We start from the raw sequence: 72089 nt of genomic DNA, 5'->3' as shown, positions 1-72089 counted from the left end.
ATTGAGGCTGTTCTGATGCCAATATTAGGAGGGTGTTCTTAATGTTTTGTACACTCAGTGTATATTTAATAAACATCTCCCCCTCCTTCATCTGTGGTGCTCATTCAACATAGCATTAGGAGAGTGCTCTGAACATCAACAGTCATTCACTTTTCATGCGTTACAGCACCATCTTCCTAATTGATAACTTTGACAAATTGGCATAATATGAAATCTGATGGGCAACAACATCACCCCTGTTGTGGAAAACTCAATCCAAAGATTAGGCAGAGACTACTTTTATGGTATAATAGTGAAGCTTTTAATGTATTTGAGCAGCTGCCAGGTAGATCCGTCTCTGATCGCAGTCAGGGGAGGAGCTCGAAGAGTAAATGGTCACATGTCCCTTATATAGTGGGAGGTGATAATACAATCATACTGTTTACACAACAGTTCTATACAAGCAACAGTTACAGAACCCAATAGCCTTGTGTTAGGGTGCAGAACTAACAGGAGTCTATGAAAGGCATACCATCACAGTTCAACACAGAACAGACCATAACTCCTGAGAAGTTGTTCCACACAATCTCCTCACTGACGTCATCAGGCATGAAAACAGACAGAATGATAGCAAAAGGACTCCAACCAGTCGTAGGAGACATTGCACCACGAGAGTTCCAATGTTCCCCGGGCTAGTTTTCACCCATGCAAACAGATCCCAACCCCACTCGTTATCTCGCTTGTTTACAGTAACAAATCACCGGTCTGACTGTGGCAACTGACTCAGCAACACCATTAGAGGAGTCTGGAATGTAAGTACAGCATTCTTGACCCTCCACCGCACAAACCCCTCTCTTAGATGCTAGGAGAATATACAAAGCCAATATATTCTGTAAGACCATAGTACGCACAGCCACAAGTTCAGCAGTTAATTCTTCCATAGCAGTAGCATTACCCATTCTTTCTACTTCATTTGCTAGTTCTCTAACGGAATCAAGGACATTTGTCATGCCATAATATGGAATTAATGCAGAAAAAAACTTTTGCAGTGCCAGCTATAATGGTCCTCCTATACAAGTGGGAGAAAGGGTGATTTGAGGGTGCTGAGGTAGCACGCACAGCAGGAACAACAGAGGCAGCATAGCATGATCCTGACCAGTTTGTAGGAAGGGTACCAAAACAATTCTGCAGCATTGAAGGTCCCCAAGAACACAGTGGCCTCCATCATTCTTAAATGGAAGAGGTTTGGAACCACCAAGACTCTTCCTAGAGCTGGCCGCTGGGCAAACTGATTAATTGGGGGTGAAGGGCCTAGTTCAGGGAGGTAACCAAGAACCCGAATGTCACTCGCTCCAGAGCACTCAGGACCTCAAACTGGGGCATAGGTTCACCTTCCAACAGGACAATGACCCGAAGCACACAGCCAAGACAACGCAGGAGTGGACAAGTCTCTGAATGTCCTTGAGTGTCCCAGCCAGAGCCCGGACTGGAACTATCAGGTATCAAGGTAAGACCCAAGTGCAGACTGTGTGAAATAACAATGTTTATTGTTTGCTGCCTTGACCTGCAAACGACAGGTCAAGGCAGGCAGGGGTCGATAATCCAGAGTAGGAGCAACGGTGCAGGATGGCAGGCAGGCTCAGGGATAGGCAGAGTTCAGTAATCCCAAGGTGGAGCAAAGGTACAGGACGGCAGGCAGGCTCAGGGCTGACAGAACAAACGCTGCTAAACTTGACAAACAAGACGAACTGGCACAGACAGACAGAAAACACAGGTATAAATACCCAGAGGTTAAGTGGGGAAGATGGGCGACGCATGAAGGGGGTGTAGACAAGCACAAGGACAGGTGAAACAGATCAGGGCGTGACAGGAACCCGATCTAACATCTCTGGAGATACCTGGAAATAGCTGTGCAGTGACGCTCCCCATGCAACCTCACAGAGCTTGAGAGGATCTGTAGTGAGAAATGGGAGAAACTCCCCAAATACAGGTGTGCCAAGCTTGTAGTGTCATACCCAAGAAGACTCGAGGCTGTAATCGCTGCCAAAGGTGCTTCAACAAAGTTTGGAGTAAAGGGTCTGAATACTTATCTAAATGTGATATTTAATTTTATTTATTTTTATTCATTTGAAAAAAATTCTAAAACCTTTTTTTGCTCATCATTAGTAGATTAGTGTGTAGATTGATGAGAGAAAAAAACAATTTCATACATTTTAGAATAAGGCTCTAACGTAACAAAATGTGGAAAAAGTCAAGGGTTCTGAATACACTGTACATAGTTCCACTTACTGAGGAAGTGGATTTAGCATACACACTGATATTCTTAAATGTATAATATATTCCCAACTATATGTTAGGGTGGAATGTTCCATTTCTCAGTAGTAAGGGCAGAGTAAGGTTATTGTAGACAGAAATGTTATACTTACAATGACTTTCCCCCAACTGGAGACCAGTTCCATTTGCTAAGTAACACAAATAACGGGGGAGAGTAGGCCAGGGGGATGGGTTGCATGGGCAGAGAGGTGGGATTATTCAAATCAAATCTTCTCATGTAAAACACCTTATCCTCCACCCAATCAAGCTCTCGGTCTGTAAGGTTACCTGCTTTGGTCCAAATCAATATTTCATACGCATACGCACCGAGGGGTATAGCAAGTAATGGCATAGTCTCAGCACTGTCTGGTAACAATCCACAAACCCAACAATCTGATACATTCTGTAGTACAGAGACATTACTAGATAATGGTGAGAAAATGATTGACACATGGAAAACCCCATAAAGTTAATGTCCTCTTTTTCTTATTCTCAGGTCCGCGGGGTCATCAGAGTTCAGGTCAGCGGGGTCATCTACTTCTGGGCTTCCCCCTATGGAAGCCGGGCCTCGTTGGAATGGTGTCACACCCTGGCCTTAGTTATCTTTGTTTTCATTATTATTTTAGTTAGGTCAGGGTGTGACATGGGGAAGTTTGTGTGTTTTTTGTATTGTCTAGGGCAGGGGTGTCAAACTCATTCCACGGAGGGCCTAGTGTCTGCAGGTTTTTGGTTTTTCCTTTCAATAAAGCCCTAGACAACCAGGTGTGGGGAGTTCCTAACTAATTAGTGATGTTAATTCATCAATCAAGTACAAGGGAGGAGCGAAAACCCGCAGACACTCGGCCCCCCGTGGAATGAGTTTGACACCTGTGGTCTAGGGTGTTGTATGGTTTAGGGGGTTTAGTAGAGGAGATGGTTTAGTGTTCAGTGTAGGTGTCTAGGAAAGTCTATGGTTGCCTGAATTGGGTCTCAATTAGAGACAGCTGGTTATTGTTGTCTCTGATTGGGAGCCATATTTAAGGCAACCATAGGCTTTAGCTTTTTGTGGGTAATTGTCTATGTCAGTATGTAATGGTCAGTGTCAGCACCATTTTGTTATTATAGCTTCACGGTCGTCAGTTTGTTATTTTGTTTGTTTAGTTGTATAGTGTTCGTTTCGTGTTTTTTTTCCCTCTTCTGAATAAAAGAAGATGTACTTTCCACACGCTGCGCCTTGGTCCAATCTCTCACCCAAAGACGATCGTGACAAATGGAGAGGTTGGGAAGAGGTTACTAGGACGTTCACCCACCTCTGGCTCAAAGTCTGCTACCACCCAGAGGGTGCCCACAGCCACAATGGCTGCGAGTCCCAGGGTAAGCACAGTGCCCCTACTGGGTTGCAGGAGTAACATCTTCTCCCGGTTCTGCTACTTGCTTACAGTGGGAGGCGTGGATCCAGGCATCTTTCCCTTTTCTGCCGTTGGGGTGGTGTGGGCAATCTGATGTGGTCCCTTCCACCTGGGTTTGAAAGGTTCTTCACCTCTGTTGTGCCTCCTGACCATTACCCAATCTCAGGGCTCGAGAATGTGATGGGGAGGGTCATCTGGAGGAGTTTGGGCAGCAGAGACCTGTAAGTGAACAGCTCGAATGCAGTTAGTTAGAGGAGATATACAGTACTTCATCATAGTGTCATCCAACAGATGCAGATCTGGGGCAGCAGATGGTGGTATTGCGGGGGCCCTCATGGGACAGGCCATCGGTACTTCATATGGACTGAGGCCAGTTTTCCTGACTGGGGTGGAACGCATTGAAAACAAGGCTATGGGTAGCGCATCCACCCAGGTAAGTCCTGTTTGAGCACATTTTTTTCCAATTTATTTTTCAGAATGCCATTATAACATTCTACATTCCAAAACTTTCCAGGTGAAACAGTTCATGCTAATTTCTCTTAATTTGCATCATGTCACACAGTTCTTTCATTGTCTTCGAGTTGAAATGTGCCCCCCTTTCGCTATCTAACCTTTGTGGTACACAGAATCGTGGAACAATATCATGTGCTTCCTTCCTCATTAATGTGGCTTGCGAAAGTATTCACCCCCCTTGGCATTTTTCCTATTTTGTTGCCTTACAACCTGGAATTAAAATTGATTTTTGGGGGTTTGTATCATTTGATTTACACAACATGCCTACCACTTTGAAGATGCAAAATATGTTCTATTGTGAAACAAACAAGAAATAAGACAAAAAAACTGAACTTGAACGTGTATAACTATTCACCCCCCCAAAGTCAATACATTGTAGAGCCACCTTTTGCAGCAATTACAGCTGCAAGTCTCTTGTGGTATGTCTCTATAAGCTTGGCATATCTAGTCACTGGGATTTTTGCCCATTATTCAAGGCAAAACTGCTCCAGCTCCTTCAAGTCGGATGGGTTCAGCTGGTGTACAGCAATCTTTAAGTCATACCACAGATTCTCAATTGGATTGAGGTCTGGGCTTTGACTAGTCCATTCCAAGACATTTCAATGTTTCCCCTTAAACCACTCGAGTATTGCTTTAGCAGTATGCTTACGGTCGTTGTCCTGCTGGAAGGTGAACCTCCGCCCCAGTCTCAAATCTCTGGAAGACTGAAACAGGTTTCCCTCAAGAATTTCCCTGTATATTAATAGTTAATTATGGAAATTAAGATAAGCAGGATTTTTTAAATATATATATATTTTAATAGCTATATATAATACAAATCGAGTTGAGGGTGATGGAAATGCTTTTGGCGGTTGATCTGCTTCTGTTCTGTGGGTGGCACTGTGTGTTCTTTTTGAACGATGAGTCCCGGTTTTAATGGTGAGTTTACAAACATATAAGATGATAAATAGATTTAAAACTTGTATTTCATTATGGTAAATAGTGTATATGTATAGCCAGTTATAATTGTAATGGCTTAGCAGATAATAAGAAAAGACGATCAGTATTTACCTGGCTAAAAGAGAAGGAATATAATATCTATTGTTTACAGGAAACTCATTCAACAATTTTAGAAGTTTTGTGGAAAAAGGACTGTGTCAGGGTTGTATGCAGAGAAGTAGCGGAGTCAAGCGCAGGACACAGGTGTTGAGCAAAACTACAGCGTTTACTCAAAAATTCAGCAAAATTCCTCAAATGGAATAATAACAAACACACACGTATTAACAACAACCACTAATGCAACAAACAATCACGGACAAAACAGAAATGAATGCCAGAGGGTTAAATAGGGAACATGATAGGGGAATTGAAACCAGGTGTGTATAATACAGACAAAACAAAACAAAACTGAAAAATGGATCGATGGTGACTAGAAAGCCGGTGACGTCGACCGCCGAACACCTCCCGAACAAGGAGAAGGGCCGACTTCGGCTGAAGTCGTGACAGTACCCCCCCCCCCCTTGACGCGCGGCTCCAACAGCGCGACGACACCGGCCTCGGGGACGACCCGGAGGGCGAGGTGCAGGGCGATCCGGGTGGAGACGGTGAAACTCTTGTAACATTGACGGATCTAGAATGTCCTCCACCGGTACCCAGCATCTCTCCTCCGGACCGTACCCCTCCCACTCCACGAGGTACTGAAGGCCCCTCGCCCGACGCCTAGAATCCATGATGGCTCTTACGATATACGCCGGGACCCCCTCGATGTCAAGAGGGGGCGGAGGAACCTCCCGCACCTCAGACTGCTGGAGCGGACCAGCCACCACCGGCCTGAGGAGAGACACATGGAACGAGGGGTTAATACGGTAATCAGGGGGAAGTTGTAACCTATAACAAACCTCGTTCAGTCTCCTCAGGACTTTAAATGGCCCCACAAACCGCGGACCCAGCTTCCGGCAGGGCAGGTGAAGGGGTAGGTTTCGGGTCGAGAGCCAGACCCGATCCCCCGGTGCATACACCGGGGCCTCACTGCGGTGGCGGTCGGCACTCGCCTTTTGTCTCCTGATGGCCCGTTGTAGCCGCACATGGGCAGTGTTCCAAGTCTCCTCTGAGTGCCGAAACCATTCATCCACCGCAGGAGCCTCAATCTGGCTCTGATGCCATGGTGCCAGGACCGGCTGGTAACCTAGCACACACTGAAACGGTGATAAGTTGGTAGAGGAGTGGCGGAGGGAGTTTTGGTCCATCTCCGCCCAGGGGATGTAAGCCGCCCACTCCCCCGGCCGGTCCTGGCAATAGGACCTCAGAAACCTACCCACATCCTGGTTGACTCTTTCCACCTGCCCGTTGCTCTCGGGGTGGAAACCTGAGGTAAGGCTGACCGAGATCCCCAGGCGTTCCATAAATGCCCTCCAGACTCTAGACGTAAATTGGGGACCCCGATCAGAAACTATATCCTCAGGCACCCCGTAGTGCCGGAATACGTGGGTGAACAGAGCCTCCGCAGTTTGTAGAGCCGTAGGGAGACCGGGCAAAGGAAGGAGACGGCAGGATTTAGAAAACCGATCCACAACGACCAGGATCGTGGTGTTACCCCGCGACGGGGGAAGATCCGTCACGAAATCCACCGATAGGTGTGACCACGTTCGTTGTGGAACGGGAAGGGGTTGTAATTTCCCTCTGGGCAGATGTCTAGGTGCCTTGCACTGTGCACATACCGAACAGGAGGAAACATAAACCCGCACGTCCTTAGCTAAAGTGGGCCACCAGTACTTCCCAGCAAGGCAGCGCACCGTCCGACCGATACCAGGATGACCAGAGGAGGGTGACGTATGAGCCCAACAGATCAAACGATCGCGGACATCAAACGCCTTAACGTTCTGGGAACCTGGTTTGTAGGAAAGGGTGAAATCAAAACAGGTGAAAAACATGGCCCACCTTGCCTGGCGAGGGTTCATTCTCCTCGCCGCCCGGATGTACTCCAGATTGCGATGGTCAGTCCAAATGAGAAAAGGGTGTCTAGCCCCCTCAAGCCAATGTCTCCACGCTTTCAGAGCCATGACAACAGCCAGCAACTCCCGGTCCCCCACATCATAGTTTCGCTCCGCCGGGCTGAGCTTCTTCGAAAAGAATGCACAGGGGCGGAGCTTTAGTGGCGTACCCGAGCGCTGAGACAGCACAGCCCCTATCCCTGCCTCGGACGCGTCCACCTCAACTATGAATGCTAAGGAAGGATCAGGATGAGCCAGCACGGGAGCCGAGGTAAACAGAGCCTTCAGGTGACCAAAAGCCCTGTCCGCCCCAGCTGTCCACTGCAGTCGCACCGGTCCCCCCTTCAGCAGTGAGGTAATGGGAGCCGCTACCTGACCAAAACCCCGGATAATCTCTGGTAGTAGTTGGCAAACCCTAAAAACCGCTGCACCTCCTTTACCGTGGTTGGAGTCGGCCAATTACGCACGGCTGAAATGCGGTCATTCTCCATCTCTACCCCTGACGCTGAAAAGCGGTACCCTAGGAAGGAGATGGACTGTTGGAAGAACAAACATTTCTCAGCCTTGACGTACAGGTCATGCTCCAACAGTCGACCAAGCACCCTGCGCACTAGGGACACATGCTCGGCGCGTGTAGCGGAGTATATTAGAATGTCATCTATATACACCACTACACCCTGCCCGTGCAGGTCCCTGAAGATCTCATCCACAAAGGATTGGAAGACTGATGGAGCATTCATTAACCCGTACGGCATGACGAGGTACTCATAATGCCCAGAAGTGGTGCTAAATGCTGTCTTCCACTCATCTCCCCCCTTTATACGCACCAGGTTGTAAGCGCTCCTGAGGTCCAATTTTGTGAAGAAGCGCGCCCCGTGTAATGACTCGGTCATACTGGCTATGAGTGGTAGCGGGTAACTGTATTTTACCGTGATCTTATTTAATCCTCGATAATCAATACACGGGCGCAAACCTCCATCCTTCTTCTTCACAAAAAAGAAACTCGAGGAGACAGGTGAGATGGAAGGCCGAATGTATCCCTGTCCCAGAGATTCGGTGACATATGTCTCCATAGCCACCGTCTCCTCCTGTGACAGAGGATACACGTGACTCCTGGGAAGTGCAGCGTCTACCAAGAGATCTATCGCACAATCCCCCGGTCGATGGGGTGGTAATTGAGTCGCCTTCTTCTTACAGAAGGCGAGTGCCAAATCGGCATATTCGGGAGGAATGTGCATGGTGGAAACCTGGTTTGGACTTTCCACCGTAGTGGCACCTAAGGAAACACCTACACACCTCCCTGAACACTGACAGGACCATCCCTTGAGAGCCCTCTGTTGCCACGAAATAATCGGATCATGAGAGGCCAACCAGGGAAGACCCAACACAACAGGAAACGCAGGAGAGTCGATCAAGAAGAGACTAATTCTCTCCTTGTGATCCCCCTGCGTTCTCATAGCAATGGGCGCTGTGACCTCCCCAATCAGCCCCGACCCCAAAGGACGACTATCTAAGGCATGTACAGGGAAGGGAACATCAACAGGAACAATAGGGATCCCTAATCTATGTGCCAAAGAGCGGTCAATAAAGTTCCCAGCTGCGCCTGAATCTACTAGCGCCTTATGCTGGGGATGCGGGGAAAACTCAGGAAATTCTATAGGTAACCACATGTGTGCAACAGAAGGCTCTGGGTGAGTTATGTGCCTACTCACCTGAGATGACCCACCAGTGCTCCGCCTGCTACCTCGACTTCCAGGAGAAACACCCCAGCACCGGACAGCAGTGTGCCCTCTGCGTCCACAGTTGGTGCATGGAATGGTCACACCTCCGGTCTCCCTCCTAGCAGCCCCTCCTAACTCCATAGGTGTTGGATCCAAGGTGCTGGGTAATGGAACGGGCGGACCCCGATCTAGACGTCCGCGGGAGACCAACAGGTTATCCAGCCGGATAGATAAATCCACCAGCTGGTCCAGGTTGAGAGTGGTGTCCCTGCAGGCTAGCTCCCTACGAACGTCCTCTCGTAGACTACACCTGTAGTGATCGATCAGGGCCCGCTCATTCCATCCCGCACCAGCGGCCAGAGTTCGGAAGTCCAGGGCGAATTCTTGAGCGCTCCTCATCCCCTGTCTTAGATGGAACAATCGCTCTCCCGCCGCTCTCCCTTCAGGTGGATGATCAAAGACTGCCCAGAAGCGGCGAGAGAAGTCATCATAGTTATCCAGGGTTAGGCCCTCTCTTCCCCAGATGGCGTTGGCCCACTCCAGGGCTTTACCAGTCAGACAGGAGATGAGGGCGCCCACCCTCTCGCGTCCCAAAGGGGACGGATGAACAGCTGCCAGGTAGAGCTCCAGCTGTAGTAGGAACCCCTGGCACCCGGCTGCTGTTCCGTCATACGCTCCTGGGAGCGAGAGCCGAATCCCACTGGGTCCTGACGATGGAGGGATGGACATTGGTGTAGGTAGAGGTGCGGGTGGAGGTGATGGGGTATGATTTACCGGGAGACCTCCTCTCTCCCATCTGTCCATTGTTTGCAGCACGCGATCCATGGCTGTCCCTAAACTGTGCAACATGGTCGCGTGCTGTTGAACTTGCTCCTCTACTGGGAGAGAAGGGCTGGCTGCGCCTGCTGACTCCATTTGAAGTGGTCCGTGATTCTGTCAGGGTTGTGTGCAGAGAAGTAGCGGAGTCAAGCGCAGGACACAGGTGTTGAGCGAAACCACAGCGTTTACTCAAAAATTCAGCAAAATTCCTCAAATGGAATAATAACAAACACACACGTATTAACAACAACCACTAATGCAACAAACAATCACGGACAAAACAGAAATGAATGCCAGAGGGTTAAATAGGGAACATGATAGGGGAATTGAAACCAGGTGTGTATAATACAGACAAAACAAAACAAAACTGAAAAATGGATCGATGGTGACTAGAAAGCCGGTGACGTTGACCGCCGAACACCACCCGAACAAGGAGAAGGGCCGACTTCGGCTGAAGTCGTGACAGACTGGGGAAATATATTTCTCCCATGGGCAAATAAATTGAAAAGGGTGATGATATTAATTAATAGCAATTTTGATCCAAATGTGCAAATTGTCCAAACAGATCCTTGAGGTAGATGGATGAACTTAAACATGTTATTGGACAATAAACAGATATGGCTTATTAACCTATAAGGTCCAAATATTGATGATCCATGCTTCTTTGAAAATATATATAATAATTTATCAACCCTACAAGCAACACAATACTCTATTATTATGGTGGGAGATTATAATACGGTTTTAAATACCTCTATGGACTGTAAAGGAAATTATGCTACAAATTACCCCCCTCATGCACTTCAGGAAATCATGAATGCCATGGATATATTGGAATTAGTGGATATATGGAGGCTTAAATACACTGAGATATACATGGCAGAGGCTTAATCAAGCTAGTCGTCTTGATGACTTTCTTATGTCATCCTCTCTGGCACCAAAGGTTAAAAAAAAGTGTTGATAGGGGACAGAATGCGATCAGACCATCACATAATTGGCATATACACTACCGTTCAAAAGTTTGGGGGCGCTTAGAAATTTCGAAACCACAAATGCTGATGCTCCAGATACTCACCTAGTCTAAAAGAAGGGCAGTTTTATTCCATAAAAAATCTGCCGTTTTATTCCGTAAGAAATCTGCCGTTTCCAGCTACAATAGTCATTTACAACATTAGCAATGTCCACACTGTATTTCTGATCAATTTGATGTTATTTTACTGGACAAAAAATGTTGCTTTTCTTTCAAAAACAAGGACATTTCTAAGTGACCCCTAACTTTTGAACGGTAGTGTATAATACTTTTACAGAATTTCCACTTGAGAGAGGATATTGGAAATTTAAGTTGCAGGAGGACAGTTATTTGGCTTGGAAAGGTTTTTTCACCTGGTCACAGACAGCTGATGTACATTAAAATCGCTCGCCTTAACACCCGCCAGCACTTCTTAGGGATAGCCCCCTTTAAAAAAAAAATCACCTAAAATGACACACCCGAATCTAACTGCCTGTAGCTCAGGCCCTGAAGCAAGGATATACATATTATTGGTACCATTTGAAAGGAAACACTTTGAAGTTTGTGGAAATGTGAATTTTATTTAGGAGAATATAACACAATAGATCTGGTAGAAGAACATTTCTACCACCATCTTTGAAACGCAACAGAAAGGTCCCACATCTAGCTATCACTCTGGTTGTAATTCCGATGGTGTCCACGAGATGGCAGCAGTGTATGTGCAAAGTTTCAGACTTAAAGTGTGAGCAAACTACATGACGTTTAGTATGAAGTCACCCAGGTACATTTGGGCAAATCGTGAGAGACATTTACATTCACATTATATTTTTCTGCAAGAATATCGTCAAACCTATATACTTGGACTTTGATTTAGCTTTTCCAGTATTAGTAGCCATATTATAAGTTCAACATTTGCAAAACCCCCAGTTTCATAACTTCATAACTCTCCATATTCTTATAATTTTTGTCCAAAAGGAAAAGACTTGCTGTCGCACAAGGTTAGCAGCTACATTTTACGACAGATACGGGGTTAACAGATACTCCCCCGATTGGTGCTTATTTGGCAAAGATACAGTTGATCAAGTGAAGACCGCCCATGCGTAATCGGCGCTCTCTGACCAAATGTGGTGTCATATAGGATATACTACACCCCTAATGATATAGTGAAGTCTGGTTATGTTCTATCTCTGAGGAATAAATACGAACGTGATTTGACTGGTTGAAACAACGTTTAGGGTTAGATTTTCACAGATTCCTTTCTTTGGAAATTGAATGAGTGTAAATACAAAATCGATCGTGCATGCTATATGGACCTTTTTAGGATATGAAAAATAATTTTCTCTAACAAAACGACACTTCATGTTATCTCTGGGACCCTTTGGATGATGAATCAGAGCAAGATTTCAGAATGTAAGTACACATTTCACCTTCAGAGGTGAATTTATCGAACCGATCGCGGTGAAAAAAAAAGTGTTTTGATGTTAGGACCTCTCCTCAAACAATAGCATGACATTTTTTCGCAGTAATGGCTACTGTAAATTGGACAGTGTAGTTATATTAACAAGAATTTAAGCTTTCTGCCGATATAAGACACTTATATGTACCGACATTTGTTTTTCTCTAAAATCTCAGATCGTGACACAAGGCGGTGCATGATTTACCTACTGTCCCATTGACGGGATGCCTATCCCCCCCCGTGCCTCCAGCATGTGGCCTGCTGGAGGTCATTTTGCAGGGCTCTGGCAGTGCACCTCCTTGCACAAAGGCGGAGGTAGCGGTCCTGCTGCTGGGTTGTTGCCCTCCTACGGCCTCCTCCACGTCTCCTGATGTACTGGCCTGTCTCCTGGTAGCGCCTCCATGCTCTGGACACTACGCTGACAGACACAGCAAACCTTCTTGCCACAGCTCGCATTGATGTGCCATCCTGGATGAGCTGCACTACCTGAGCCACTTGTGTGGGTTGTAGACTCCGTCTCATGCTACCACTAGAGTGAGAGCCCCGCCAGCATTCAAAAGTGACCAAAACATCAGCCAGGAAGCATAGGAACTGAGAAGTGGTCTGTGGTCACCACCTGCAGAATCACTCCTTTATTGGGGGTGTCCTGCTAATTGCCTATAATTTCCACCTTTTGTCTATTCCATTTGCACAACAGCATGTGCAATTTATTGTCAATCAGTGTTGCTTCCTAAGTGGACAGTTTGATTTCACAGAAGTGTGATTGACTTGGAGTTACATTGTGTTGTTTAAGTGTTCCCTTTATTTTTTTAAGCAGTGTATATGAATGGACAAAGCCATCAATCATATTACACCTTTCATTCCTATGTGAACACTCAGAAGCGTATTGAAGCCAAATTAAGTCAGTTAAGATGGCATCTCATGGTGATGCTGCAGGTTAGCTCAGTGCTGCCGCCTCTCATTGAGTAACTCAAGTTGAAGGCCGACCGGGGTACTGCAGGCTGCCATTAGCAAATTAATTATTATTTGTGCATCTGGTGTATTATACATCTGGACATACATTTGGTGTATTAGAATAAATTAATGGTACCATGATTGTCCTTGAAACAGTTTTTTATTTACACAAAGATTGACCTCAAATATCGCAATTTCTCCATTCACTAATGTAGGGGATCCTGTTTGCTGCTAACAATGCATGCACTTACGTGGCTTCAATAAGAGGGGCCTGTCATTCTCCCCTGGGGCAAGACTAGCGTGGCTAGACAATTGCCGTATGTTTGTATAGTGTAAATGGCCGGTAAGGCCCTGTACTAAATGTGCCTGTTCTCACAGCCCGTTGTGCAAGCCTGTGCCCTGCTCTGACCCCTGAAACCCACAACTAGATTATTGTATGGTTCTTATCAAGAAGGCCCCTGTAGAAAACATCTTCCTCTCAAACTGAAAGTAAAAGTGGATGCATCCATGCAATCCGTTTGTTTTTTTACAAAGGTGTTATTGTGGCTACTAAAACAGCTCTAGCGTTACATTCCTAGACCGTATTTTTGTTCCGATTCCAGATTTGAATAGCAGAGAAGTACAGTAAGATTTCAATGCGTTCTAATTGTTTGTCTAAGCTGTTGGGAAAGTGGTCAAAATAGCTGATGTGTCAAAATGTACATTGCTTAAAATGAATAGAATAAATAGAATGTTGGAAGAGATATCACAATAGGGCATTTAGAATGAAATCCCATGAAAGTGGATGGAGGACAAAAAGTATCAAATATATTAAACAGTTGTATACAAGCAACTCAATCCAGACCAGTCTGCAGATTTTATAGTTTGTATGACGTTTCCATACTGAACAAAAATAGAAAAACGCAACAAGTAAAGTGCTGGTCCCATGTTTCATGAGCTGAACAAAAAAAAAGATCACAGAAATGTTTCATACACACAAAAAGCATATTTATCTCAAAGTTTGTTTACATCCCTGTTAGTGAGCATTTCTCCTTTGACAATTATAATCCATCCGCCTGACAAGTGTGGCATATCAAGAAGCTGATTAAACAGTGTCGTAGAATTACAACATTATTTTATATTGGAATGTATTCCTGTATTAGTACATTCACACTGTCGGTTATATCTAATAGGCAACAGATTAGTGTTCTTAGAACTCTCATGTGTCTGTGTGAATTGAGAGGAGACATTGAGATTTTAACGCTGACAGTAGAATTACGATGGCTTGGTGATAAGAGACATTCCGTTTCATGACTAGTGTCTGCGTGCCTGTCTGTCGGTGCTAGGGAGAACCAATCTCCTTTTTCTTTCCCATATGGCAGATTTGAGGGAATGACCTAGTGTCTGTGTTACATGAATATTTTTGTATGAACAAAGCAGTAAGTGTAAAACTAGAGACAGATATTTGGTGGCATGTAAATCTTGACGTCTGTTGCATGAGAGCACAATGTACCTTTGTATAATTGCACCTCGTCTGTTCCTTGGAGAAGTGAACTCTTAATGGATGAATCCTGGTTTCAACTGTACCAGGCAGAGCCTGTTTGGGATGCTCTGGATCAACGTGTTCCAGTTCCCACCAATATCCAGCAACTTCGCACAGCCATTGAGGAGGAGTTGGACAACATTCCACAATCAACAGCCTGATCAACTCTATGCAAAGGAAATGTGTCACGCTGTACGAGGCAAATGGTGGTCACATCAGATATTGACTGGGTTTTATGATCCACGCCCCTACCTTTGCATTCCCAGTCATGAAAAATCTTTAGATTAGGGCCTAAAAATTTTTTTTTCAATTGACTGATTTCCTTATATGAAATGTAACTCAGTAAAATCTTTGAAATTGTTGAATGTGGCATTTAGATTTTTGCTCAGTGTAGCTTAAACATTGTAAGAGGAGTAACATGCTGAACATGCTGAAGAAAAACAAGAGGTATGCCGAAGTTTAAACTTGGACGTCTGCTTCACAAGTCCCATTAATATGCTTGTGGGGTGCATTCATTTTGTGGATATTATTTGAATGTTGTGTCTAGTATGAAGGTAGGAAGTTAGCATTGGCTCACGAAACGACCTCTAACTACTGCTAACTAGCATGCTAGCTGATACCCATAGACTTCCAGTCATTGCACTAACGCTAGTTAGCAACTTCCTTCAAACTGCACAACAGAGACATCTGACACTGGGGAAGTAGATAAGGGGCCTCATTGGTAAAATCCTGAAGTATCCCTTTAAGGAGACGCAGAACATCAGAGCAGGCAGGCGTCCAGACCTAGGGCTCCTCTTTCTTTAGCATGTGGCGCAGTGGAGCGGTTGTGGATGAGTACTGTGGTATGAAAACAGAGATAGTATGCCATCATACCCAGTAAGGATACAACCTGGGCAGCAGAGTTTGGCTCTGGGATCCGGTGGATTGCGTCAGTGTTGGAGCGGGGAATTGCCCTCGGCCAAGAGGCGAAATCCCACAAAGTCTATGGCAGGGGCAGAAAGAAAAAAAAACGTGGTGTTTTGCCAGTGCAGTGAACATGCTGTTGAGGCACTCATCATGGACCCTGGTGGTGGGCCCGTGAACAACGATGTCAGAGGTACATGGCCTCCTCTGGGATCCCTGCAAAGACCGACATGAACTTTTGAAAGCAGCTGTGGGCGGAGCTTAATCCAACCGCCATGTGCTTGTAGCGGAAGACCCCTAAGTGGGTGAAGAACGCTGCGAGGTTGCAACCAATATATGTATCCCTCACGGAGGTACAGCTTGGTGAACACAGTGGCGCCATAGAACAGGGAAGAGCTATTCTGCAGTGGGCAGAGGGTATTTGTCTTGGATAATGGCCTTGTTTGCTGCTCTAAGGTCCACACAGGCATGCAGGCCCCCCCGATATTTTTTTTTACACCAGGTTTGAGATCTAGGGAGATGCATCGATAGACACGATGATATCTTCCTCTAGCTGGCACCGGAGCTCTGGGGTGGAGCGTCTCTGTGTATTGTGTCTGAGCAAAGCGGTTTGTGTCAGTGAGAGCGAGTGAGTGGATGGAGAGAGGAGGCTAGCTTTGCAACACATTCTGCCACAGAATCCACAGAATCCAAAGCTAGCTGGAGTGCTTTTGTTAGTCGAACCTGATGATTTGCCACTGGCAGTCTTTCACGTACTTTATTGTTTTAATGCTCAATGAGTTGCTCACGTACCATTTCGTCCTGCAGTGCACCAAATTTACACGAGCTAGCTATGCCCAGTAGATTTGCCTCATACTGGTGTGCACACTCACCAGGCAGCAACTTCGGGAACAGAAACCGACAGAGGAGGGCACTTTGGGGGGGGTAGAGAAGTGTAGCTGAGTGTCCCGAACACACACTGTCCCTCTGCGCCTAGGCAGTGTAGCAGCAGTGCTTTTAGCCTAGCATCACTCACGTCCTGTAAGCCCAGCTTGTTAAAATGTATGTTTCAGAAGTTTGAATCCAAAGAGACCATGGAGCCGGGGGCTCACCTGGCAGAGCAAAAATAGGAGAGGGTGGTGGTAGGGGAAATTCAGCCATCCTTGTCGCCACATGTTAAGTGTGAAGGATAGACGCGAACACAGGTGTCAGAGTCAACTACTTTTTTATATCATACCATCAACACAGAACATGGGGGGGGGGGGGGGGAACATAACATAACTCCAGGGTCAACAAATGTAACATTGCATGTAACTGTCCTACTGTACAGACATATGGTGTTTTTGGGGGTAGAAGACCGAGTGCATCGAGCATAACACGTTAACCCCGTTACTCATTGGTAGATGTTAACCCCGTTACTCAATGTTTTGTTAAGCTTGCATTCAAATGCCCCTCCCTTGATTCCATTCTCCCGGTAGCAAGGGGAGTTATGGCTGATTTATGACATCGTTAACCATTACCGTCAACCCCTTTTCAGTGATTTTTCTCAATGTCAAGATGGGATAACATGTTTTATGATTTTGAATGTGCTCCTTATCACAATGTTAAAAATAGATTCAAGCCGAGATCCACATTTGTTATTGTTTTAAGGAAATGTAACATCGCAAACAGACATCGCTCATCAAGTACCTCCCTTGTACTTGATGAGTTAAGGTCACTAATTAGTAAGGAACTCCCCACACCTGGTGGTCTAGGGCTTAATTGAAAGGAAAAACACAAAAGCCTGCAGACACTTGGCCCTCCATGGAATGAGTTTGACTTGCCTAATGTACACCAGAGTCCTATTGTGGACGTGTCGTAATACCCATAAAACCTAGCGGTCAAACCGGGAAATGGTTCCGATCGTTTTTCCACCATTCATTTTTCCCCATAGGAGATTTTAGAACCACCTAAAATAAGGGCTGTGTTTTGTGTAGTTACCCTGGCGTGACGTTTTGATAACCATGTAAATCTCTGACAAGGTGACTTAAATCAAAATAGTAATTAGCGTCAAAGTAGACATCATGAAAGACTACAAATCCCTGCAAGTCATCTCTAGCTAACACCTTTGCTAACAGGTATTCTGTCAATTGAAAACTTGCAGACAGTTGACAGAACTGTCCATCTAAAGAAATGGTGCCAATGTAGTCATTACATTTAGCTGACATTAGATAGTTAATCCCGAGATTCTTACCTTTTCCTTGATTCGGAAGTCTCCTCCTGATCATCATGGCATTTGTAGTTTATGATAGTCACAGTAGCGGTTCATTTTTTTTTTGGGGGGGGGGGGTAAATACAGGCAAATATATTGATAAGTCACCTTGTCCTAGAAAGATTTACACAGTTATCAGAACAAAACCCAGCCCATAATTTAAGTGTTTTTAAAAAAAACCTATGGGAAAAGAGAATGGTGGAAAAAATTATTGGAATAATTCCCGTTTGACCTCTAGGTCTTATGGGTAATATGACGACTCATACTGTGGTACTCTGTAGCACAGTCTGAAAACATTATGAAACAGTTCATCCCCACATCATTACAAGTTCTGTAGTGTGGTTGGCCTTTATTACACAAGCCCAGACCAATGTGCCAGGACCAGGGTTGAAACATTTTGTAGGGTTGTTTCACTTAGGAGCAGCAAACATTCCCCATCTCTTCCCTGTTGTCCTCCCAGTATTCACTCTCCTGCTCGTCTACAAAACCTGGTCATGTGACATCGGTATATGTAGGGAGCAGGGGCCGCTGGGAGATGTAGTTCTGTGTGGACAGTCTGTGGGGTCAGTGGTCAGACAGCCATCAGGTGTTTCCTCATTTTGTAGAAGTCTCAATTCAGTTTTTTTGTATTTGGCTCAGACGGGCATCATGTCTTTTCTGAATGGATAGATGTCCCAGGTCAGGCCGTTCCCAATGGGGACATGCCCTGAGGGCAGGATGACTCGCGTCAGCCAATGACTGGAGAGAGAAGAGAGGCAGACGTTACCACAACTAAATACAATACTTAGTAATAGTGTTTTATTTCTGACCACAACGGTCACATAATGTGCGTGTTAAATATCCGTGCAGATCAATAGATTGTCACACAGCCTGGAGAGGAGAAGCATCTAACTAACCTTTTCCTCTCCACACCTAAGAAGACTTTCCAGTTGTTCAGACTGCCATAGTTAAAGGAGTTCTTGTACACCTGGGAGGAATAGGAGAACAGTTTGAATAGCTTGTGTCCGCCAGCTGTAAGACAAGGTGTGTGTGTGTGTGTGTGTGTGTGTGTGTACGCGCGCTAGCGTGCATGAACCTTGCCACATTTCCGCATCCGTTTGGTCTCCTTGCTGTTGAGGTGTCTCTCTATGCTGGTCTCTCCTCGGGATATCAGCACTGCGTGCCAGATAGTCAGCCCCCCAAGAACTACAGCCACCACGCTAAAATGACCAGTCGCAGGTTTAATAAAAAATGTTTTTTTAACGGTTTTATTGCCAAACAGCCAATGACAACACACAGTACTGTGGGGCTGAGCTTCTAACGCCATTGGGAAATAATGTGCTTTTAACATCACTGTGTAAAACTCACTAAAATACAGTAATAATAACAGTCATCTCGTGAAGTACATCTCACCTGGTTAACAGCCACATGTAAATGATACTCTTGTGGAACATCTCGTCTTTGAACGTTAAGGGGGGAGTCTGGTTGGTGCTCTGATTGACGACAGACAGAGGTCATACAAACACCTAAAATAGGAAAAACTTATCCTAGTCGGGACCCAGGGTTGTGCTTAAGTCACCTGTTTTAGGAGTATCAAATACCAAATACCGTATGAAAAACATCACCCTTTAAAAGTCATCTATTGAACCACCACCACTAAAGAACAAGAAAGTAACCAGGAGAGGCCAATGAAGTGAGAGGGGCAGTTTGTGTGTGTGTGTGTGTGTGTGTGTGTACTACCTGCACAGGCGGTAAGATGCCTATGAGTTGCCCCTTCCCCGTCACCGGGACACCTGATTTATCAAAGTCCATGTGTTTGAAGCGCTCTCGGGACAACCCAAAACCACACCCCCAGACCGCCAAGAGTTAGACAAACAGAAGAAACACTTCAAGAGTTCAAATTGAACACAGAGACGGTTAAAGTAGACCGTGACCCTCTCAACAATAGAAGCCCAGCAGACCAAGACCAGCAGACCCAGGTCTCCCTCAAAGGGTTTGTGTGTACCTCTATAGCACTATGAGCACTATAAGCATCTAGGAAGAGGTTCCGGCCACTGATGCTGCAGTAGACACAGCCCAGGCTCAAGGAGACACAGAAGCAGAAGAAGTAACGCTGGTTAAAATGGCCGACACAGTTATTCAGCCACGCTGGGGGGAACCAGAGTCAAGGAGGAAACGATAAACACTAACACCCGTCCTCAAAATACTCTGCAATAATCTTCATTGTTGTGCCTCGCAGACTTTCTTATGAAAGATGCAGCTATGGTAGACAATCTAAATGGTGTCAACCATCCCTGATACCGTGACATTACCAGTACACTACCAATCGATCTCTACTCTCCCAACTCCATTTAAAAAGGATACGACAATGATGGTCCATTTTCAAAATGCACCTGTGAAGTAGAAGCTGTCGTGTTAAAGGTTAGACATCTACAACGCTACTATATTGAACCAAGGTAATGAGTTGTCATCGACTAGATAGAATTAGTATTCCCGTCAGATATTTACTTCCCCTAATGGTTATGATAGGGACATCTGATCCTAGATCTATGGTTAGGGGTAACCAAAGTTTGCCTTACGTGTTGCAGATGACACAGTGGTGAGTTCTGGCTGGTTTGGGGATGATACACTTCTTACACATGGACACAAATGGAAGGGAATTTTTCATCTGGAATAAACACAACACAGAGATCTCTATTATGCCTGTGTGTGTGTGTGTGTGTGTGTGTGTGTGTGTGTGTGTGTGTGTGTGTGTGTGTGTGTGTCGGCGGTAAACTGCAGGGTGAATGTGACGCATCTAGTGCAGTAGTGCCTACACACTCTCTCTCACAGCTTGCTGCCTCCAGCTAGCCCTTGTGGTGAATTGGGGAGCAACTTCATGCACAAGTCCCCCCCTTGTCGGTACAAAGCCTCTCCATGACCAAGACTGCTGTCGGACCTCCTAGTGGCAGCACACGTTAACTGGTTGTCTTGAAACTCGAGGCTAACCGGCAGGGGATCTCTGAGCAGCAGTGGGTCCCAGAAAGGAGTCTGTACAGGCCCACCGCTGTGTGGACACGCCCTGGCAGCCATCAACCACTGCCCCACTGCCTTGTGGGTTAGTCTGGTACGACAAAGTCCAGGGGAGCACACCCTGAGAGAAAAGCAGCCTGCTGGTGGCGCGGTAGACGGACACCGACAGACTGGGGACCAGGCAGCCTCCTGCAGTGGAAGATGCTGGTTGTCCTGAGTTTCCCCCCTTGTCACTGGAATACACCTTCCCACAGGGAAGTAGTGCAGTGGAGATTGCATACCCTCAGCAACGCTTTAAATAACCTCCTTTGCACAGGTATCCACTTCTGACCTTAAAGGCATCAACCGGAAACTGGACAAAAGCCTGGCTGCGTTGGGGTGTCTGGTGACAGGAGTGAATGCACTGGGAGACCTTAAATCAGACCCCTGCACGCCAGTGGAACAGGGCTATTACGGACGCCAGCAGTGGGGACTTCAGTGGCAGCTGCTCTCGACAGGACATGTGACTGAGCTGCCCTATTTAGGAGCCACACTGCTCACCCCAGCTAGAAAATGTGGCCTAAAAAGTGCCCACTCGCTTCTTCCTGGATAGGCTATCGCACCTATCGGCAGTTCCACTCAGCGGTCAAAAATATAATTCCCCTGAAACTGGCATCATGGAACATCAGAACCCTTTTGGACTATGAGTGATAACAGGTTCCTGGATGAAGGGTCCCTGAAAGAGGGAGAAGGTTATACCTTCTTCTGGAAAGGTTACCCTCTGGATGGACAACATCAGCACGGTGTGGGACTGGCAATTAAGACCAGCCTCTTACTCAGTCTCACCAAAAACACTTGTCGGCATAAGTGAAAGACTCATGTCTCTCCGTATCCTCCTAGCCAAGATGCGCTCTGCCACTCTTCTCGGTGTATAAGCAACAACGTTACAATCTAAAAATGAGGCTAATGACTGCTTCTACCAGTCACTAGATGAGGCCCTTTACCGCATCCCCAGCAATGACAAGCTTTTTTGCTGGGTGACTTCAACGCTAGGGTAGGACAGAACAGGATATGGAGCGGAGTGCTGGGTACGCATTAGAGGTCGACCGATTAATCGGAACGGCCGATTAATTAGGGCCGATTTCAAGTTTTCATAACAATCGGAAATCGGTATTTATTTAACTAGGCAAGTCAGTTAAGAACACATTCTTATTTTCAATGACGGCCTAGGAACAATGGATTAACTGCCTTGTTCAGGGGCAGAACGACAGATTTTTACCTTGTCAGCTCGGGGATTCAATCTTGCAACCTTAAGGTTAACTAGTCCAACGCTCTAACCACCTGCCTTACATTGCACTCCACGAGGAGCCCGCCTGTTACGCGAATGCAGTAAGAAGCCAAGGTAAGTTGCTAGCTAGCATTAAACTTATCTTATAAAAAACAATCAATCAATCATAATCACTAGTTATAACTACACATGGTTGATGATATTACTAGTTCATCTAGCGTGTCCTGCATTGCATATAATCGATGCGGTGCGCATTCGCGAAAAAGCACTGTCGTTGCTCCAACGTGTACCTAACCATAAACATCAACGCCTTTCTTAAAATCAATACACAAGTATATATTTTTAAACCTGCATATTTAGTTAATATTGCCTGCTAACATGAATTTCTTTTAACTAGGTAAATTGTGTCACTTCTCTTGCAACAGAGTCAGGGTATATGCAACAGTTTGGGCCGCCTGGCTCGTTGGGAACTAATTTGCCAGAATTTTACGTAATTATGACATAACATTGAAGGTTGTGCAATGTAACAGGAATATTTAGACTTATGGATGCCACCCGTTAGATAAAATACAGAACGGTTCCGTATTTCACTGAAAGAATAAACGTTTTGTTTTCAAAATGATAGTTTCCGGATTCTACCATATTAATGACCAAAGGTTCGTATTTCTGTGTGTTATTATGTTATAATTAAGTCTATGATTTGATAGAGCAGTCTGAGCGATGGTAGGCAGCAGCAGGCTCGTAAGCATTCATTCAAACAGCACTTTCGTGTGTTTTGCCAGCAGCTCTTAGCAATGCTTCAAGCATTGAGCTGTTTATGACTTCAAGCCTATCAACTCCCGAGATTAGGCTGGTGTAACCGATGTGAAATGGCTAGCTAGTTAGCGGGGTGCGCGCTAATAGCGTTTCAAACGTCACTCGCTCTGAGACTTGGAGTAGTTGTTCCCCTTGCTCTGCTGTTGTCGATGTGTTCCTGGTTCGAGCCCAGGTAGGGGCGAGGAGAGGGACGGAAGCTATACTGTTACACTGGCAATAATAAAGTACCTATAAGAACATCCAATAGTCAAAGGTATATGAAATACAAATGGTAGAGAGAGAAATAGTCCTATAATTCCTATAAGAACTACAACCTAAAACTTGTTACCTGGGAATATTGAAGACTCATGTTAAAAGGAACCACCAGCTTTCATATGTTCTCATGTTCTGAGCAAGGAACTTAAACCTTAGCTTTTTTACATGGAACACTTTTACTTTCTTCTCCAACACTTTGTTTTTGCATTATTTAAACCAAATTGAACATGTTTCATTATTTATTTGAGGCTAAATTGTTTTTATTGATGTATTATATTAAGTTAAAATAAGTGTTCATTCAGTATTGTTGTAATTGTCATTATTACAAATAAATAAATAAATAAAAAATTAAATTGTCCGATTAATCGGTATCGTCTTTTTTTGGTCCTCCAATAAATCGGTATCGTTGTTGAAAAATCAGGTCAGGTCAATGAGAACGGCATGAGACTACTGACCATGTGCCGAGCATGATCTCACCATCACTAACACCTTGTTCCAGCAGAAAAACAATAGAAATATTGGATGCCGCACGCTTCAAAACACTGGCACCTGATTAACTACGTCATAGTAAGACAATTTGATACCAATGACCTCCTGCTGATGCGTGTCATGAGGGGTGCAGAACACTGGACAGATCACTGTATGATACTGGCTAAACTCCAGGTGAGAATACAGTGGCAATATCTGCGGCAACAGCCTGGGGATATCCCTTCTGGCTGTTGCCGGCAAGGTCCCGGCCAAGGATACGCTGCCAGAATCACAATGCATCTTCCGAAAGAAAAAGGAGCACGGTTGACATGATATTCACGGCACGGCAACTCCAGCAGAAGTGCCAAGAACATCAGGACCTTTTCATGACCTTTGTCACCCTCTAAGGACTTCGACAAGGAGCCGGGAACTACTATGGGGCATACTAAAATTAGTCAACATCCTTTGCCAGTTCCATAGGAGGGCAGGAGTCAGTGCCCTTGGTAGTACGCATTGGTGTGAGGCAAGGGTGTGTGCTGGCACCTGTACATCTTCCTCATATGTGTCACCCAGCTTCTCCACAAGGAGCTTGAGGACAGCAGCGGGGTTGCGGTGGACCTCAGGCTGGTGAAAACCTATTCAACATCAGGAGGCTCCAAGCAACCACCAAGGTTGACGGAGCGGGTTCTTGAGCTGCAGTATGTTGATGACTGTACATGTGGCCCACACTCCGGAAGACCTTCAGTCCATCCTTGTAAAACGGCTGTGAAGGTCAATAGCAGGATGGGACTGTCAACAAGACAGAGGTGGTCTGTCAATGGCGATCCAGCCCTCCATGCCCTTCTTCACCATTGAACACAAATCACTGGCAATATCCCCGTCATTCAAATACCTGGGCAGCATCCTCTCAGAGGACTACAGCATCGACCCAGAAATTCAAAAAGGGATCAAGCAAGCCTTCACTGCCTTCGGGAAACTCAGACGCAGTGTCTTCCAAAACTGGGATCTCCACCTGCACACCAAAGTCACCGTCTATCAAGCCGTCTGCATTACCAGTGTTCTTTACAGCTGTGAAGCCTGGGTCACCTACAGTCACCACAACAAGCAGCTCGAGCAATTCCACATAGGATGCCTACAGTGCATACTGGGAATCAACTGGGGCAACCGTGTGCCCCACACAGAAATACTTCCTAAGACCAAATGCAAGAGTAGGGACGCCAAGTTCACACAACACCAACTGCGCTGGCTCGGGCATGTCATTAGAATGTCTCATGAGCGCTTGCCATGGAAGATCTTGAATGGCCAGCTACTTCTTGGCTGCCGGTCTGAAGCGCTACGAGGAGCAGCTGAAAACGTCACTGAAGAAGTGCAACATCAAACCCACAGACCTGGAGGACGCTGCTGCCGACCGTTCCACCTGGCAGTAGCTCTGACAGAGCGGTGTACAGAGGCAGGAGGAGAGGAGCACAAAGAGACAGTATAAACAGCTCAGTAGACATACAACCATGACTGCCGCCCTCCCCCCAACACAGACTGCACATGCCCCACCTGCAATTAAGTTTGTGGATCTCGGATTGTACTCTACAGCCACCAAAGAATTCATTGTTAATTCAGAAGTGGAAGTCATCATCGGATACGATGGACTACCGCAAGGCAAGTGTGTGTGTGTGTGTACCTTAGGGGGGTATCCTGGGGCAGTATTGGTAGCTTTATAATAGTGGAAGACAATCATGACGAGGTTCCAGTGTCCGTAACTCATGTGCCAGGCTATCCAGGATGGAGAGTACGTGTCGAAGATCACGGGCAGCATAACCACATAGACTACCAGCAGGATAGAAGTGGTCAGTATCACTAACAGACATACAAACACCTGGAGAAATAGAGAGGGGGTAAATGAGTGAGAAATTGTTTCATGAGCATGAACATCTGTGCAACTGACACACACACACTTACCGGCCCGAACCTGCGGGTAAGTAGGTCCACCATCCAGAAGATGGGTTCCATCAGTGAGTCCATTACGACTTCAGAGTTGGTGAGGGTGTTGTAATAGAGGGAGTCGACCATCAGTCTGAGGTAGGCCCATATCTGCCTCACGCACAGCGGTAGTCTGCAGTTGTTGCCATTGCTGCAGTGCCACTGTCTGGCGCACACACACAACCACAGCCAGCGCTGCAGCAGGAAGGTGGAGCACAGCCGCATTTTTCTCCTGAAACACACACAGATGAATGTTTACCAGGGATTATTCTACCATTTTTCACGATGCTTAAATAAATAAAACACCTGTGTCAACTTAAGACATCCTCCAGTGATTTTGGAACATTTACTGTGGCAAAGTGATATCCCATGCGTAAATAATACACACTTGTTGGATTCAAACTTCTAACTTGAAATATCTTACACTATCAGAACAGTGGATGGAAATCTACTGAGTGAGAAAGGGGAGTGCAGAAAGTTTACATTCTGTTAAAAACATGTTATTGTTAAATCTCATGTATACTATGAAGAGAAGGGCAATGGTCTGGTTTCAGTCGCAGACAGCCGTGAGTTAGGGAGGAGTGAGGAATTGGGGTCAAGGTCAGGTCAGATGAAGTGAGAACGAAGAGTCACCTCTAAAGTCCTGCCTAGCAACAGAGATGTATTGGCTGTCCAAATGTGCGAGGAGACTCAGCCTAGAAAGAGGGTATAAATATATGTGCTTGTGTAAACATGTCTTTGTCTTATACAGCTGTTTGAGCCAGTGGTTAAATAAACTTGGTTTGAGCTTTGACTAGTTGTCCGTTAGGTTCTGACAGAGTGAAAAACTAACAGTTGGTGTTGTCGCCAGGATTCCCCACAATGTATAGTCGAACTTGAGAGTCTGAATAAGTGGAACAGGAGCCGGCATATAAAAACAAGGAAGGCAAAATGTTCCTACACCTGGGAAAACTGGAGTCGTAGGCTGAATACAATACTGGATACAGATCTGAAAAGCCTGAGTTTATTCATTTGGCCCACTGTAAATACTAACGATAGATCTAGGGGTTGGGGCACCTGGGGTTGGGGGGGGGGGGGTTAGCCACCAGAAGGTTAGACTAGGCACTGCGGGCACAGCTCGTTCAGGAGGAATTAGCCCCCCTTAATAGGTTAGATTAGGGGTTGGAGTCTGTAGTCTTTATGGTATATGGAGATGTTGGAACATCCATGTACTAGTACGATAGGTTCTAGAGAAGTAGTCCATGTAGAGGCACAAAAACAGGAAGTGCGTTCGGTGGAGAAGAGCAGATATCAGACAATATCTGCGCTTAAAGATTAAACGTTGTCAGTGAGTGGGAATGTGGATGGCGATAGAACGTTGCCTATAAGTTCTGGAGGAAAGCTACATTCATGGTTAGAAAAGCAAAAAGATATTTGAATGCTGTTTGAACAGGATTAATGTGTATTAGCAGTAGCAATTGGGAGAAGCTTGTTTTATGCTTTATTGGGGCAGGGACTTGTGACAGATTGTGGAAATAGGAAGACAGTGAATCATTTGTGTAATATTTACAGCAGTAATATTTGAAGCGTGACACCGGTATAAGACATGTCTCCCGTATTGGTTCTAATACAAGGTATCAGGTGCCGTGACCAATTTAAAAAAGGCACAAATACTCACTTCCCCAGAGAGTATCACTAACTTGGAAAATTATTAAAATTGGCATATATTAGAGCCGTGAGTGAGGAAATCTGAATAATAACTATTGAAATGGCGACCGACGGACACGATTCTCCCTTTAAAGTGGGGCTAGAGAAAGAAAAGTTTAATAAAGCCATAGAGGCGCTGAAAGAGGCACACAAGCAATCTACATTTCGGCTCAAATATGGAAACATTTTTGCAAACTGGTTCAAATTGGTCAGCATTTCCCCGCGGACGGACAATTCCAATCAAATAAAGAATTCAGAGATGCTGTTGTGGTCTGCCAACAAGACATCAATGAGACATTTTGTTCCTGTACCCAAGAATGCAAAGGTAAATGAACTAAATTACTATCGCCCTGTAGCACTCACTTCTGTCATGAAGTGCTTTGAGAGACTAGTCAAGAAATCATATCACCTCCACCTTACCCACTTCAATTTGCTTACCGCCCCAATAGGTCCACAGAAGATGCAATCTCCATCACACGCACACTGCCCTATCCCATCTGGACAAGAGGAATACCTATGTAAGAACGCTGCTCAGTTAGCGAAATTCATTCTGCAGTTTTATAAAAGGTATCCAGTAGGAATGCACGATTTGTTGGTAAACATATCGGAATGGCCCGATGTCTAGTTTAACACCCATGTGCAAAACCGATGTCAAAGCTGACCTGCATAACGTAGGTACATGACGTAATGACGCCACTACGTGCAACACAGCATTCCTAACCTAGCCCACAATGTCTGCTGTGTGGATCGAGCAGTCATTTGAAAGAGTAAGAAAATGTCAGCGAGACAATGCAAAGGTGAAATCCATTAACGCCAAGATAATGGCATTCATTGCCCTTGACAGTCAACCGTTCTCTGTCGTGGGTGATGTGGGCTTTCGCGACTGGTCGAGCACCGGTACACACTACCAAGTGAGCTATTTTTCAGATGTTGCCCTACCGGAGTTACACAGTAATAGTGTCACTGCTATTAGCTTCACTACTTACTATGAAACGCAGTTGGGTCTTGCGTGTGAAAAGTTGCGTGTGAAAAGAGATACGTCAAATAACTATTTGAAGCGTTAAATAAGCTTTTAATTTGACACGTCAAATAACACAGTTCTATTAAAGAATGTTGTGTGTTCTGAATTTGCACGTGCAAGCCAAGCACCACTACTATCAGTAGCACTGTCAAAGCTGTTTTAAAGTCTGCAAACACCGGCCATGAACGATGTGTTTACAATACCGCGTTGGTAATAAAGCATTATTTGTTCCACCGCAACTTCTGGGGTAGCTAGCACCAATACAACCAGCCTGAAAACAATTACCAGTAGAAACTGCAGTCATTTTAATTATTCTTAGCAATCCTTGTGAGTAAGTATTAGCTAGGTAGCCACTTGTTGTTCGCCTATTGAAATTTAACTTCAGTTCATGAAAATAAATATCTAGTCAGCTACTTAACCCTGTTGCCCAAAGCTAATGTTATAAGCAGCCAGCTAGCTTCATCTGGCTAGTGAAGCGCGACTGGACCGGGTTAGGTGTTGTGAAGCTAGCCACAATAAGGATTAGGCACAAAAGTGGAATTTGCGGGTTTGCCTTCAAAATAAAAGTACCTATTTGAAAGTGATGCAGAAGGTTACAATTGGTGGAATCATGCCATATTTAAACAAGGTTGGAATGTGAAGCAATGAAATGGGGTATCAGTCTACTCGGTGACACCCACAGAACACAACTGTGAAGAGTTTACGCAAATATTAGCATTGTAGCTCTTATTGCGGGACTGTGAAATCACCTCCCCAGTCAGTTTATTGTGTGTATTGACATTCATATTGCGCTGTACAGCTTTACGTAAGGATTGGGGATCAATGAAATGGGGTATCAGTCTACTCAATAGCCAAGATATTTTTTCTCCCCCAACATCCTCCTCAGAGTTAGACTCAGACATCCACGCAGTATAGTTTTTTCCCTCGAGAATAGTGTTACATACACAGGTTGACAATAAATGTGTCTCAATTCCCAGTTGTGTCAGAGTCTCGCAATAAGGGCTACTAATGTTCTCTGGGTGTCACGGACTAGACTGATACCTATGGATTGTGGATCAATGACATGGGGTAAGGCTGTACAATGAAATAAGTATGCCCCCAATGCAACTCTAAAGTATAATACATCCAGTGTGATTTCAGATGTCAAATTAACAAAATTGTCTTTTGTTGATTTTATTTAACATTCCAAACTAGTTTAGCATGATCTATTCAATTATGGCATACTTCTACTATGTGTATAAATTTGCATCACTGTCAAGTACAGTTTTATTTTGAAGGCTAACCGCAAAGTCCCCTATTGTGGCTAATCCTTATTGTGGCTAGCTTCACATAGATGGGTCCGACCACCATTAATCAAATAAGAACCGTCTTATAAATTAGGGTTATTTTAGATGACAACAACTAGCTATATAGTTAACTAGCTAACTAAAGCTACTGAAACAGATTGTCGTTTTGGTTTTGGGGAAGAACATTGTTTGCATCTATGAGCTAGCTAGCTTTTTTTTTATGACCAGCACTGTATGTGCACGAGACAACTTTATCAGCATCATAGCATACGTATCGATGAATCGTTGTGACGATTGTGACTGAACAACAAAACAGCACAACAAGTAAGTGAAAGAAATAGCTTTTGATTGTTTTACTGGTAATGGGGACATACGTAAAGGCCAACAAAATAACTTTTTAGTTAGTGTGGTGTGTAACCTTTATTGTACTAAGCAAGTCAGTTAAGAACAAATTCTTATTTACAATGACGGCCAAATGTGCTCTGCCCTATGGGACTCCCAATCACGGCCGTATGTGATACAGCCTGGATTCGAACCAGAGACTGTAGTGACTCCTCTTGCACTGAGAAGCAGTGCCTTCTACCGCTGTGTCCATGTGTGTGTTAAGCATTCTAGTACAGTTAAATAGTTCAAAGGCTGCTAATTGTTTTTATAAAAATCGGTATCGTTTTTTTGTCAAGGAAAATATCGGAAATCGGTATTGGCCAAAAATGTCATATTGGTGCATCACTAGTATCCAGATCCGGCCGTAAAGGGATCTCCCAAATAAGTAAGGCTTGGCCATTTGTTTGTTTTTGCCCTACGTTTTAACACACACACACACACACACAGGATTGTGTGTTTGTTAGTGGTGTTAATACCGTGTTTTATTTATTGTCTAGGGTATTTTTTATTTGGTTGTAAACCAGGTATGCAGAATGATGGAAATGTGAGACATGTTTTTAAAATGGTTTCTGAAGTACAGAGAAAAAAAATACTTGAGTGGTGTTGAATGACCTTTGTCCTGACTTTATGGTGATCAACCTCACTAGAAATGACAGAAACATTGGGTGAGAGTCATATGAAGAAGTGTATTGCTATTGTTTTTGTCTGTGTTTCAATACAAATCCCACCAGATTGGGTCTGCTGTATGGTCGGAATTTCTCCCTTAGGGTTAGAGTACTAACTCCCTGACCGTGTAACTCTCCGATGAGGTCGCCAGTATGATAGGGGAGTACAAACCAATTTGGAAAAAATGGTTTCAACAGTGTGTTGGTATGCTCTTTGACATTTATCTTAGGAATTTTGTATTAAGAAATTTGGGAATGTAATCAGAAATGCCTTAAACTGTTGTTTTGATCTGTCCTCTCTCAAAGTTATGGCGATAGTGAATACAGATGGTATCTAGATGCATGGAAGAAATAAGTCGACCGAGACCAGTGTGAGCTTCACCCCCTCTAACCGGCTGAAGTAATGGCAACAAAGGTGTTCACTACGACCTTGGCATTCACCACTTCTACTGAGACCGGAGTCCAAGCCAGCAACCTGTGTACAAGCAGGAGTGCGGCATGGGTCTTGAGACCGTGCATGTGCCGTGAGCATGGAGGGAGATCTCCATCCTGTCTGATTTTCAGACTTAAGAAATCCTTACTGCCCTGCCCACTTCACTGTTGAGGAAACTGCAGTTCTGAAATACATCAAAAAGCGTGAAGACTTCTGCCTGAAGCCCGTACATGTTGGACCCCAGGTATGCTGTAAGAGCATCCTGTCTGGTGCAGAGAGCAACAAGGCCTATGATGTCATCACTACCGTGTCTTGCCACCTTGGCCTGGATGAGGGCAAGGTTCTTGGCAGTCTGGCGAAGTACACTTCCAAGCAAGGACTTTGGGATGGAGATGCAATATGGCAGTCGTGCCAACATATCTTATCAGCCACCTGGTGGAAGGGACTTTGTGGATCTGAGGCTCTTTCCCCTGTTGCCTCCATCATCCTCCAAATGCCATCAACATCAGCCACCTCAGAGCGCAACTGGTCCTTGTTTAGGAACACACACACACATACACACACCCCCAAAGCACACAACAGGCTGTCCAATACAAGGGTTGAAAATTTGGTGGCCATCTGGGCAAATTTTAGGCTTTTTGAGCCTGATAACAAGCCATCCTCAACAAGGTTGGAAAGTGACAGTGAAGATGAGACCTCAGAGTCTGATGTTCAAGAGGTGGACATTGAGGAGGTCCAGGGAGAAGACATGGAAGCCTGAGAGGAAGACAACCAAAGCTTTAGTTTCTAGACTATCGTTTTACAGATGTATGTGGAATACCTTTTTGGGAGATGCGATGGATCATTGGGGATCATTCAATATTCCCTTTCTTTTGTTGTTCAGTGAAATCACCACATGTGAAAAGTCAACTAATTTAATTAAAGTTCAATTCGTAACTAAATTGTTTTTTAAATTATTTCTATTGGAAGGACTTAATCATTTGCAATCACGTCTACTTATGATAAGGTAAAAGGTATATGTTTGTCTCCATATGATAAATATATCCAATGCAAAAAACATCTACATTTAAATGGTATTAATTTGCATATATTTCCTATAATTCCCATATATTCTCGGCAAGTCTAGGTCCAAGACGCTTCTGAACAGCTTCTACCCCCAAGCCATTAGACTCCTGAACATCTAATCAAATAGCTACCCAGACTATTTGCATTGCCCCCCTCTTCTACGCTGCTGCTACTCTGTCATCTATGCATAGTCACATTAATAACTCTACCTACATGTACATATTACCTCAATTACCGTGACATGGTACCCCTGTATATAGCCCCGCTATTGTTATTTACTACTGCTCTTTTATTCTTCTCTCTTACTTTTCCATTTTCTTTAAACTGCATTGTTGGTTAAGGGCTTGTAAGTAAGCATTTCACTGTAAGGTACACCTGTTGTATTCGGCACATGTGACAAATAAAATTAAAAACACGTCTAAAAACACGTTTTCACTTTGTCATTATAAGGTATTGTGTGTAAATGGGTGAGAAATGTACCAATTTTGAATTCAGGCTGTGTTATCTAGTGGAAACCCGGCTGACGTCCGACCGCATCCCCTGCCACACCCACCACCGAAGCCCCTTTTTGATCCAGAAAAAAAAACCTGCGCACACACAGGCCTGAACAATACACAGAGCTACAAAGACCACATGGTGTAAGCAATGGTTCCGTTTTAAGACCTACTTTTCTGGGCTCCGGCCCAGGTAACAGGATATGGTGGATTTGCGACAGAGAAGTTTTGAGTCTGCCAGCCGTTCATCCTACCCGTAATTCCAGTTTAGGATTAGATTAACCCAATTAACCCCCACCCCACCCAAACAACCACCCCCAAGTGACACCGCTACCATGACATCACATTTAATCTCTGAAATTGGATGGTGGGAAGTACCATTCCGGCCATTTGAAAATAAAATCTGAATTAAAACAGTCCAATTGAAAGGGGACTCAGTAAAGGGATCATGTGGAAACAAAGCACTTCAGGCCTAGTTGACATTTATAATCTCTTGAGCAATGTTCCCTCTAAACTGCGTGTGTGCGCAGCCGTACAGCTCCCTAAGGAAGAAAATCAGCCCACGCAGAGAAGCACAAGATTCCACTTCACACAACTGTGGGAATTTCTAATATTAGCCACTTTCAAAGCAACATATTGACACAAAACTAAATATGAAAGAGTTCGTAGGCAAAACTAACTACGCAAGAGACCTGGGGTAGGATTCTGTTGTATTGACAGGCACGACTCAGCCTGTACTCGATAGACCGGTGCAGCATAACCAATCAGAGCTGCAGCATCCCTATATGCAAATAGACTTTTGCCATTCCTTTGACCTGGACTGTGTTTACCGCATGAGTAGATGCGCTTGTTTTGGGATCGAAGCGAGAGAACATTTGTCATATTCTTTGCTAGTAAGTGAGTTATTAGTCCAGTTATTGTTCATTTCTAGTCAGCAATGGGGGAGTGGTTGCTTCCTACAAGAGCACAAAACCTGTGCATTTCGAGCCTTTGAAAAGAGAGTCAGGTAAAGAGCATTTGTTTCTGTCTTAAAAAGGGGCATTGTTGTATTTTGAGGCAGGCTTGAATAAGCTAAGTAGCCAATAGGCAGAGGGTAGGATAATGTCTGATTCTCTAATGATGGTATGGAAATAATAATTAACTTTATTTTCTTAAGTGGTTTCCTGCATCAAACACATTTCCAGTCACCACCTTGTCTGAAGGACAAGGGAATAAACAGGTTAATGTGAAGCCCTGCATTTTTTTCAAAAACTCTCACGGAATTTAAGCCTACATTTTACACCACACATTGGCTGCTACTGTAGGCTGAATGATATAAAATTTTAACATGGAAATAGCCGTTCTGTGATGCATTTTCTCCATTGTTTTTAATGGTAGGCCACTCAGATAGGCCTACATTATGATCAAACACCCACAGTAGCCTAATTGGCCACTGTTTTAACTGTAACTTAAAGCGTGTACAGCCTCAGTATAAACAATAAACCTGCGCCAGAAGTTGCACAGAATTTTCACAACGTTCAAGTTTGCGCTCAGCAGACCTGAAATTTGCTCAAGTCACCCAATCCCAAATCAACCCCCCTACACCCTACGCACTTGTGGAGATCTGCGATAATTTGATCTAAGCAATATGGTAAAACTTCCACCTAGCCTATTAGAGGGCAAATTGGAACTATTGCCAAATTGCTTACACCTGTGAAATCATTACAGATCTCCACAAGTGCATAGGACATTGGGCAGGGCTCGCCAACCCGGTTCCTGGAGAGTTACCGTCCTGTAGGTTCACTCCAACACTAATACTTAACTAGTTGATGAGCTGAATAAGGTTAGTTACAACTGGGGATGGAGCAAAAACCTACAGGATGGTAGCTCTCCAGGAACAGGTTTGGAGAGCCCTAGTGTAGGGTCTAGGCCAGGATTGCCCAATAGCAATTACATTCAGCTGTGGCCCCAAAGTTTAGCAAAAAAATATAAAAACAAATCTATACAATTTTCAACTGTTTTTGTCAAATACTATCTGTTTGGGATTCCTGCGGTGAATTTGCTGTGTACAAATGATAAATAACTATGTTCCGGCACACCGACCATCTGCTCAAGAAAAAAATTATAATAATCGGCCCACAGCTGAATGTAATTGGGGACCCCTGTAGATTTGGGATTGGGCCACAAACTGCTAGGACTACTGCTTTAAATATATAATTATGACACGTCATTTTATAGCAACTGTACTCTCGCTCTTCTGCATTCCAATCAAGGGATATGAGAAGGGCGGAACACAATCGTGAGAGCGACACGGCCCATAATGACAGCTTTGAAAGAATGGAGTTAGCTACATTGTTGGAATCCTATCCAGACGTTCTGAACGTTCTGTCGAGCACATTGTTGCGCATTTTCACCGCAACCTTCCATGAACATACCTCTGTCACTCACTGTCCATTCTCCCCCATTTGTTATAAACCATCTGCCAGTGCAGTGGCAATTGTCAAGCTCTGTCATGATTCAATGTTCTATGTTTATGACACGACGGACAAAATGCTGTTTTAAGATAGCTAAACAATATGATTGAATAGGAGTCATATACATTTAAGTTTTTCCTCAACCCTGCCGTCAAAGATCATCAGTTGAAAGGACCACTGGAAATTGACCGGTGTCGTGAGCTACCAGCAGCAATCTTGAAGAGAGAGTAGCGCTGTATGCTGCTAGTTACCATGCACAAAGTAATACATTCCATTTATATACTCACTTAAGATTGCATGTCACCCGTGAGAAATGTGTTCTCTGGCCATGATACCAAGGTGAAAAAGGTTTAATTCATCCGGAAGCTAACAATTGAACGGAGACAATGTTCTCTGTCGCGGGTTTAGCCCAAAAGCTTCTCCTCTACGTTACAGACTCAGTGCTGAAAAATAGCAATTTTACTTCCGGGAGAGGCTATACGGACCAAAGGTGTGTATATAAATAATTGATATTGACATGGTGCCCTAATTGATGACTTATCTCGCATAGCGACAGTCGAGACGAATAAATTCGGTTGTCAGTCCTCCTGATGAGCCTTCCTAGTTATCCGTCCTGATAAGTTGCTTCGTCGAAACCCGGAGCTGACAAGGTAAAAATCTGTCGTTCTGCTCCTGAACAAGGTAGTTAACCCACTGTTCCCCATTTTTTTTAAATAGCATTTTCGTTTGACATAAGACTAAAATCACCAGGAAATCAACTCAGTTAATTTAGAAAATCTGTAACCAAGTAATCATACGCATAAATACAGGCCTGTGATTTTATCCCAACGTAATCAAGGTTTAGTGTATATATGTTTGGGATTCTTGCGGTCAATTTGCAGTGTACAAATTATTTATCCTGATGAGCCTTTCCCAGCTAACTAGTTTATGCTTGTGGCTAGACACTTCAGCGAGAATTTGAAATTTGTCTGCCAAAGTTGGGACTTGTGAATGTTTTTATCGGAGTAATTGATTTTTTTACAAACATGTAGCTAGACATTAATGTTGTAGTTTTACATTTTGGGTGACACTGCAATAAATGATTAGCCTAAGAGTAGGACCAGATTCAGTAAATCACTTCAGCCTAAAGTAAATTTAAATGCATTTGCCAAAATGATATAATTACTCCTGTCTATACAGAAATAAATTAAATGATTCAAAATTCTTCACCAGAAAGCATGACTTAGCCAGGATCATTAGCTTCTTTTAAAGCTGTGGATTGTTTCAAATTACAAGCGTGTAGGCCTATACGGCCATTTTATTGTTTATTTTGATAAATTCCCCATTACCTGTGACCAGTAGTAAATGTACCGTTAATCGTGTCATTTCGTTACATTAATTTATGTTAATGTATAGATTAATTAGTCCTACAGTCATTTACCGTTCTTATTCTCAGAGTGGAAACTTTTGCAGAGTTCACAACCTGTTACACTTGTGAGAAACAAGCTTTGGTTTATTTCATACCATCATTTACGAATTTTGTCAAATGTTTCATTGCATTTTGGTTGGAGCGCTCCATGTGAGCAATGAGTGTATTTTCTCTGTCGTCTTAATGTTAACGGAACGCTTGCGCCTGAGCACCTATAGAAGTAGACTAACTGGTCTGCTGCGTGCAAATTTAGGGAAGTGCCCATTTGGGGATGTTCAATTTCTGATTGTCTTATCTCAGCACCACTAATAAGCTGCGCTTCTCAGTAATTTTTTTCTTCGCCTCACACAGTAAGTCAACGAAGTCCTTTATTTTTTTTATGATAATAGTTATACATAGTATTTGTAAAATCTTTCCAACACTCTCCCCCTTGATAATAACCAGGCCTTGGTGTGAAAGAGCAAAATGTAATGCTCTGAGGATACCATATATCCAGTGGTAACGTGATAAAATACCTGAACACGTTTCCCTTTGTGCAAAATCAGCTGTGTTTGTCCGGAGCTCACTGGTGCAGGAAACCCAGGGCCCGGAATAGTCTAGTTGATACAATGTTGCACTTCATAGCTCAAATCAAGACAGATTGGAAAGGAGGCAGACAGATGGAGTAGAGCGATGAATGCGTTTATATTTGTCAGCTTTCTGTATTTTTACTTAGTTCACAGTGGAAGTTATCTGCCTACTGCTACATTGGCCAGGGGTCTCCAACAGGTCGACCGCGTAGCTCGTAGCCCACCTATGAGTAACTCGCCAAACAATTGTGAAAGTACATGCAATTTTCACGTGTTCCACCGCAAACTGTCATAAACAAATCTCACAAGTAGACCCTATCAGACACCGCAAGCTCCCAGCTAATATCTAATCATCATTGACATTATCCCACCCCTGGTTTGACACTATTGGCTTAAAAATCCAAACCTAACACAATATCTGCCCATTTCCAACAATATTGCCCCTGTCTGTCTGTGGGGCGCACTTTTGTTAATCACTCCACGTGTAGCCAGTTGATGTGATAACCATCTTGTGAGTTTAAAAAAATACTTTCTCCAAAACCTTCTCAACTAAATGTTAATTGCAAAGTAGGCTTACCTGGCAGAAGTGTATCATGAGTAAGTATATAATTTGTATCTACACTGAACAAAAATATAAACGCAACAATTTCAAAGATTTTACTGACTTACAGTTCATAAGCAATTCAGTCAATTGAAATGAATGAATTAGGCCCTAATCTATGGATTTCACAAGACTGGGAATATATATATGGATCTGTTGGTCACAGATACCTTAAAAAATAGGCCTCATGATCTCGTCACAGTATTTCTGTGCATTCAAATTGCCGTTGATAAAATACAATTGGTTGTTGTCCGTAGCTTTGCCTGCCCATACCAAAACCCCACCGCCACCATGGGGCACTCTGCAGGCAGGTCAAGACCCTGGTGTGGGCGACAAGTTCTTCGGTGGTGCAATTAAAGGGCCAGATGCGCAATTAAAAGGTGAATTGCACTCAATTTTAAATTTGTTAGTTTTCTTCCAGACCTAAAGAAATGTGTCTTAAAACTTCTTACGGCTGAGATCCCATTAACGGGATCGACTTGACAACAGCCAGTGAAAGTGCAGGGCGTCAAATAAAAAAATAAAATCATAATTAAAATTCCTCAAACATACAAGTATTTTACACCATTTTAAAGATAAACTTGTTGTTAATCCCACCACAGTGTCAGATTTCAAAAAGGCTTTATGACGAAAGCACACCATCTGATTGTTAGGTCAGTACCAAGTCACAGAAAAACACAGCCATTTTTCCAGACAAAGAGAGGAGTCACAAAAAGCCGAAATAGAGAAAATGAATCACTAACCTTTGATCTTCATCAGATGACACTCATAGGACTTCATGTTACACAATACATGTATGTTTTGTTCGATAAAGTTCATATTAATATCCAATAATCTTAGTTTAAATTGGCGCTTTATGTTCAGTAATCTTTTGCATCCAAAACATCTGGTGAGTTTGCAGAGAGCCACATCAATTTACAGAAATACTCATAATAAACATTGATAAAAGATACAAGTATTATACATGGAACTTTAGATAAACTTCTCCTTAATGCAACCGCTGTGTCAGATTTCGAAAAAAGCACACCATGCAATAATCTGAGTACGGCGCTCAGACACAAAAACAAGCCATACAGGTACCCGCCATGTTGTGGAGTCAACAGAAGTCAGAAATAGCATTATAAATATTCACTTACATTTGATCTTCATCAGAATGCACTCACAGGAACCCCAGTTCCACAATAAATGTTTGTTCGATAAAGTCCATCATTTATGTACAAATACCTCCTTTTTGTTTGCGCGTTTAGTTCAAAAATCCAAATTCATGATGCGCAGGCCAGACAAAGTCAAAAAATTCCATTACAGTTCGTAGAAACATGTCAAACGATGTCTAGAATCAATCTTTAGGATGTTTTTAACATAAATCTTCAATAATGTTTCAACCGGAGAATTCCTTTGTCTTTAGAAATGAAAAGGAACGCAGCTACCTCTCACGGGGGTGCGCCTGAGTGAGCTCATGGCACTCTGCCAGACACCTGGTTGAAACAGCTCTCATTCCCTCATCCTTCACAGTAGAAGCCTGAAACAAGGTTCTCAAGACTGTTGACATCTAGTGGAAGCCTTAGGAAGTGACCCCATAGACACTGTATATTGGATAGACAAACCTCAGATTTCCCACTTTCTGGTTGGATTTTTTCTCAGGTTTTTGCCTGCCATATGAGTTCTGTTATACTCACAGACATCGTTCAAACAGTTTTAGAAACTTCAGAGTGTTTTCTATCAAAATCTACTAATAATATGCATATCTTAGCTTCTGGGCCTGAGTAGCAGGCAGTTTACTCTGGGCACCTTATTCATCCAAGCTACTCAATACTGTCCCCAGCCATAAGCAGTTAAGTATTGATATCGGCTCAGAACATCAAATGTTGTTGTTTCTCTATGAACAATTGTAATTTTAAGAGTGAAAAATAAAACTGTTTTTGGGGGAAAAAACATACAGATTTTATTAACCATTATTTTACCAGGTATATTGACAGAACACAGTGCACTACTTCCTTGTACATTAAGGACCTGGGGAAGAGTTGCAGGGGAGAGGAGGAGAATGTGCCTATTTGAAAGCTAGAAAAAAAATGAGTAGCTCAGGACATGTTTCATTTTTTTAAAGTAGCTCTCATACTAGAATTGGTTGGAGGCCCCTGGCATAGGCTCTCTTCATTCCATGCGCTCATTTCTTTAGCCGCCAATGGCTAACTGGGAATCAGTGTGTACATATATGGCAGAGGCTGGTGCTCTGGCATTAGTGGACTTTTAGATTTTATCATTTTAATTCCGATTTAATATTGTTAACCACGTGACAATGATTTTGAGAAACTAAAACGTTATTCGATTTTGAGAAACTAAAACATTATTAAAATGAAGCTCTTCCATGAAAATGCACACATGAAAATCATAACTGACACGCAGATCGGTAGAAATTGAAGGATAAATTGTAAGCTTCCCCAAACTTGAAACTCATGTTCAGCCTTGGAATAGATTATTGTGAACAGAGCACACATTTCTTTATATCATAGGCAAAATTGCCAGAGGGGATGAGTGGGACATGTCCATGTAGAATTGTTTTTTTTGGTCAGGGGCACCCCATATAGCATATGAACACATCATAAGCAATGGCAAAATGTGTAGAATTGTAGGACATTTGCTTCAACAGTTGACTTTGGGCACAAACAAAGGTCCAACTCCTCCTCTTTCTCAATTTTCAAGCAGAAATGGGCTGTGCATTTGGTGGTTTCTTGTTATCATTTGGTCATGCGACTGACATAGCTAGTTTGTTAGCTAAGCTAGCCAGTAACTCCTCCAGTATGTGTTGACATCATTTTTCAAGATTTGTTTTTGGACGGAAGCTGTAGCGATCGGTAAGAAATGGCACTTCTATAGCCAAATATCTTCTTAATATATATATATTTTTTGCATTAAATTACCTGGTATGATGGTACATTGATTAATTATACAGTTTAAAGAGGTTATTTGAGTTTTTGCCCAAAGTCAACCTTTAAATTAACTATCCAGTGTTTCCAGATTTCTATGAAATATCACTTAAAATGAATTACATTGAGTGGACTGATTGGATGGGGCTGGCTCCCCAGTGGGTCAGGCCTGGCTCCCAAGTGGGTGGGCCTATTCCCTCCTAGGCCCACACCTGACTGCGTCCCTGCCTAGTCATGTGAAATCTGTAGATTAGGGCCTAATTAATTTATTTCAATTGACTGATTTTGTTATGAACTGTTACTCAGGAAAATCTTAGAAATTGTTGCGTTTATATTTTTGTTCAGTATACATTGAGGTTTTTCTATGCATCAGCAGGACAGAACGGCAGAGTCCGGTAAGATCAGGGGGGTGGTGTTTGTCTCTTTATCTCTAATATTAAGGAATTATTGAGGTTCTGCTCACCTGAGTTAGAATACCTCATGATAAACTGTAGACCAGTGGTCACCAACCTTTTCTGAGTAAAGATCAATTTTGCAGTCAAAAAGCAAGCTGAGATCTACTGCTCTGATTTTGTTTTTTTAAAACGTGACTTAAATGTAATATTAACCTAATAAAATGTTTATTCACAAATACAAGTGAAATACTTGCACAGTGGAACCCTGATCACCTGCCAACGTGGCTAGTGAAATTGAGACTTTACCCGCCAATTCCAAAATCTACCCGCATTTGGGGGTGGCAGGTGTAAATTTTAGGCCCTGGATCAGTTGGTGTAGCACTTGCAAGGCACAGCTGAAATATAAATTGAAATAATTTACACTTAAGTGTATGTGAACTTCAGACATCAACTGTGTATATAGGAAGGTAGCGGAAGGACGAGCTTAAAAACAAACCAAATAAAACTGTTGTAAAATAGACTGTGTCCATAAAATGTATATAGTATGCATAAGCTGGAAAGACGGGCCTAAGCGTTGTTCACTAGTTTGCTCCAATTGGGGGAGGGGTGGTATGGTTGGAAAGTAATAAAATAAATATATATATTTTTAAAGATATGTACAGTTGAAGTCGGAAGTTTACATACACTTAAGTTGGAGTCATTAAAACTCGTTTTTCAACCACTCCACAAATTACTTGACATTAACACACTATAGTTTTGGCAAGTCGGTTAGGACATCTACTTTTTATGACACAAGTCATTTTTTCCAACAGTTGTTTACAGACAGATTATTTCACTTATAATTCACTCTATCACAATTACAGTCAGTCAGAAGTTTACATACACAAAGTTGACTGTGCCTTTAAACAGCTTGGAAAATTCCAGAAAATGTTATGGCTTTAAAAGCTTCTGATAGGCTAATTGACATCATTTGAGTCAATTGGAGGTGTACCTGTGGATGTATTTCAAGGCCTACCTTCAAACTCAGTGCCTCTTTGCTCATGGGAAAATCAAAAGAAATCAGCCAAGACCTCAGAAAATTGTAGACCTCCACAAGTCTGGTTCATCCTTGGGAGCAATTTCCAAGCACCTGAAGGTACCATATTGATCTGTACAAACGATAGTACGCAAGTATAAACACCATGGGACCACGCAGCCGTCATACCGCTCAGGAAGAAGATGCGTTCTGTCTCCTAGAGATGAACATACTTTGGTGCGAAAAGTGCAAATCAATCCCAGAAAAACAGCAAAGGACCTTGTGAAGATGCTGGAGGAAACAGGTATAAAAATATCTATATCCACAGTAAAACGAGTCCTATATCGACATAACCTGAAAGGCCGCTCAGCAAGAAAGAAGCCACTGCTCCAAAACCGGCATAGAAAAGCCAGACTACGGTTTGCAACTGCACATGGGGACAAAGATCGTACTTTTTGGAGAAATGTCCTGTGGTCTGATGAAACAAAAATATAACTGTTTGGCCATAATGACTATCGTTATGTTTGAAGGAAAAAGGGGGATGTTTGCAAGCCTCTGAACACCATCCCAACCGTGAAGCATGGGGGGTGGCAGCATTATGTTGTGGGGGTGCTTTGCTGCAGGAGGGACTGGTGCACTTCACAAAATAGATGGCATCATGAGAAGTACAATTATGTGGATATATTGAAGCAACATCTCAAGACATCAGTCAGGAAGTTAAAGCTTTGTCTCAAATGGATCTTCCAAATGGACAATGACCCTAAGCATACTTCCAAAGTTGTGGCAAAACGGCTTAAAGACAACAAAGTCAAGGTATTGGAGTTGCCATCACAAAGCCCTGACCTCAATAATATAGAACATTTTGTGGGCAGAACTGAAAAAGCGCGTGCGAGCAAGGAGGCCAACAAACCCGACTCAGTTACACCAGCTCTGTCAGGAGGAATTGGCCAAAATTCACCCAACTTATTGTGGGAAGCTTGTGGAAGGCTACCTGAAATGTTTGACCCAAGTTAAACAATTTAAAGCCAATGCTCCCAAATACTAATTGAGTGTATGTAAATTCCTGACCCACTGGGAATGTGATGAAAGAAATAAAAGCTGAAATAATCATTCTCTCTACTATTATTCTGACATTTCTTATTCTTAAAATAAAGTGGTGATCCCAACTGACCTAAGACAGGGACTTTTTACAAGGATTAAATGTCAGGAATTGTGACAAACTCTTGCCACTAGGGGGGTGCCATTTCGACATAGCACAAATTCGTATCCAAATTAAACTGCCTCGTACTCAATTCTTGCTCGTACAATATGCATATTATTATTACTATTGGATAGAAAACACTCTCTAGTTTCTAAAACCGTTTGAATTATGTCTGTGGGTGAAACAGAACTCTTTCTGCAGCGAAATCCATGACAGGAACTGCGAAGGTCTGAAAACGAAGCTCTGTTCTCAGATCAGTTTAAAGCTCTGTATGTATCCTATGGGTCGACATGAACTGCACCCGCCTTCCCCTGGATGTCAGTAACCAATGAGAAGTGGAATGGAGTGTCTACGTAGTTCTCAGAGTTTATAAAAGGCCAAGGAACGAGGGGAGCTCTCTTTTCGACGTTCGTCTTTACGCAAAGCAGGACCTCAGGATGGCATTTTGAAACGCTCAGTTATCGACCTTAGATATATCCGTCTGTAATTTAATTCGATATGGGTGTTAGAAACATCATAACGAAGTTATTTTAAACCGAGTTATATCAGTTTATGCGAGTATATTGCTATTTTCGGAATTTCCTTAGTATTGAGTTTTGAGGATTTGGGCATGTTGAAGCCACATAGCTATTGGTAGCTGCTAATTCCGAAGTTGAAGACGACGTTTTACAACCAAGCAACGATTCTTTTGGACAAAGGACCACTTGGCCAAGATTCTGATGGAAGCTCGTCCAAAAGTAAGAGCTATTTATGATGTTATTCTGTATTTATGTGGAAAAATGTAAACGGATTTGTCCGCCATTATTGCGGCACTAGTCTGGCTGTAACGCACACTGTATGTCTAGTAACGTTAATTTTAAAAATCTAACTCAGCGGTTGCATTAATAACTAATGCATCTTTCATTTGATGTCCAACCTGTATTTTTTAGTCAAGTTTACGATTATTTATTGATTAGATTAGGTGCCTTTCCAAGATGGCGCCGGCCAGAATGCATGACCTGTTGCCACTGATCACATTGTATAACCACGATTTGTGCTGCTAAATATGCGCATTTTCGAACAAAACCTATATGGATTGTGTAATATGATGTTACAGGACTGTCATCTGAAGAATTCTGAGAAGGTTAGTGAAAAATTAATTTATTTTGGTGGTGAATACGTTATCGCTATGTTTGGCTGGAATCAATGCTGTTGTCTGGTTTGCTATTGTGGTAAGCTAATATAACGATATATTGTGTTTTCGCTGTAAAACACTTAGAAAATCTGAAATATTGTCTTGATTCACAAGATCTGTGTCTTTCAATTGCTGTACGCTGTGTATTTTTAAGAAATGTTTTATGATGAGTAATTAGCTAATACACGATGGTCTCTGTAGTTATTCTAGTCATTTTAGTGAGAGTTGTGATGGGGGCTGCAATTGTAAACTATGATTTATACCTGAAATATGCACATTTTTCTAACAAAACCTATGCTATACAATAAATATGTTATCAGACTGTCATCTGATGAGGTTGTTTCTTGGTTAGTGGCTATTTATATCTTTATTTGGTCGAATTTGTGATAGCTACTGATGCAGTAAGAAAATGGTGGAGTATGGGAGTGGTGTCTTTTGCTAACGTGGTTAGCTAATAGATTTACATATTTTGTCTTCCCTGTAAAACATTTTAAAAATCAGAAATGATGGCTTTATTCACAAGATGTGTATCTTTCATTTGGTGTCTTGGACTTGTGATTTCATGAACATTTTATTATATGATATCCCTGTGGCTTTAGGCTAGGCTATGCTAGTCAGCTTTTGTGATGGGGGGGATCCCGGATCCGGGTTTGGGAGGTGTTAGAGGTTAATGTATTTGGCTAAGGTGTATGTAAACTTCTGACTTCAACTGTACAATTATTGCATAAACTGTAGTCTTTCAAATTTGTGCTTGACTTAGTGTTGTTGTTTGTCTATTGCTGTTTTTGTGTAACATACTTTCAGATCACTGAAACCCCACCTGACGTGGTGGAAGTTGTCGAACCAGAGCAGAATGCCTTCGAGGACCACCTTCAGGCACGGACTGAGAAGGATGTGGAGATTTTTGACCAGGTAAAAATAGTCTGCTGTTCATTTATTTTCTGGCCCTCTCCAAGAGATATGTCAGAAATGTATTTGTAATATGAGATATAATTGCATTTAGTCCTGTTATCAATCGATGTGAGACTGAACATCGACAAGGTGCAGGAGTAACAGAAAGAGAGCTACCGGGGGAGAATCAAGAAGGGGACCAAGTACTTCGACATCCAGGCAAATTACTTGGTTTGGAAGAAGGTCGAAAGGAAGGCGGGACTTGGGTAAACCTTGCTGCTTTTTAGCTCCTAGCTGGAGTCACCATCCGTTAAGGTGAATATAAAACATCTCAGATAATAACTATTTTCATTTGCACACAAAATAACCTGAAGATAATTTTAGTTTCCCTATCACTGATATTTTTCTCTTTGTCTTCCTAGGGTTACCTCGGTGGACGCTAACAATCTTCTCCAGTTGGACGGTCGACCACTGAAAGCCCTGATGCCCTGCACTTCAGTGAAGCCCATTAGACAACGTATGTTAAGCTTTGGTTGACATTTGAGAAAGCAAGAAATTGTAGTTATGCTGAATGTACCTCTTCAAATTACTTTAGGACCACCGACTCCAAGCCCCCCAGGAGGCATCCCATCCACCAGAGCCAGTGAGTTCAGATCAGTCTGGTTCTCTGTGCTCTGAGTCGGAAGGGGACCAGCCTGATGTCCTTCATTACCTACCTGTTTATCTATTAGAATCTTTAATATTGCCAGGTTGGTTTTCACAGCTGTTTCACAAGATGTTAGTTGTAAGGTATCCCTTGATTGCATTTATTAGTTCCACATTACTCATTGTTGTATCCTAGGACCTACAATGGATACATATATAGTCAACCACAAGGGTGTACTAATGAGCTATGCGAGATAGAAAAACATGTATCATAATAGAGGACTACTGAAATTTATATTATTTCAGTGTAGATGAGGGAAGGGCATGTTAAAATATATACATGACAGCCAGACAAGCCAGTGTATGAATCAAATGGATTTGCAAATGAATGGAGGGGAAATTAGCTGATTTTTGTGATCTGTAAGGTGATCTGTAAGGTAAGTAACATTTAATGTGTCAAGCAGATTAGTTAGAAACTCTGAAGCTCTCAACCTCAACACTAGATGAGAAGAGTTCCTCTGTCCAGTTTCTGTGTTCTTTTGCCCATTTTAATCTTTTCTTTTAATGGCCAGTCTGAGATATGGCTTTTTCTTTGCAACTCTGCCTTGAAAGCCAGCATCCCGGAGTCGCGATTCAAATGTCTACTCCGATCCCTACAGGCATTGGGGTCATGTCTAGATGGGATGGGATGGGATGGGATCCCAGCTTTTGTCAAATTTGCCTAAAAGTTGGAAGCACAGAATTGGCTAGAATATCATATGTTGTAGAGTTAAGATTTCCCTTCACTGGAACTAAGGGGCCTAGCCTGAACCATAAAACAGCCTCAGACCATTATTCCTCCACTACCAAACTTTACAGTTGGCACTATACATTCGGGCAGGTAGCGTTCTCCTGGCATCCTCCAAACCCAGATTCGTCCATCGTGAAACGTGATTCATCCCTCCAGAGAACACATTTCCACTGCTACAGAGTCCAATGGCGGCGAGCTTTACACCACTCCAGCCGAAGCTTGGCATTGCGCATGGTGATCTTAGGCTTGAATGCTGCTGCTCGGCCATGGAAACCCATTTCATGAAGCTCCCGACAAACAGTTCTTGTGCTGACATTGCTTCCAGAGGCCGTTTGGAACTCGGTAGTGAGTGTTGCAACCGAGGACAGACTATTTTTACACGCCACACGCTTATGCACTCACCAGTTCTGTTCTGTGAGCTTGTGTGGCCTGCCACTTCACGGCTGAGCCGTTGTTGCTCCTAGACGCTTCCACCGGGGCAGCTCTAGCAGGGCAGAAATTTGATGAACTTTTTGGTATTTGGTATTTTATTATGATCCCCATTAGCTGTTGCAAAAGCAGCAGCTACTCTTCCTGGGGTCCACACAAAACATGAAACATAATATGGAATGACATAATACAGAACATCGATAGACAAGAATAGCTCAAGGACAGAACTACATAAAAAAAAAATAAAGGTACACAGAGCCTACATATCAGTGCATACACACAAACTATCTAGGTCAAATAGGGGAGAGGCATTGTAAAGTGAGGTGTTGCTTTATTTGTTTTTTGTAACCAGGTTTGCTGTTTATTTGAGAAATATGAAATGGAAGGATAAGGGAATGCAATAAGGGCTCAATATAATACTGTACGCTTTCTTTAATTTGTTCTGGATTTGGGGACTGTGAAAAGACCCCTGGTGGCATGTCTGATGGGATAAGTGTGCGTGTCAGAGCTGTGTGTATGTTGACTATGCGAACAATTTGGGATTTTCAACACATTAATATTTATTTAAAAAATAAGTGATGCAGTCAATCTCTCATCAACTCTTAGCCAATAGAGACTGGCATGTATAGTATTTATATCAGCCCTCTGATTACAATTAAGAGCAAAACTTGCCTCTGTTCTGAGCCAGCTGCAGCTTAACTAGGTCTTTCCTTGCAGCACTGGACCACACGACTGGACAATAATCAAGATTAGACAAAACTAGAGCCTGCAGAACTTGCTTTTTGGAGTGTGGTGTCAAAAAAGCAGAGCATCTCCTTATTACGGCCAGACCTCTCCACATCTTTACATCCATTGAATCTAAATTGAGCAAAAAAATAAATGTCCTCTCGCTGTCAACTGCGTTCATTTTCAGCAAACTTAACATGTGTAAATATTTGTATGAACATAGCAAGATTCAACAACTGAGACATAAACTGAACAAGTTCCACAGACATGTGACTAACAGAAATTGAATAATGTGTCCCTGAACAAAGGGGGGGTCAAAATCAAAAGTAACAGTCGGTATCTGGTGTGGCCACCAGCTGCATTAAGTACTGCAGTGCATCTCCTCCTCATGGACTGCAGCAAATTTGCCAGTTCTTGCTGTGAGATGTTACCCCACTCTTCCACCAAGGCACCTGCAAGTTCCCAGACATTTCTGGGGGGAATGGCCCTAGCCCTCACCCTCCGATCCAACATGAGGGAGGAGGATGTCTTCCCTGTAACGCGCAGCGTTGGGATTGCCTGCAATGAACAAGCATGTTTTCATAACTGTGACCTTAATTGCCTACCGTCTGTAAGCTGTTAGTGTGTTAACATGCACCTGAGGAACGGTTGTTCATTAATTGTTTATGGTTCATTGAACAAGCATGGGAAACAGTGTTTAAACCCTTTACAATGAAGATCTGTGAAGTTATTTGGATTTTTACTAATTATCTTTGTAAGACAGGGTCCTGAAAAAGGGACGTTTCTTTTTTTGCTGAGTTTATATGTTTTCAACATGACAGTTTACAATCTAAGGTAACACCAAGTAATTTAGTCTCCTCGACTTGTTCAACAGCCACACCATTCATTACCGGATTCAGCTGAGGTCGATAACTTGTATCAAATACAATGCTCTTAGTTTTAGAGATGTTCAGGACCAGTTTATTACTGGCCACCCATTCCAAAACAGACTGCAACTCTTTGTTAAGGGTTTCAGTGACTTCATTGGCTGTGGTTGCTAATGTGGATATGGTTGAATCATCAGCATAAATGGATGGACACACATGCTGTGTTTAATGCCAGTGGCAGGTCATTGGTAAAAATAGAAAAGAGTAGTGGGCCTAGAGAGCTGCCCTGCGGTACACCATACTTTACATGTTTGACATTAGAGAAACTTCCATTAAAGAAAACCCGTTGAGTTCTATTAGATAGATAGCTCTGAATCCACGATATGGCAGAGGTTGAAAATCCATAACATATACACTCCGTTCAAAAGTTTGGGGTCACATAGAAATGTCCTTGTTTTTGAAAGAAAAGCAATTTTTTTGTCCATTAAAATAACATAAAATTGATCAGAAATACAGTGTAGACATTGTTAATGTTGTAAATTACTATTGTAGCTAGAAATGGCTGATTTGTAATGGAATATCTACATAGGTGTACAGAGGCCCATAATCAGCAACCATCACTCCTGTGTTCCAATGGCACGTTGTGTTAGCTAATCCAAGTTTATCACTTTAAAAGGCTGATTGATCATTAGAAAACCCTTTTGCAATCATGTTAGCACAGCTGAAAACTGTTGTGCTGATTAAACTGGCCTTCTTTAGACTAGTTGAGTATCTGGAGCATCAGCATTTGTGGGTTCGATTACAGGCTCAAAATGGCCAGAAACAAAGACCAGAAACGGCAGATCTTGTACAACACTGTGTACTACTCCCTTCACAGAACAATGTAAATTGGCTCTAACCAGAATAGAAAGAGGAGTGGGAGGCCCCGGTGCACAACTGGAATGGGCAAAAATGGGCTCATTCAAGTTGGATGGGTTCCACAGGTGTACAGCAATCTTTAAATCATTGGATTGAGGTCTGGGCTTTGACTAGGCCATTCCAAGACATTTAAATGTTTCCCCTTAAACCACTTTAGTATTGCTTTAGCAGTATGCTTAGGGTCATTGTCCTTCTGGAAGGTGAACCTCCGTCCCAGTCTCAAATCTCTGGAAGATTGAAACAGGTTTCCCTCAATAATTTCCCTGTATTTAGCACCATCCATCATTCGTTCAATTCTGACCAGTTTCCCAGTCCCTGCTGATGAAAAACATCCCCACAGCATGATGCTGCCACCACCATGCTTCACTGTCGGGATGTTGTTCTCGGGGTGATGAGAGGTGTTCGGTTTGCGCCAGACTTAGCGCTTTCCTTGATGGCCAAAAAGCAAAATTTTTGTCTTATCTAGAGTACCTTCTTCCATATGTTTGGGGAGTCTCCCACATGCCTTTTGGCAAACACCAAACGTGTTTGCTTATTTTTTTCTTTAAGCAATGATGTTTTTCTGGCCACTCTTCTGTAAAACCCAGCTCTGTGGAGTGTACGGCTTAAAGTGGCCCTATGGACAGATACTCCAATCTCCACTGTAGAGCTTTGCAGCTCCTTCAGGGTTATCTTTGATCTCTTTGTTGCCTCTGATTAATGCCCTCCCTGCCTGTGTAACGGATGTGAAATGGCTAGCTAGTTAGCGGGTACGCGCTAGTAGCGTTTCAATCAGTTACGTCACTTGCTCTGAAACCTAGATGTAGTGTTGCCCCTTGCTCTGCAAGGGCCGCGGCTTTTGTGGAGCGATGGGTAACGACGCTTCGTGGGTGTCAGTTGTTGATGTGTGCAAAGGGTCCCTGGTTCGCGCCCGGGTCGGGGCGAGGGGACGGTTTAAAGTTATACTGTTACATTGATGCTGTTGACCCGGATCACTGGTTGCTGCGGAAAAGGAGGAGGTTGAAAGGGGGGTGAGTGTAACGGATGTGAAATGGCTAGCTAGTTAGCGGGTACGCGCTAGTAGCGTTTCAATCAGTTACGTCACTTGCTCTGAAACCTAGATGTAGTGTTGCCCCTTGCTCTGCAAGGGCCGCGGCTTTTGTGGAGCGATGGGTAACGACGCTTCGTGGGTGTCAGTTGTTGATGTGTGCAGAGGGTCCCTGGTTCGCGCCCGGGTCGGGGCGAGGGGACGGTTTAAAGTTATACTGTTACATTGATGCTGTTGACCCGGATCACTGGTTGCTGCGGAAAAGGAGGAGGTTGAAAGGGGGGTGAGTGTAACGGATGTGAAATGGCTAGCTAGTTAGCGGGTACGCGCTAGTAGCGTTTCAATCAGTTACGTCACTTGCTCTGAAACCTAGATGTAGTGTTGCCCCTTGCTCTGCAAGGGCCGCGGCTTTTGTGGAGCGATGGGTAACGACGCTTCGTGGGTGTCAGTTGTTAATGTATGCAGAGGGTCCCTGGTTCGCGCCCGTGTCGGGGCGAGGGGACGGTTTAAAGTTATACTGTTACACCTGGTCTGTGAGTTTTGGTGGGCGGCCCTCTCTTGGCAGGTTTGTTGTGGTGCCATATTCTTTCCATTTTTTTAATAATGGATTTAATGGTGCTCCGTGGTATGTTCAAAGTTTCTGATATTTTTTTATAACCCAACCCTGAACTGTATTTCTCCACAACTTTGTCCCTGACCAGTTTGGAGAGTTCCTTGGTCTTCATGGTACTGCTTTCTTGGTGGTACCTCTTGCTTAGTGGTGTTGCAGACTCTGGGGCCTTTCAGAACATGTGTATATAAACTGAGATCATGTGACAAAGCATGTGACACTTAGATTGCACACAGGTGGACTTTATTTAACTAATTATGTGGCTTCTGAAGGTAATTGGTTGCACCAGATCTTATTTAAGGGCTTCATAGCAAAGGGGTTGAATACATATTCATGCACAACTTAACAGTTTTTTTTTCCATTTCACTTCACTAAGTTGGACTATTTTGTGTATGTCCATTACATGAAATCCCCCCCAAAAATCTATTTAAATTACAGGTTGTAATGCAACAAAATAGGAACAACGTCAAGTGGGATGAATACTTTTGCAAGGCACTGTATTCTATTTATTGTGGTGTTGAAGTCAGTATGTTTTGTTTATTGGTTGTGTGGTGCAAAAACCTGTTGGTGAAAAATGTTTTTTATTTTTATTATTATTTTAATTTTACACCACACAACCAATAAACAAAACATGACGACTTCAACAACACATCGTATTTACAATGACGGCCTACCCAGATGACGCTGGGCCAATTGTGTGCCACCCAATCACGGCCGGATGTGATTCAGCTTAGATTCAAACCAAGGACTGTAAGGACACCTCTTGCACTGAAATACAGTGCCTTAGACCACTGCGCCACTCGGGAGCCCTAAGAGCAGTTCCCTGGCAGGAAATCGAACCCCGGCCGCGGCGGTGGGAGCACCGAATCCTAACCACTAGACTAGTGTTGCATATATTTAATATAATTATAAATATGGCATCAAAATGTTGAAAATAAGATTTACCCTAGCTGATCATTATCTGCAACAGGCTCTGATCATGAAGTAATGAAACAGGCAGTGAGAGTGAGCTCGTCTGTGGTGGTTGGTGAACCCTCAATCTTCTTGCTACAGGCATCGACTATGCCACAAACGCGTGCTGAAGTAGCAAAGTCGATATCCAATTTTATAAACACAGGGTCGCCAGTAAATTAAGATCTGTCCCTAAGGAGGTTGTTCAAAAACCTCCAAATAACTCAGAATTTCCATTAATAAATCCTTCCAGGAAAACTTTCTGTGAACCATAGTAAAACGTTCAGAGAACATCCCGACAACCAAAACAGTTACATTCCCAGAACAGGTCAAATTTTCACTTCACTTCCCAGAATGTTTAAAAAAACATTCTGTTTTACCATTCAGGAAACTTCTGGCTTCGTTCCCAGAACTAATGGGAAACCAAAAAAATGCACGTTCCCACAACTTCCAAGGAACCAAATGTGCTAACTGGGTTATTACAGTAACCCTATGAGTGGGGACCAACCAGGGTAGATTATGTAGAATAAGAGAAGTCAAGCATGCTGACATATCGGTATAGCTAGAGTGGAATCCCCTTTTTAGCTTCATCACGGAAATACTGTAACAAAGACGTAGAGAAGGGAGGGAAACACAGTAAGACCCGTGGGAGAGAAAGGGGGATTTCCTAGGAAGAATAACAAACAAGGCAGAACCACCCAGCTGCTTACACCTGAGTAGCTGTCAATATAACATGATGAGGAAGAAGAATCAATGTGGGTTTTCCGATTATCATATGTGTCATGGTTCACTTACCGATAGTTTGTGTACACATTCATCTATATACTGTCTGTCACATTCATCTCTATATGACTGATCTGTTCCACTCGCTGACCCTTGTACACACCACCCCTCAAGTGCCCTGTTTCATCCATGACATCATGGGTTTCAACATGCACATAGTGGAGACAATGTTCTTTTTTAGATAGATTGGTCTAGATCACTGGTTCTCAGGCCTGGTGCTGGGGACCCAAAGGGGTGCTCGTTTTTGCCCTAGCACTACACAGCTGATTCAAATGATCAACTCATCATGAGGCTTGAACATATATGCACGCACCACTTTTCCATGTTAGTTTTTTTTTTAATTTGTGGAAACAAGTAATTTTTTTAATTACACTTCACTAAGTTGGACTATTTTGTGTATGTCCATTACATGAAATCCAAATAAAAATCCATTTAAATTACAGGTTGTAATGCGACAAAATAGGAAAAACACAAAGGGGATGAATACTTTTGCACGGTACTGTACACTATGAAGCATTTCTCACACATTATTTAGATACTGACTGTTAGCACTTGGTGTTGCCCATAACAGCACCCCAAAATAAAAGGCTTTAGATGTGCTAAATGAACCTGCAACCACAACATTTCAATAACACTTGACATAAGATCTTCTCTAAGCATTACAGGGATATGGCTCTGAATATATACAGCAACACCTCCCCTATAAGCATTTCTGTCTCTTCTCTAGATGTTATATCCTTGTATTGCTACTGATGTTTCATCAAATTAATTATCTAAGTGAGTCTCAGAAATGGCTAATATATGAATGTTATCTGATGTTAGCAAGTTATTGATTTCATGAACCTTATTTCTAAGGCTACATACAGTGGGGCAAAAAAGTATTTAGTCAGCCACCAATTGTGCAAGTTCTCCCACTTAAAAAGATGAGAAAGGCCTGTAATTTTCATCATAGGTACACTTCAACTATGACAGACAAAATGAGAAAAAAAAATCCAGAAAATCACATTGTAGGATTTTTAATGAATTTATTTGCAAATTATGGTGGAAAATAAGTATTTGGTCAATAACAAAAGTTTATCTCAATACTTTGTTATATACCCTTTGTTGGCAATGACAGAGGTCAAACGTTTTCTGTAAGTCTTCACAAGGTTTTCACACACTGTTGCTGGTATTTTGGCCCATTCCTCCATGCAGATCTCCTCTAGAGCAGTGATGTTTTGGGGCTGTTGCTGGGCAACACGGACTTTCAACTCCCTCCAAAGATCTTCTATGGGGTTGAGATCTGGAGACTGGCTAGGCCACTCCAGGACCTTAATGCTTCTTAAGAAGCCACTCCTTCGTTGCCCGGGCGGTGTGTTTGTGATCATTGTCATGCTGAAAGACCCAGCCACGTTTCATCTTCAATGCCCTTGCTGATGGAAGGAGGTTTTCACTCAAAATCTCACGATACATGGCCCCATTCATTCTTTCCTTTACACGGATCAGTCGTCCTGGTCCCTTTGCAGAAAAACAGCCCCAAAGCATGATGTTTCCACCCCCATGCTTCACAGTAGGTATGGTGTTCTTTGGATGCAACTCAGCATTCTTTGTCCTCCAAACACGACGAGTTGAGTTTTTCCAAAAAGTTCTATTTTGGTTTCATCTGACCATATGACATTCTCCCAATCTTCTTCTGGATCATCCAAATGCTCTCTAGCAAACTTCAGACGGGCCTGGACATGTACTGGCTTAAGCAGGGGGACACGTCTTGCACTGCAGGATTTGAGTCCCTGGCGGCGTATTGTGTTACTGATGGTAGGCTTTGTTACTTTGGTCCCAGCTCTCTGCAGGGTTCTGGGATTTTTGCTCACCGTTCTTGTGATCATTTTGACCCCACGGGGTGAGATCTTGCGTGGAGCCCCAGATCGAGGGAGATTATCAGTGGTCTTGTATGTCTTCCATTTCCTAATAATTGCTCCCACAGTTGATTTCTTCAAACCAAGCTGCTTACCTATTGCAGATTCAGTCTTCCCAGCCTGGTGCAGGTCTACAATTTTGTTTCTGGTGTCCTTTGACAGCTCTTTGGTCTTGGCCATAGTGGAGTTTGGAGTGTGACTGTTTGAGGTTGTGGACAGGTGTCTTTTATACTGATAACAAGTTCAAACAGGTGCCATTACTCCAGGTAACGAGTGGAGGACAGAGGAGCCTCTTAAAGAAGAAGTTACAGGTCTGTGAGAGCCAGAAATCTTGCTTGTTTGTAGGTGACCAAATACTTATTTTCCACCATAATTTGCAAATAAATTCATTAAAATCCTACAATGTGAGTTTCTGGATTTTCTTTCCTCATTTTGTCTGTCATAGTTGAAGTGTACCTATGATGAAAATTACAGGCCTCTCTCATCTTTTTAAGTGGGAGAACTTGCAGTGGCTGACTAAATACTTTTTTGCCCCACTGTATCTTAATATGGGCTATTTTCAGACCTTTCCTGGGTAGCTTATCAGAGATAGACATATTACTGAAAAGAGCAAACAAAGCAAGAGAAAAAATATATACATTCATCAGTCCATTAATCAGTTTGTGTGTGTGTGCGCTGCGGGGTTGAAGCTACAAACCCATAGGCTTGGCTCTCTCAATTGACTTGTTGGAAAAGTGGCATCCTATGACGGTGCCACGTTGAAAGTCACTGAGCTCTTCAGGATGGCCATTCTACTGCCAATGTTTGTCTATGGAGATTGCATGGCTGTGTGCTAAATTGTATACACCTGTCAGCAATGGGTGTGGCTGAAATAGCCAAATCCACAAATTGAAGGGGTGTCCACAAATGTTTGTATATATAGTGTATCTTGACATGCAATATAATTTGACCACCATCAGTGCATGGTACGATAATAATCCATACAAAGTACAGTCCAGGTGGGACTTATTCTGCAGAACGTACAGATTGGCTCATCAGATATCATTTCCCAAAACCAATCTTATCGGATATTTGGATGAATTTAAGACCTAAATCCTCGCAAAACACATGCCATTCCGGTGCACAAGTGCTATCCATCCTTGGGTTTTTGGCAACAGGCACTTTTCAGAGGGAGCTTGCCGATCTGCATCTCACATCCCTCCATGAGCCAATCATTTGGATACAATCATCAGCAAAACGAACTGTAACATACAATTTCCATACACCAGCGCACAACCGGTCAAGAAAGATTTCTTTGCCATCAATGGGTTCCCAAATATGGACAGAGTAATAGATAGCACCCACATCGCCATTAAAGAACCATCCCAAAACAAGTTAAACTAGAATATGTGAACAGAAAAGGTGATAGGTTACATCAGGGGTGTCAAACTCATTCCACGGAGGGCCTAGTGTCTGCAGGTTTTTGGTTTTTCCTTTCAATAAAGCCCTAGACAACCAGGTGTGGGGAGTTCCTAACTAATTAGTGATGTTAATTCATCAATCAAGTACAAGGGAGGAGCGAAAACCCGCAGACACTCGGCCCCCCGTGGAATGAGTTTGACACCTGTGGGTTACATGGTGCGTAAAAAAAACTCTACTGAATGTGGTGGCAAGGTGCCAGGTGGAACGCACGACTGCATTACAGCAATGTTGGCTTATACGCCTACAGGAGGGAGCTGGTGAGGATGGGTGGCTTATTGGTGAGGATGGATGGCTTATTGGTGAGTGTTGCCTACTCATTTGAAGTATATTTGCCATTGCTGAAGCACCTTGAATTATCTTAATGGTCCTCTCTTTGTAGCTATGTTTTACTGGTCAAACCACAACCAAGTGAGCAAAATAAAATATTTTGGATGTACTCAATCTCTGACACTAGCATCAGTCTCGGGAAATGTATTGTATTTCATGGTACTGCTTTGTATATTCCCCACAGCCATTAAAGGGATGATTTTGACCATATATGATTAATTAGGGGCGTTTCGAAATCCAAATAGCCATGGTCATGCAAGAGCACTGAGTCTGAGAACGATTTCTCAATAGTTATCTCCTACTGGTGTGTGTAAGACGCTCCTAGGATTGTTTGATAAATCACACTTTTTCTATGCATACGAACATTCTAAATTCTGTTCGTAAGTAGTATTTTAGAATAGTTTCTACAGGAATATTGATAAATGAGATACAAAAACCTTTCTGCTGCATTCACATTTATGTCAAGTTTTGTTGATTTCTTGTTAGCTCAGCATCCCTCAACTGATGAACAACACTTTAGCAGGCTGCAGGACATCCATTGCCATTTCTTCCTCATTTGCACTTGCTCCTTCAGCTATTTGCACTGCCTCTGGTGGACAGCCCAGATTCTTGCTACTTCAACCTCCTTCACACTTACAGGGCACTCCTGGAACTCGGGAATGTGGTTCCCACCACAATTGCCGCACTGTGTATCCACCGACTCTTCCACAACAGGTTCATTCCGTCTGCACCTACTTGCCACTTGACCAAACTTTTTACATTTAAGCTTTCACCGCATATGTCAGACTTTTCATCAAATAGCAATATCCCCGATAGGCTTTCCTCTTTCCTTCCATGTATCATACGGTTCAATCGATGTGCATCCGCCACTCCTGGTATGTGGTGCTTTAGATTTTCAGCCTCGATTTTCACAGTGACGGCAGAGATGACACCTTTTACAGGTGCCCTGATCGGAAAAAGCGTTCTACTTCATACTCTTATAACTCCCTGAGACACAATGCACTTTCCTTTTGTTCTTCTGACATACAATGATTCAACACCATACCATTCCTGGTAACTTTGATTAACTCCACTTTTCCCAGGGCATCCTCCACCATCTCCTTGACCGCAAATAGATCTCCCAAAAACACATCCATAAAACATACTCTACATCTTTCTTAACAACTTTAGCCCGTTTTGCTAAAAAAAATTGTATGCTATGTTTATTTTTTCTTCTATTTACCAACTGACTCAAACAGTGCTTCCACTGTCTCTCCTTCCTCCGCCTTGGGCCTCCACGAACAAGTTCACTTCCTCCCACACTCTACTCTCAGCTGCGCGACATACGTCATCCATTTGGGCAACAGGCATGTTCATATAACCTTTCCTTCCAGTCTGCGTGACTCTGACGCGAGTAGTTAACGGGCTTGTTCGGCATTGCAGCTGAAAGTGCAGACGACTGACTGATCTAAAAAATCACCTTGCATCATAAATACCTACCCATTATTATTTGCAGATCAGTCAGTCAGTCAGTCACCATTTACCCACAATGCATTATGGATTTGATGCGCTCTAATATGTCATTAACACGTGGCTGCATGGAGGTTGCTAAAATTATGCTGTGTTCATAACCAAGTGGGAAGTGGGAATTTACCACATACAACTGGGAAAAATCCACTTGAACAGCACTCCAACTGGTAATTATTAGTGGGAAACCCGTCTATCATCCCTGAGCTCCCTGAGTGTACCTATGACCTCCTGGAGCTGCTAGAGAAAGAGTGGGAGACGTTCGGGGGGGAAGAGGGGTCTAGATCTGGGCTATGGTGCTGGACTGCTGGGCCTACTGGCACTAAAGAAAGGCGCAAGTCAGGTCCATTTCCAGGACTATAATAGTACCATTATAAAACAGCTCACGCTGTCTAACGCACTGCTAAACTGTCAGGTGGAAGGACAAGACAATTATAGACAAAGAATAGGAGGAGGACAAGAAAGAAAGGAAGGAAGAGGAAAAGTCAAAGGAGATGAAGAAGAATGAACAGAAAAAATAGGAGGGAGAGGATGGCAGCATATCGCCCAAGAGGCAAGCCCTGGACCCCTCCTAGCACCCAAAGCTGTCCTGCTGCCGTTTCTTCTCAGGCGACTGGACAATGTTCCTAGCGCTGGTCCTCAAGGAAGATCCGTCCCCTAAATATGACGTAATCTGCACCTCGGGAGACCATTTACAACACGGCGTACTACTCAGCTCTTCACAACACCCTCCAGAATGTTGGCCCCGGGGTGAATGGTCTACCTGGCCACCAAGGGCAACTACTTTGGGGTGGGTGCTGCACCTGTTTGAATAGTTTGTGGAGGACAAGGGAGTGTTTGATATGGAGAAACTGTGGGATGTGGGCCAGGGGCTACAGAGACATGTCGTAGCGATGCGCTTCAAAGCAGAGGATTACAGGTTCGAGCCCAGTATCGGGCAGTGGAGGAAGCTAAGCTGTTCGCAGTACACTGATTTAGAGCTAGGACGATAAACCGAAAGTAATTGACACAGACCATAGTCATGACTTATCGTAGGCATTTTGCTAATATCGTTCATTACCATAAGTAGCCTATACTAGAGAACTGTGTAGTTTAAAATGAAATAAGTTTGTTAATATGGGTGATTGTTAATTGTATGGCTACAACCAGCAAGCTAGTGGTACTGTAGTAGTTTAAAGCTGCAATATGTAACTTTTTGGTCGACCTAACAAAATGCACATAGAAATGTGTTTTATAGATCTGCCATTCTCATTGAAAGCAAGTCTAAGAAGCAGTAGATGTGTTCTATGTCTGCTATTTCTATGCTTCCCGTTATTAAATTTAGTGTTTTCGTCTTTTACTTTTGGTTTTGTACACCAGCTTCAAACAGCTGAAAATACAATATTTTTGGTTATGGAAAATATATTTCACAGTGGTTTAGATAGTACACTGATTCTCAATACTATACTTTCTTGTTTTGTCTCACAAACTGAAATTAGGCAAGCTATTAGAATTTTTGGAACCAGGCAATGGTGGATCGATATCTGCATCGTGCATATTTTTAAAGGATAATAAATAAAGAAATGTGGTCCACATTCATGTTAGAAACGCCTACTTATCGCATGTGGTGTTAAGTGTATGTTTGTGAAACTAAAAAGAAAAGCTGTTTTGTATTCATTTTGGGTCATGTGGACATAAAAGTGGTAGTTGAAGTAGGTGGAATATACGACTTAAAATAAGATGTCATGTCACCTCTCTTTCACTTCCTATATAGACCATTAGAATAGGACTGGTGCCAGTAACTGAAGTGCAGGAGAAAAGCGGAGAGGAGGTAAAGCAATAAAGGTCTTTACAGGGGGATTGATGGAGGGGGGGGGGGGCGGAGGAAGGAAGGGAAATGGGCTCAGTGACCTTTGCAGGAGATTCCCCCAGTGTTCAAACGGCACCATGAAAGCCAGGCTTGTTTCTGAAGTCCGCCGCAAAATGTCAATTGCAACTTATCCCACCTGCCCAAGGACGGGGTCTGAAAGTGGAGTCTGGAGTCACTGTAGTGTAGCCCATCTATTCTACAGTGGGGCTCTATGTGGTCTCTGTGTCTCCTTCTAATGTCTGGGTCCTGCTGAGTAAATTCACCTTTTCAAATTTTAAGGCAGCAAAATGTGAAGGCTGTGCAAAGGGTGTGTAGACTTTCGCTAGGCACTGTATAAGTGTCAGGCTTGACACGCTTTACCCTAAAATATTAATTTCACTTCCCATCTAGCACATAATGTTCTGTCCTCTGGTTATTTTGCATACAACCTTCCCACAACGTTCTGGGAATGGTGCAGGATAGTTTTTTGGCTTTGGAACATTCTCAGCAGATTTAACAAAATTGACAAAATAACTATTTTTTTCTTGGTATTTCATTACTTTAACAGAACGTTTCCTAAAAGTTTAAAACATCGTTACAATTAAATATATTTTTGGTAATGTTCTAAGAACGTTCTCCAACTGGTTTTTGACATTAGGAAGAGATGTTCTCAGATAGTCCATAGAACGTTAAGAAGCAATGTTCTCCTGTGGGAATTTAAATACTGCATAACAGCATAACATTTCCACCAGGTTTCCTCATTGTTCTATTTAAAGTAATGTTCTCATTGTTCCCGAGAATGTTAAGAAACAATGCTCTGTTTGAACGTCAATACTTCAATATAACATTTCTTACAGGTTTCCTCGTGGTTCTTTTTAAAGTAATGTTCTCAGAACGTTTAGAGAATGTTAAGAAATAACATTCTTCTGTGGGAATTTCAGTGCCTCAGCACTCTGTAGGGTAGCACCATGGTGTAGACGGAGGACAGCTAGCTTCCTTCCTCTTCTGAGTACATTGACGTCAATACAAAACCTAGGAGGCTCATAGTTCTCACCCCCTTGCATAGACTTACACAGTAATTATGACAACTTCCAGAGGATGTCCTCCAACCTATCAGAGCTCTTGTAGCATGAACTGACATGTTGTCCACCCAATCAAAGGATCAGAGAATGTATCTAGAACTCAAAGCATAAGCTGCAGCTAGCTAGCTGGTGAGTAGTTGACTCTAAGAGATAAAAACAATGGTTGAACAAATTAAGAAGCAAGAGAGAAATAGAGAGAGAGATTGTAATTTCTTTTCAGTTTCCACTTACTTTGCTAAAAAAAAAATGCAGCTAGTTAGTTTAGCCTACTGAAACACTCTGCTCAAACAGAGGGATGCTATGTTAGCTAGCTGGCTATGACTATCCAACACAACACTGGAAATATTCCAAGTCATAGTAAGGTTTTGATTTTACTTTTTTTTTGCCACCAGGGCCCGCCGATTTAACTGCTTACTGAATGTATACTATAATGTCACTGCATGATTGTAGCAGGTTTACTTAAGTGATAATGCCCTAGAAGCCAGTGTTTGTGAGGATATATTGGCACGGGTGTTGTTATGCCCGAGACGAAGTCAAGAGGAGCTAGCCAACAACACAGCTAACAAAATCACTTCAAACTGAAGCCGGAAAGACTTCAAACTAGCTGCACTTCATTTTGTTTTTACCTTTTTTCAATTGACATTTCTTTATCTCCATAAAAATTATGCCTGCTGATTCATGATTTTGACTGACTGAGAAACGGTAACCCGTTGCCTGCCTGCCTGTCTGTCTCATCCAGACTCCCGACACGTTCATTACTATGGGACAGCTGGAAATCGAATTTCAATATTGAAACAATATTAATACAAATCTCCACTGTCGAAAACAAAATCTTAGTCTAAAAGAAATGTGAGATAATGTCCAGATGCTTTTTATAGTGGAGATCAAGTTATAAAATGCTTGGCTGGGCTGATGAGACAGTGGATTGCGAGGGTCAGATGGAACAGAATAAATAGGCATTTTAACGTCATAGATTTAGACAGTGGTAACTTGTGAAATAGACACCGGCTGGAATGTGGTTTTAACCAATCAGCATTCATGATTAGACCCATTAATTGTATAATTATGTGTTAGTTCTATTAGCCATGCTGACAATGACGTTACCTTAGGGGCGGCAGGTAGCCTAGTGGTTAGAGCACTGGTTAGAGCGTTGTTCCTCGTTAGGCCGTCATTGTAAATAAGAATTTGTTCTTAACTGACTTGCCTAGTTAAATAAAGGTTAAATAAAATAAAAAATTAAAAGCTAATATGGTGACAATGATGTAGGCTGTTTGTTGCAGTTTGGCTTGGACAGGTTTTTTCACCTGGTCACATACAGCATTGAAGTCCACAAGCGAAGGTAAGAGTTGAGAGGAGGAATACAACATGCGCATAGATGTGAGAAGGAATACAACATGGCAGCTATGAAAGCAAACTGTGTTTACTCGTGATCAGGTGTATATTGATTCCACAAAAAAATAAACCTGAAATTGTTCAATGTTGCACCATGTTTTTTTAATTTAATCTTTGTTTAACTAGGCAAATCTGTTAAGAACAAATTGTTATTTGCAATGACAGTCTAGGAACAGTGGGTTAACTGCTTGTTCAGGGGCAGAACGACAGATTTTTACCTTGTCAGCTTGGGGATTCGATCTAGCAACCTTTCGGTTACTGGCCCAACTCTCTAACCACTAGGCTACCTGCTGCCCTGTGTGTCACTGTCAAATGTGTCTCTCGACCTGTGTGCACCTACATTGTAAACTTTCAATCATAGACTAGCTAGACTAGACAACCTCATGATGGGTACAGGGAAAATTCGAGTATCATGTAGTAGCCTAAGCCTATCGATGTTACATTGACCTGGGTGAATGAAACATGAATGACAGTCATCCAATATGCTGTAATGTTCATGAAAAAAAAATTGTCCTCCCTCATCTTAAACGGCACTGCCGTCACTGATGCGCTGTCTGTTGTAGATCATCATTCTCTCAAGTTGTCCTATAGTAATGTGGCCGCATATGCTCCAGGTAGGACAAAGTTATTCAGGAAAGCTTAACACTAGCTCCTCCTCCTCTACAATCCAAGTGACTATTCCTCGTGCACCTAGAACTTAACGCTTCAATATACAGTCGTGGCCAAAAGTTTTGAGAATGACACAAATATTGATTTTCACAAAGTCTGCTGCCTCAGTTTGTATGATGGCAATTTGCATATACTCCAGAATGTTATGAAGAGTGATCAGATGAATTGCAATTAATTGCAAAGTCCCTATTTGCCATGCAAATGAACTGAATCCCCAAAAAACATTTCCACTGCATTTCAGCCCTGCCACAAAAGAACCAGCTGACATCATGTCAGTGATTCCCTCGTTAACACAGGTGTCAGTGTTGACGAGGACAAGGCTGGAGATCACTCTGTCATGCTGATTGAGTTCGAATAACAGACTGGAAGCTTCAAAAGGAGGGTGGTGCTTGGAATCATTGTTCTTCCTCTGTCAACCATGGTTACCTGCAAGGAAACCTGTACCTGTGCCGTCATTGCTTTGCACAAAAAAGGCTTCACAGGCAAGGATATTGCTGCCAGTAAGATTGCATCTAAATCAACAATTTATCGGATCACCAAGAACTTCAAGGAGAGCGGTTCAATTGTTGTGAAGAAGGCCTCAGGGTGCCCAAGAAAGTCCAGCAAGTGCCAGGACCGTCTCCTAAAGTTGATTCAGCTGCGGGATCGGGGCACCACCAGTACAGAGCTTGCTCAGGAATGGCAGCAGGCAGGTGTGAGTGCATCTGCACACACAGTGAGGTGAAGACTTTTGGAGGATGGCCTGGTGTCAAGAAGGGCAGAAAAGAAGCCACTTCTCTCCAGGAAAAACATCAGGGACAGACTGATATTCTGCAAAAGGTACAGGGATTGGACTGCTGAGGACTGGGGTAAAGTCATTTTCTCTGATGAATCCACATTCCGATTGTTTGGGGCATCCGGAAAAAAGCGTGTCTGGAGAAGACAAGGTGAGCGCTACCATCAGTCCTGTGTCATGCCAACAGTAAAGTATCCTGAGACCATTCATGTGTGGGGTTGCTTCTCAGCCAAGGGAATGGGCTCACTCACAATTTTGCCTAAGAACACAGCCATGAATAAAGAATGGTACCAACACATCCTCCGAGAGCAACTTCTCCCAACCATCCAGGAACAGTTTGGTGACGAACAATGCCTTTTCCAGCATGATGGAGTACCTTGCCATAAATCAAAAGTGATAACTAAGTGGCTCGGGGAACAAAACATCGATATTTTGGGTCCAAGGCCGGGAAACTCCCCAGACCTTAATCCCATTGAGAACTTGTGGTCAATCCTCAAGAGGCGGTGGACAAACAAAAACCCACAAATTCTGACAAACTCCAAGTATTGATTATGCAGGAATGGGCTGCCATCAGTCAGGATGTGGCCCAGAAGTTAATTGACAGCATGCCAGGGCGGATTGCAGAGGTCTTGAAAAAGAAGGGTCAACACTGCAAATATTGACTCTTTGCATCAACTTCATGTAATTGTCAATAAAAGCTTTTGACACTTATGAAATGCTAATTATACTTCAGTATTCCATAGTAACATCTGACAAAAATATCTAAAGAACCTGAAGCAGCAAACTTTGTGGAAATTAATATTTGTGTCATTCTCAAAACTTTTGGCCACTGTAGACTACATATTTATCATTTAACTTTTAAAATGTATTACCTTTTATATGTGGCAAAAACACATCCAGTCACAATGTTTTAATATGATTAGGCTACTTCAAAAGTACGCGCACTTTCATCCAAAATATAATTCCAGCATCCTCAAAATGGCATGACTTTAACCAGGATTCCATCCAACTTTTTATGCGAGTAAAGTAGCCTACATGTCGGATAAAAAATGTTACATCATTGGAAAGCATGCAGTTTATTAGGCTACAGATGAAATAAGTTATGATGAACTTCACAGGGTGGTGAAAGTACACAGTGATGAAGTTGATGCTCCTTTAAATAAATATCTGTCACGCCCTGACCTTAGATATCCTTTTTATTCTCTATTTTGGTTAGGTCAGGGTGTGACTAGGGTGGGCAATCTATGTGTTCTATTTCTTTGTTGGCCGGGTATGGTTCCCAATCAGAGGCAGCTGTCTATCGTTGTCTCTGATTGGAGATCATACTTAGGCAGCCTGTTTTCTACCTTAGTTTGTGTGATCTTGTTTTTTGCATAGTTGCTGTCTAGCCCTGCAGAACTTTATGTTCGTTTATATATATATATTTTTTTTTTGGTGTTCATCAAATTAAAGAAAGATGTACGCTTACCACGCTGCACCTTGGTCTCATTCCAACAACGGACGTAACAATATCAAGAGGTTCTTATTCTGGTGATATGATGGTCAATGCTTGGCTGTCATTTAACAAATAAAAATAATCTTGCACTTTTGTCCATAATAATCTCTTGATTGAGTAGGCTATACCTGCACTGTATCTGCAAGCTGTTGGCTAGAGCCCACGTGCCAATACCATGGACACATTCGCTATACCTAAGCACTATTTTTTAGTGACAAAACTATATACTGTAGCCCTAGAGTTGAAAATGCGACGTAAACCCAATTAACTTCAGATCTGCTAGGTCGGATCTGAATGCACATCATGGTTCACCAGCAGCCCTAAACATCTGAAGAATAAACTACAGACTAGGGTTTAATAATTTCCCTATATTTTCCAAATGTCCCATCCCGATTATTCTCCCCGGGTAACCTGGTATTTCCCGCCCAAACCGGAAGTGTCATTCTGAAGTATATGAAGCATATAAATGTGTCTGGATTTAATTAGAGCTTTGATCGGCATGAAACTAAAGTCTGATGCTACCTGAGCTTGATAAGCCTTACATTAAATACATTTTATGAGCCCTACATTAAATACATTTTATGAGCCCAAGCCCCAAAGTGCCCAAATGATTGTGCCATTATCCAATACATAGCCATAGCTACACACAGTAAAAACATATATTATACAGGCAGATTACGCATGACAGAAAAACATAAAAGCCCATAGATGTATCTATGCTCTCTTGGGTAAGTAAATGGCACAAGCACCAGTAAGCTAATCTTTTTGAGTGTGGACTGTATTATTGTATTATACTGTATTATATGGACTAGAATTCCGCACCTCTTTCAAACCACAAACCTGGGAGAGAACATGTGATGCTGGTGCAGGACATGCGGCCTACAAAGTTAACAGCATACAAGAGCTTAGTCTATTAGTATAAGAAATGCCCCCCCCCCCCCCCAAAATAAAAATCCAGCAACTTATTCTAGTATTCTTATTCTAATTTTTCCTGGGACTTCAAGAGCTAAGGTGCATTTTTTAAGGTGAGAGGCCAGCAGAGCGCAGGTGCATATTGCGCTAGATATTTTAAGTTAGAAGCTTTTGCATAGCCCATCATCCATTAGATTCAGATAATTGAATCTGAAATTATTACCTGAAAGAGGTAGGCTATACATTTGAAGTCGGAAGTTTACATGCACTTAAATTGGAGTCATTAAAACTCGTTTTTCAACCACTCCCCAAATTACTTGTTAACAAACTATAGTTTTGGGAAGTCGGTTAGGACATCTACTTAGTGCATGACACAAGTCATTTTTCCAACAATTGTTCACAGGCAGATTATTTCACTTATAACTCACTGTATCACAATTCCAGTGGGTCAGAAGTTTACATACACTAAGTTGACTGTGCCTTTAAACAACTTGGAAATTTCCAGAAATTATGTCATGGCTTTAGAAGCTTCTGATAGGCCAAGTGACATCATTTGAGTCAATTGGAGGTGTACCTGTGGACGTATTTCAAGGCCTACCTTCAAATTCAGTGCCTCTTTGCTTGACATCATGGGACAATCAAAAGAAATCAGCCAAGACCTCAGAAAAACAATTGTAGACCTCCACAAGTCTGGTTCATCCTTGGGAGCAATTTCCAAATGCCTGAAGGTACCACGTTCATCTGTACAAACAATAGTATGCAAGCATCAACACCATGGGACCGTCATACTGCTCAGGAAGGAGACTCATTCTGTCTCCTAGAGATGAACGTACTTTGGTGGGAAAAGTGCAAATCAATCCCAGAACAACAGCAAAGGACGTTGTGAAGATGCTGGAGGAAACAGTTACAAAAATATCTATATCCACAGTAAAAACGAGTCCTATATCAACATAACCTGAAAGGCCGCTCAGCAAGGAAGAAGCCACTGCTCCAAAACGCAATGAAAAAGCCAGACTACGGTTTGCAACTGCACATGGGGACAAAGATCGTACTTTTGGAGAAATGTCCCACAATGACCCCAAGCATACTTCTAAAGTTGTAGCAAAATGGCTTAAGGACAACAAAGTCAAGGTATTGGATTGGCCATCACAAAGCCCTGACCTCAATCCCATAGAAAATTTGTGGGCAGAACTGAAAAAGCGTGTGCGAGCAAGGAGGCCTACAAACCTGACTCAGTTACACCAGCTCTGTCAGGAGGAATGGGACAATTCATCCAACTTATTGTGGGAAGCTTGTGGAAGGCTACCCAAAACATTTGACCCAAGTTAAACAATTTAAATGCAAACCTACCAAATACTAATTTAGTGTACGTGAACTTCTGACCCACTGGGAATGTGATAAAAGAAATCAAAGCTGAAATGAATCATTCCCTCTACTATTATTCTGACATTTCACTTTTTTTTACCCCCAATTTCAATTGGTAGTAGTTAGTCTTGTCTCATCACTGCAACTCCCGTACGGACTCGGGAGAAGCGAAGGTCAAGAAACACAACCCAACCAAGCCGCACTGCTTCTTGACACAATGCACATCCAACCCGGAAGCCAGCCGCACCAATGTGTCAGAGGAAACACCGTACACCTGGCGACCTGGTCAGCGTGCACTGCGCCCAGCCCGCCACAGGAGTCACTAGTGCACAATGAGACAAGGATATCCCTGCCGGTCAAACCCTCCCTAACCCGGACGACGCTGGGCCAATTGTGCGTCGCCCCACTCCCGGTCACGGCCGGCTGCGACAGAGCCAGGGCTCGAAGCCAGAATCTCTGGTGGCACAGGTCAAGAAACACAACCCAGTGTTGTGTTTCAGGTCAAGAAACACAGTGCCAGGTCAAGAAACACAGTGCCTTAGACCACTGCGCCACCCAGGAGGCCCGACATTTCACATTCTTAAAATAAAGTGGTGATCCTAGCTGACCTAAGACAGGGAATTGTTACTAGGATTAAATGCCAGGAATTGTGAAATACTGAGTTTAAATGTATTTAGCTAAGGTGTATGTAAACTTCCGACTTCAACTGTATATGTGTAAATTAGTCGTGCATTTAGTCCTTTTATTACTGTAGCATACTGTATGACGCAGCAAATTTAGGGACCACAATGGAAATAATTTCCTGACTTTATTGCGCAATCCTGGTCACTTTTTAAAATAATTTGTGTCTATATAGTACCAGTCAAAAGTTTGGACACACCTACTCATTCCAGGGTTTTTCTTTATTTCAACTATTTTCTACATTGTAGACTAATACTGAAGACATAAAAACTATGAAATAACACATATTGAATCAAGTAGTGACAAAAAAAGTGTTAAACCAATCAAAAATATACTTTATATTTGAGATTCTTCAAAGTAACCACCCTTTGCCTTGATGACAGTTTTGCACGCTCTTGGCATTCTCTCAACCAGCTTCATGTGGTAGTCACCTGGAATGCATTTCAATTAACAGGTGTGCCTTTTGTGGAATTTCTTTCCTTCTTAATGCGTTTGAGCCAATCAGTTGTGTTGTGACAAGGTAGGGGTGGTATATAGAAGATAACCCTATTTGGTAAAAGACCAAGTCTATATTATGGCAAGAATAGCTCAAATAAGCAAAGAGAAACGACAGTCCATCATTACTTTAAGATATGAAGGTCATTCTATCCGGAAAATGTCAATAACTTTGAAAGTTTCTTCATGTGCAGTTGCAAAAACCATCAAGCACTATGATGAAACTGGCTCTCCTAAGGACCGCTACAGGAAAGCAAGACCCAGAGTTACCTCTCCTGCAGAAGATAAGTTCATTAGAGTTACTAGCCTCAGAAATTGCAGTCTTGTAAATGCTTCACAGAGTTCAAGTAACAGACACATCTCAACATGTGTGTCTGCGTGAATCAGGCCTTCATGGTCGAATTGCTGTAAAGAAACAACTACTAAAGGACACCAATAATAAGAAGAGACTTGCTTGGGCCAAGGAACATGATCAATGGACATTAGACTGGTGGAAATCTGTCCATTGGTCTGATTAGTGTGCAATTTTTGGTTCCAAACGCTGTGTCTTTGTGAGACACAAAGTAGGTGAACGGATGATCTCCGCATGTGTGGTTCCCACCGTGAAGCATGAAGGAGGTGGTGTGGGAGTGCTGGTGACACTGTCTGTGATTTATTTACTATTCAGGACACACTTAACCAGCATGGCTACCACAGCATTCTGCAGCGATACACCATCCCATGTGGTTTGTGCTTAGTGGGACTATCATTTGTTTTTCAACAGGACAATGACCCAACACACCTCCAGGCTGTGTAAGGGCTATTTGACCAAGAAGGAGAGTGATGGAGTGCTGCATCAGATGACCTGGCCTCCACAATCACCCAACCTCAACCCAATTGAGATGGTTTGGGATGAGTTGGACCACAAAGTGAAGGAAAAGCAGCCAAGTGCTCAGCATATGTGGGAACTCCAACACTGTTGGAAAAGCATTCCAGGTAAAGCTGGTTGAGAGAATGCCAAGAGTGTGCAAAGCTGTCACCAAGGCAAAGGGTGGCTACTTTGAAGAATCTAAAATCTATTTGGATTTGTTTAGAACTTTTTTGGTCACTACATGGTTCCATATGTGTTAATTCATAGTTTTGATGTCTTCACTATTATTCTACAAGGTAGAAAATAGTCAAAATAAAGAAAAAACCTTGAATGAGTAGGTGTGTCCAAACTTTTGACATTTACTGTAAACTATGTATTTTTTTAAACTGGCAAATTAATCAGTAAATCAATCCAAACTGTTTAGCAGCAATTTGATGAATGGAAAGAGACATCTGTTACTAAACACCAAAAAGTTGAATGACATTCAGAAATGGCCACGCCTTCTATACTGGGTATGGGAGGGATGTGTTTTCTGTTTGTCGAGATTGACATACAGTGGCTTGCGAAAGTATTCGCCCCCTTGTCATTTTTCATTTTGTTGCCTTACAACCTGGAACTAAAATAGATGTTCTAGGGGATTGTATCATTTTATTTACACAACATGCTACCACTTTGAAGATGTAAAATATTTTTTACTGTGAAACGAACAAGAAATAATACAAAAAAACTGAAAACTTGAGTGTGCATAACTGTTCACCCCCCCAAAGTCAATACTTTGTAGAGCCAACTTTTGCAGCAATTACAGCTTCAAGGTTCTTGGGGTATGTCTCTATAAGATTGGCACTTCTAGCCACTGGGATTATTGCCCATTCTTCAAGGTAAAACTGCTCTAGCTCATTCAAGTTGGATGGGTTCTGCTGGTGTACAGCAATCTTTAAGTCATACCATAGATTCTCAATTGGATTGAGGTCTGGGCTTTGACTAGGCCATTCCAAGACATTTAAATGTTTCCCCTTAAACCACTCCAGTGGTGCTTTAGCAGTATGCTTAGGGTCATTGTCCTGCTGGAAGGTGAACCTCCGTCCCAGTCTCAAATCTCTGGAAGACTGAAACAGGTTTCCCTCAAGAATTTCCCTGTATTTAGCCCCATCTATCATTCCTTCAATTCTGACCAGTTTCCCAGTCCCTGCTGATGAAAAACATCCCCACAATATGATGCTGCCACCACCATGGTGTTCTCGGGGTGATGAGAGGTGTTGGGTTTGCGCCAGACATAGCGTTTTCCTTGATGCCCAAAAAGCTCAATTTTAGTCTCATCTGACCAGAGTACTTTCTTCCATATGTTTGGGGAGTCTCCCACATGCCTTTTGGCGAACACCAAACATGTTTGCTTATTTTTTTCTTTAAGCAATGGCTTTTTTCTGACCACTCTTCCATAAAGCCCAGCTCTGTGGAGTGTACGGCTTAAAGTGGTCCTATGGACAGATACTCCAATCTCCGCTGTGGAGCTTTGCAGCTCCTTCAGGGTTATCTTTGGTCACTTTGTTCCCTCTCTGATTCATGCCCTCCTTGCCTGGTCCATGAGTTTTGGTGGGTGGCCCTCTCTTGGCAGGTTTGTTGTGGTGCCATATTCTTTAAAAAAATTTAATAATGGATTTAATGGTGCGCCGTGGGATGTTCAAAGTTTCTAATATTTTTTTATAACCCAACCCTAATCTGTACTTCTCCACAACTTTGTCCCTGACCTGTTTGGAGAGCTCCTTGGTCTTCATGGTTCCGCTTGCTTGGTGGTGCCCCTTGCTTAGTGGTGTTGCAGACTCTGGGGCCTTTCAGAACAGGTGTATATACAGTTGAAGTCAGAAGTTTACATACACCTTAGCCAAATACATTTAAACTCAGTTTTTCACAATTCCTGACATTTAATCCTAGTAAGAGTTACCTGTCTTAGGTCAGTTAGGATCACCACTTTATTTTAAGAATGTGAAATGACAGAATAATAGTAGAGAGAATGATTTATTTCAGGTTTTATTTCTTTCATCACATTCCCAGTGGGTCAGAAGTTTACATACACTCAATTAGTATTTGGTAGCATTGCCTTTAAATTGTTTAACTTGGGTCAAACATTTCAGGTATCCTTCCACAAGCTTCCCACAATAAGTTGGATGAATTTTGTCCCATTCCTCCTGACAGAGCTGGTGTAACTGAGTCAGGTTTGTAGGCCTCCTTGCTCGCACACGCTTTTTCAGTTCTGCCCACACATTTTCTATAGGATTGAGGTCAGGGCTTTGTGATGGCCACTCCAATACCTTGACTTTGTTGTCCTTAAGCCATTTTGCCACAACTTTGGAAGTATGCATGGGGTCATTGTCCATTTGGAAGACCCATTTGCATCCAAGCTT

General features: G+C 42.8%; 1 protein-coding gene and 1 pseudogene across 1 annotated transcript; one reads left to right on the top strand and one right to left on the bottom strand.

Moving 5' to 3' along the window:
• Positions 1-18094: 18094 nt before the first annotated feature.
• LOC120017374 (palmitoyltransferase ZDHHC16A-like) lies at positions 18095-25772 on the bottom strand. Its single transcript, XM_038960124.1, has 9 exons — positions 25527-25772; positions 25249-25443; positions 20335-20423; positions 20120-20148; positions 19761-19903; positions 19169-19248; positions 18852-18975; positions 18673-18743; positions 18095-18514 (listed from the first exon to the last, which is right to left on the bottom strand). Exons 1-9 carry the CDS (start codon positions 25770-25772, stop codon positions 18412-18414), a joined length of 1080 nt encoding a protein of 359 aa, XP_038816052.1. The 3' UTR covers positions 18095-18411.
• A 5480-nt stretch (positions 25773-31252) lies between these two features.
• LOC120017373 lies at positions 31253-59138 on the top strand (annotated as a pseudogene).
• The last annotated feature ends 12951 nt before the right edge of the window (positions 59139-72089 follow it).

This window comes from Salvelinus namaycush, chromosome 22 (genome assembly GCF_016432855.1).
Source record: "Salvelinus namaycush isolate Seneca chromosome 22, SaNama_1.0, whole genome shotgun sequence".
Taxonomy (NCBI): domain Eukaryota; kingdom Metazoa; phylum Chordata; class Actinopteri; order Salmoniformes; family Salmonidae; genus Salvelinus; species Salvelinus namaycush.
Note: the sequence above shows the minus strand (reverse complement) of the source record. Positions and strands in the feature narration are given on the sequence as shown.

Coding starts and splice junctions, on each gene's coding strand:
- LOC120017374 (XM_038960124.1), bottom strand. CDS start 25,772: ATGCGGCTGTGCTCCACCTTCCTGCTGCAGCGCTGGCTGTGGTTGTGT. Junction 25,444..25,526: donor TTACCCGCAGGTTCGGGCCG/GTAAGTGTGTGT, acceptor CTATTTCTCCAG/GTGTTTGTATGTCTGTTAGT. Junction 20,149..20,334: donor CACTGTGTCATCTGCAACAC/GTAAGGCAAACT, acceptor TCTACTTCACAG/GTGCATTTTGAAAATGGACC.